The sequence below is a fragment of the Salmo salar genome, chromosome 14, assembly GCF_965601325.2.
Source record: "Salmo salar chromosome 14, fSalSal1, whole genome shotgun sequence".
In the NCBI taxonomy this organism is placed as follows: domain Eukaryota; kingdom Metazoa; phylum Chordata; class Actinopteri; order Salmoniformes; family Salmonidae; genus Salmo; species Salmo salar.
Window position 1 is genome coordinate 27,769,727 of NC_138304.1, and position 57,298 is coordinate 27,827,024.

Here is a 57,298-nt window from a genome sequence, read left to right on the forward strand (position 1 = left end):
TTCACTACATCCAAACTACTTTGTGAAAAATTATCATATGTAAATCTGAAATGTCCTAGACTACAAATTGCAAGAACAGATCACTTTGGGGTCATATGTTAACAGAATGTCTAGTTTAGCTTATTAAAGGAGCTACATTTAGAAATTGCACACTGTATTTTCAGAAAATGTCCATAACATAACTGCAGTAGTAATGGAATGATACTGGTTCACAATATTTTTTCACAGAAAATGTATTTCGGGCCAATACAAAACAGTCTAAAATGTAGACTTTCTATTTGACAACAAAAGCCAGACCGGTGAATAATGTAAGGTATCATTGTACCATCTAAATTACTGTGAAAAAATATCATTTTTACAGCTGTTTGAAGATGGTGGATGAAAGTGAAAGTAAAATAGTCTCCACCATGATTTCCGGGATCCTTGGGACGTAACCACCATTGGTCCATGCTATCTGGAAACCTTGGGACGTCGAATAGCACTAACCTCTCCACAGTGTTTCTGGAAATGCGGAGGGTGTAATGCAATAGCGGAGCCTTCAGAGGCTAAATTGAACTCTGTACCGCATCGCCATGTACCTCATAAATGTTGTAACAATGCGGAGGGGCTCTTTATAGCTACGTATAGCTCCACATTTACATGATTGGTTGATGGTAGGTGGGGGCTGTACGTCCTGTACAAACACAAACTCACTTCCTTGACAACTTCATTCACAACAGCTCTGCGAAGCGCAAGTATGAATGCCCTGACTTCTGCAGAGGCCGCATCTAAAAGCTGTACGGACAATGCAGATGCCAGAATGACCATAAATCGGCTTTAAGTGTTGTTGCAATTCACCTAGCTTCCACATGGGTGAAACATTCTGCATGTAGCACCTTTAAACACAAAAACAATGTTTCAAGTGAGAATTTGGCAGATCTGAAAATGCCTACTTCACCCATATTTTATTTACGCAAAGAAAAGTAGTGTGTAGTTCTAGTAGTTAGTTACACCGCGACACGGTAAAAAGTTTTTAACTACTGAAAACACTACAAAGTTAAACTACCAACTACCTGGTATGATGTTGTATTGATCAGTTTAAAGCCATTATTTTAGCATTTTGCCCAAAGTCAGCCTTTAAAGTAACTGTCCAGTGTTTCCAAATTTCTATGAAATATGACTATGTTTATGTTAAACTCTGATCAGTTGTTTTGGGCCCAGGCCCGCAGAGCTTAAACAGTACCCACTCCGTCAATTTCAGTCAGAAAATAGAAAGTGACATATCATGGGAATCGAGCTCAAATCTTACTACTGGCGATGTCATAAGAATGCCCCCGCAAACAAAAAAACGTGATAAAATCACTCTAGCGCTCAAGTTAAGATTTCAGTAATTAAAAATCAGTTTAGCCATTTTCGCAGTGAGGTACTACCTAGTGGACAAGCTGGGAATCAGACATGAGATCTGATTATATCAGTGAAAAAGTTACTTTAGCTTTCTCCTCATATGTATATCATTCCTGTAAGAAAAAAATAAAAGGCATGGCAGGTTGCACAAACCCTGCACTTTTAGGGCTGCGTTCCTATGGGAATTTGCGCATGTTTTGAGCACCACCATTAGGTGAAAGATATGATTATTTTAATTTTTTTATGAATAAAGAATTTTTGAATAGTAACTGGTGACATATAGTGCCGTAATAAAGTATTTGTCCACTTTCAGATTTTCTCTATTTTTGATACTGAATGTTACCACTCTTGCACGCAAAATTGCTTTAACTCAGCGACATTTGTGGGTTTTTGAGCATTAACTGCTCGTTTCAAGTGCTGCCACAACATCTCAATTGGGATTAGGTCTGGACTTTGACTAGGCCATTCCAAAACTTAAAATGTGTTGCTTTTTAACCATTTTCATGCACATTAGACTTGATTGTGTGTTTTGGATCATTGTCTTGCTGCATAAATGGTACTAAGCTAACATGTGGATTGTCATACCATGGATAATTTAGCTATTTCATGATGAATTTTACAACCCTTTAGGTATAAAAAAATAAATACAGATTTTTTGGGATAAAATATTGAATTTGGCCTTTACTACTATACAGTACCAGTTGTCGTGTCTTTGGCATCATTAAAGTGAAGACTTATTTTATCAAATCAATTCTCTGTAATTATTATTATGTGATTAAACTAATCATGTAAATGTAATTAACTAGGATGTCGGGGCACCAAGGAAAATCTTCAGATTACAAAGTTATAATTTTCCTAATATAACTTTTCAGATATTTTAATAGCTGATCAATTAGACTTCTAATTAATGAATCATTCTTTACCTCACGTTAGTCTCATTACGAACGTTGCAAATCATTGGTTATCTGCACGAACCCAGTCTTTACTATAAATCATCCATACATCAATTGTCTTAATCATTTATTTACTAACTAACTAAATAATCACAGAAATGCATAACAAACAAACAAAGTAGATATGGTTACAAGGAAATGATAGGGGATGTGCCCTAGTGGGCTAAACCGGTATGGCGGCTTGGTAAACAAAGGGACTGAGAAGGGCGCGAAAGACAAAGACACTACACAGTTGATAATTATATTAATTGAAATGCTAATCCTTTGCACATGAACGCTCACTCATTCGACAATAATTGCAATCAATATATATATTTACACTCAGTGTATCATCGTGATCTCTGTTGGAATCGTCAGTCTTTCTGTTGAAAAGTTCATCTGAACTTCTCTTTGCGTCCCTGAAGTCTATCATGGTTAGAATGGATACTTCAGAGTCCCATTCTGAAATGTTCTTGTAGAATAGATGTTTCGGTGGTTGTTGGTCTTCGCATTCCAGGTCGACATAAATTCTAGCTGCAGACTAGTAATTAGTATCGAAGATTTGCTCCTATTCTGTCGGTATCGATAGTCTCAGAGTTTAACCATTTCCACCAATGCTCCACGTGGTTCAACAATCGTTACAACCTTAGCTCCCTCAGATGACCGAGGAATGCATGGTCTCTACTCAAACCTTAGCCCTCTCGGTAATCGAGGTATGCATGGTCTGAAGTGTGCTTCTCCAGGTGGGGGTTTTATTCGGAACAGCAGAAAAGGCTGTCCCATGACGCCAGATCAATGTCTGTGCTCGTGGGGGCGGCCCAATGACTTAGTGAAACTTTAAACAGAAATACAATTCTCTCACATTAACGGTTTAAAATCACATTACACAATTTCACAAATAGTTTCATCTTTACTCATTCATTTTATACAATAATTAGATTCAAGCCTCAGAACAGAGGATCCTGTATAAACAGAGTTATGGTAATGTGGGTGTACTGTCTTTCCTGAGGTCACAATCATAAAACAAAACGGACCGGGTCGTAGCTGGATTCTCCACCGACCATTTACGCCTTCTCCAAAACATGGACATTGTTCAGTTCTCAAGTTCTGTGATGTAGAAGAAGATCCTTTGTTCTACTGTGAACCCTCTCTATACTGCATGAGGGAGAGAGTCTCCTCCAGGAATTTAAAACCTGAGATAACAGAGCCTGGGTGTAGGGGGAAGAGAGAGGTGGTGAGAGAGAGAGAGTTAGTGCTTGCTATATCCAAAGAGGGCCACGTCATGACACAGTCAAAAGTTACATCTACTCATTCCAGGGTCTTTCTTTATTTTTACTATTTTCTACATCGTAAAATAATAGTAAAGACATCAAAACTATATAATAACACATATGGAATCACGTAGTAACCAAAAAAAGTGTTCAACAAATCAAAATATATTTTATATTTGAGATTCTTCAAAGTGGCCACCCTTTGCCTTGATGACAGCTTTGCACACTCTTGGTATTCTCTCAACCAGATTCATGAGGTAGTCACATGGAATGCATTTCAATTAACAGGTGTGCTTTGTTAAAAGTTAATTTGTGGAATTTCTTTCCTTCTTAATGCGTTTGAGCCAATCAGTTGTGTTGTGACAAGGTACTGTAGGGGTGGTATACAGAAGAAAGCCCTATTTGGTAAAAGACCAAGTCCATATTATGGCAAGAACAGCTCAAATAAGCAAAGAGAAACGACAGTCCATCATTGCTTTAAGACATAAAGGCCAGTCAATGCGGAAAATTTCAAGGACTTTGAAAGTTTCTTCAAGTGCAGTCGTATAAACCATCAAGCGCTATGATGAGGATTGCCACAGGAAAGGAAGATCCAGATTGACCTCTGCTGTATACCAACATGCGTCGTCAGGTGAGGTGAAGGCTTCCGAGCCTCAACACAATGATCAGGAAAATGCCCGAGATAACTCTGGCCGGATCCGTCTGTGGTATCAGGCTGGGTGAAGAAGGAGTTGAATTCTGTCAATTCTGTCAAAGTATCCATAAGTGGACTTGTCAAGAGTTTTTGTGGGTCTGCTGCCCAGAGGGAGAAGGCACTACGCATTTCGCGACTCGGACCGAGAGCGGTGTCCTGCTTTGCTCTCCGGAGCAGAGCGTCACTGAAAGGAGTGATAACTGGGGTGGCGTTGAGTTGAGGTGGATCGACTAAAGTTTAGGATCCCCGGGTGTCTGTGATGCATGGGAGACTAAGGAGACCCTGTCTGTCCTTCTGAGTTTTGATACAGAGTGTTTGCAGGATAAAGTCATGCCCACTACCGTGTTTCAGATGCCAAGTTTAAGGTCCTGTTGCAGAAGTATGTAGGTGGGAGATTCTATTAGAAAAGTGTGCAGGGCATGGGACAAAGAAGTGTATATTTTCGGTGGAAGAAGTGGAGTGTTTCAATTGTGGGGGTGGCCTTGTTGCTGGAGATAAGAAATGTCCTGTGTGAGTGAGACAGGTTGAAGTTTTCAGGGTGAAAGCAGTGAGCAAAGTGTCATATGCTGAGGCAGTGAGGAAAGTAGAGGATGGTGTGAAAAGGGTGAGGGAGCCTGAGAGGATCCACGTGAGTAGTAGGCCAGTACAGAGTCACCCGAACAATTTGCAATACGCATCAAATCATCTAGTCTGTCGGAAAAGCACACAAAGAAGAAGAATATCATTTGGGAGGAGTCATAAGCATCTTGTCATTATATCCAGTATCTCTGACATTACTGCTTCATACAGGAAATCCTGTGCGTAAGCAAGGATGTTTTTTGGGGTGACCCGTTTGCGGTCTCGAAGAAGATGGTGAAGGAGGAATTGGGTAAAGTGGAATTGGTTAGAGTGACCAGGAGCAGTATGAGGTTGCTTTTGTGTGTGTCAAAAGCAAAAAAAGGAGAAAGCTCTGTGGCTCAACAAGATGTTGACGTATGATGTGGAAAGCTATGATTTTCAAAGTAGGGCACCAGTTAAAGGTGTCATCTCCGGTGTCTCGCTGGACATAAAGGCTGTGTGGTTTAGGGAAAAAGCCAAGCCCCCCCGTCCCCGTCCTCCCCGTCCCCGTCCCGTCCCCGTCCCCCCCGTCCCCGTCCCCCCGTCTCTCCAAACTATTTGTTGTGATAATTGAGTTTTTTGCTCTCTAACCAGTTAATTCATATGTCTTGAGACTGTGATATAGAGGCCTAAAGGCCGAGACAGTGGCAGAATAAAATCAACCACACCTTTGTTTTATTACAAAACCGGATAGCAACCTTTGTCCAGTGAAGTCCACAAAGCATATTGCATGTACAGTAACAGACAGTTACATGGCCCACAGCATGGTCAAGAAAGTTAATGTTTCCGACATTTTCGGGCCACTAAACAACTATTGATTAGAACCACAGAGGGTTACCGCAAGTCGCAAAGAAAACAGGAGCTGCCTCCACTATTCCAGCACCATTTCAACTTAAAAATGTCAACATCATCAAGTCACCTCTGCTTAGTCTAATACAGTGACAACTAAAAGATCACCAAAACAATTTAGTTCAATCAACGTAAGATAAATATGATGTGGCTGTCCATGGTTCTGATTTGTGTGTGTGTGTGTGTGTGTGTGTGTGTGTGTGTGTGTGTGTGTGTGTGTGTGTGTGTGTGTGTGTCTGTGTGTGTGTGTGTGTGTGTGTGTGTGTGTGTGTGTGTGTGTGTGTGTGTGTGTGCAGGTTGAAAAACATGTTGACTCATGCTACTTGTAGAGAAACACCAATGCCATCCTCATCTCTTTCATGTTGACGAAACGGTCTATCACTCTGCCATACAGTACAAGCTTTTATTTTTTGTAGTCCTACGCTACCTGGCTAAAGTGCTTGCTCGCTAGCCTAACCTTCATTCATGAGCAACGTTAGCTAGTTAACAATAGTCTTCTACATCTAGCTACATATTGAACTTCCATCCTCTCAGACCAGGGGCACAACAATGTATGAATTAATGGTTGGATCAGCATCGCCGTTATAATCATTGGCCAGTACGGAGAATTAAGTAAAACCACAAGTCCAAATCCCTATCTCCATCCATGGCTAATTTAGGAAAGGGCCAATTTTAGCTGGCTGGCTAGCTAGCCACCGGAGGACAATGACACAATGAGATGCAGCAATTCAAGTTTTTCTGACAATGACTTATGCACTCAATGGGATTTGATAGGAGTGATGCCAAATCCAAGCTGGCTTCCCTTGACACATTTTTTGGTACGCCAGGACCATTCACAGTTGAGCTCACTCAGTATAGCTCAACGCTGATTGGCAAATTGGTATTATTATTTTTTTGTCAAGGGAGGCCAGATGCTCGCTGGCTTCCCTTGCCTTCAATGCTACAGGCGGCAACACTGTCATACTCGTTTGGACCAAACAGCATCAGAAAGATGGCCTACGCGTAGAGACAGATGGGCGCTGTTTCGCTCGCTCGGATGCTTATTCCTGTCAGCCTCTAGCGAATTGAAGGAAATGTATAAAACACAGAGAGACGAAAGATAATGGATGTGCTGACCAACTGGCAAGTGTTTTCACTGACATTTTCAACCTCTCCCTGTCTGAGTCTGTAATACCAACATGTTTCAAGCAGACCACCACAGTCCCTGTGCCCAAGGAAGCGAAGGTAACCTGCCTAAATGACTACCGCACCGTAGCACTCATGTCTGTGGCCATGAAGTGCTTTGAAAGGCTGGTCATGGCTCACATCAACACCATTATCCCAGAAACCCTAGACCCACTCCAATTTGCATACCGCCCCAACAGATGATGCTATCTCTATTGCACTCCACACTGCCCTTTAACACATGGACAAAAGGAACACCTACGTAAGAATGCTATTCATTGACCACAGCTCAGCACTCAACACCATAGTGCCCTCAAAGCTCATCACTAAGCTAAGGACCCTGGGACTAAACACCTCCCTCTGCAACTGGATCCTGGACTTCCTGACGTGCCGCCCCCAGGTGGTAAGGGTAGGTAACAACACATTCTCCACGCTGATCCTCAACACAGGGGCCCCTCAGGGGTGCGTTCTCAGTCCCTTCCTGTACTCCCTGTTCACTCATGACTGCATGGCCAGGCACGACTCCAACACCATCATTAAGTTTGCCGATGACACAAACAGTGGTAGGCCTGATCACCGACAACGATAAGACAGCCTATAGGGAGGAGGTCAGAGACCTGACCGTGTTTTGCAAGGACAACAACCTCTCCCTCAACGTGATCAAGACAAAGGAGATGATGGTGGACTACAGGAAAAGGAGGACCGAGCTCGCCCCCATTCTCTTTGACGGGGCTGCAGTGGAGCAGGTTGGGAGCTTCAAGTTCCTTGGCGTCCACATCATTAACAAACTAACATGGTCCAAGCACACCAAGATAGTCGTGAAGAGGGCACGACAAAACTTATTCCCCTCAGGAGAATGAAAAGATTTGGCATGGGTCCTCAGATCCTCAAACGGTTCTACAGCTGCAACATCGAGAGCATCCTGACGAGTTACATCACTGCCTGGTATGGCAACTGCGGCAACTGCTCTGCCTCCGACCACAAGGCACTACAGAGAGTAGTGCGTACGGCCCAGTACATCGCTGGGGCCAAGCTTCCTTCCATCCAGGACCTCTATACCAGGCGGTGTCAGAGGAAGGCCTTAATAATTGTCAAAGACTCCAGCCACCCCAGTCATAGACTGTTCTCTCTGCTACCGCACTGCAAGCGGTACCAGAGCGCCAAGTCTAGGTCCAAGAGGCTTCTAAACAGCTTCTACTCCCAAGCCATAAGACTCCTGAACATCTAATAAAATAGCTACCCAGATTATTTGCATTGCCCCCACCCCCCTCTTTTACGCTGCTGATACTCTCTGTTATTATCTATGCATAGTCACTTTAATAACTCTACCTACATGTACATATTACCTCAATTACCTCGACTAACCGGTGCCCCCACACATTGACTCTGCATTTAGCCTCGATGTTGATATTTTACTGCTGCTCTTCAATTATTTGTTACTTTTATTTATTATTTTTTAAATGTATTTTTCTTAAAGCTGCATTGTTGGTTAAGGGCTTGTAAGTAAGCATTTCACTGTAAGGTCTACTACACCTGTTGAATTTGGCGCAAATACAATTTGATTTGATTCATGTGGTGAGACCGTATGTACAGAAGCCGCTGCAGTGTTACAATTGTAAAAAGTTTGGACATGTGGCAAGTGTTTGTCCAAGGAAAAAATATGTAGTAGTTGAAGAGTCAGATGAAGCATGTTGTTGTAATTGTGGTGGGAATCACATTCCCGAGTTCCCAGAGTTCCCTGTACGGATGAAGGAGGTCGCAGTAACTAGGATCAGGGCCAACCAGCAGGTCTTCTATGTGGAGGCAGTGAAAATAGCTGAAGGAGTGAGTAGAGAGGAGAGTAGTGGATGTCCCACAGTCTGCAGTGAATGCCATGCAGGAGAAGGATCCCGACACACTAATGGTGAAGAAGGTGGACTTTGTTGCGTTTATAGCGCTAGTGATAAATTGCACTAGTTAAACTTAGAAAACATAAAAGAAGCTAGACATCATTGACTTTACAGGTGAAATGTAACAGGGAGTACTGAATGAAGAGGTTCCCCCTCCCAGGCTGTTGAGTCTGGGGGGGGGGGGGGGGGGGGGGGGGGTAATTAGCATGAATTTGTTCATTCAAAACATATTTTGTTTTTGGAGTATTTTTTCTAACCCGTACAGTAGGTGGCAGCAATACACCGTATGAGTGCAGTATGCCAATAAACCTCAAAGAAGAACAACCCTGTGCGTACCACTGCCACAGAAGAAGAAAGGGGCGGGGGTTAATAACAGTGCTGTTGTGCATGCAGTTAGCAAAGAAGCTACTAAAGTGGCTTAACTTCATGATTGTATAATGTTTCAGCATTACTTTGCACGTGGATTACGTACTGCGATTTCGCAAACGTTTAGTCTACAATTTGCTGCCCTCCGAAATGGGAGGCCTGCTACTCACGCGTGTAGAAGGCTGCCAATGAAGACCGAAGAGTATTTGTATCACGCTGCCAAAAGGTCGTTTCTCAATGATGCGGCCAAAAAGGTATTTGGCTTTATTTTGTATTCACTTGCCTGGTAGATAGTTCTACTTCCAATCCTGGGATATATGCCCTATTATGCTAGTTACGTAGGTTCTTTTTGGTTGTAAGAAGCTATGTTAGCTAGCTAACTAGCTAGCCTAGTGGATCTGCGTTCGATACATTAACTATGTATGATTTACATGCCCCTGACCAAACCGGACGCGCGCATGTTGATTTTGTACACCCACACCAGACACAATCAGGACATGCATGTTGAAATATCAAACCAATATATTAATTTGGGGACAGGTTGAAAAGCATTCAACTTTGATGGTAATTTAGCTTGCTAGCTAATTTGTCCTGGGATAGAAACATTGGGTTGTTATTTTTCCTGAAATGTACAAGGTAATCTACTCTGACAATTATTCCACAGGTAAAACAGTAAACCGAATTCCTCCTTCCTCAGGGTTCTATTTTTACTTTGGACTTTATATGGCGGTTGGCAACCAACTTTAAGGGGCATTACAACAACTGACTGTAGTGTAGACATCAGTTCATCTTTCAATCACCCACGTGGGTATATGCTCCTAAAAACCAATGAGGAGATGGGAGAGGCCGGACTTGCAGTTTAGCGTCACAAATAGAACCTATTTCTATTTTACCACCTGGCCATGCAGATGCTCTCTGTCGTGTGCAAGCAATGATTGAATAGCATGTATGTGTACATTTATTTTTCAACGCTTGCGCATGTGATGCAAGCGGTGTGGTCAGCATGTTATTCAATCATTGGTTCTATTTGTGATGCACTGCAAATCCGGCCTCTCCCATCTCATTGGTTTTTAGGAGCATATACCCACGTGGGTGATTGAAAGATGAACTGAGGTCCACACTCCAGGCCAGTTGGTGGTGATAATGCACCTTGTTGGTTGCCAACTGCCATATAAAGTCAGAAGAAAAGCCTGAATTAGGAGAGATTCCTAGAAATGAACTAGGTTTACCCTTTTAGTTGTGGATTAATTGTTGGAGTAGAGGACCTTGTGCATTTCAGGTAAAATAACAACCCAATGTTTCTATCCCAGGACAAATTAGCTAGCAACAGCAAGCTAGCTAGCTAAATTGCCATAAATGTTTAATGCTTTTCAACCTGTCCCCAAATTAATATAGTTGGTTCAGAGTTCATCTTGATATTTCAACCTGTGTGTCCTGACCGTGTCTGGTGTGGGTGGACAAAATCAACATGCGAGCGGTGTGGTCAGGCATGATCTGCACTGGCCTGGTTGTGCAACTGCATTCACTTTTGAAAGTGCATTAGATTCAATTAATCTCTACAACCCCCATGCAAATTGCGTTATGATCAGACTCTGTAAGATCTCATTTGAAAGGTAATTAACAATTGGATCAAGTTCTTTTTAAACTGATACATTATTTGTTCTGGTCTAATTGTAGCAGTTAAAGGCATTGTATGGAAAGAAATGGCCTAGTTTCTCATTTGTCTGTCTCTGCCCAGGTACAGCCAGCCTCTGTACTACGGATGGTCTGCTGCTTCTCTACATCTTCCACGAACCACTCTGAGGGAACGCTCATCTATTCAGGGAGCCTCGGCAATGCTGTCCGAGGTATTACTTTAATCACCATAAACAATTTCTCATGATCATCATCTTCTCATCATCAACGTTGTTATCATCATTGAATAACTAGGCCTAAACATGAATTGTATTTTTTGTCTGTTGCAGGTGTGAAGATGTTCTCTTACACCAGTAGCGGAGCCAGCCTGTGTATGATGCCCTACATTCTTCTGAAGACTGGCATCAGCGTTCAGAGTCTTGTCCTGAAGGGGGCCTTCTGTGGTGTCATTGGTTTCTTCACATTCCTGACTCCCATCCTCCTCCATATCATCACCAAAGGCTATGTGGTTCGCCTGTACCACAACCATGACACTGACACGTACACAGCTGTCACCTACAACATCCTTCTGATGGAGAAAAAGACTGTGTTCCGTCAGAGTGAGGTCAAGATACCGGGTGTCAGCAAAATGTTCACCACGTTCTATGCCGACAAGAAGTCAATGCTTGTGAATCCAATGCTGTTCCCACTTCCTCATGACTATAACCACCTCATGGGTTACGACCAGCCCTTTTCATTTGATACGGAAGACTTGAATAGTAAACCTAATAAGAGTTAACGGATTTCTACAGATAATGCCAATGGCAGTCTGAACTGTTGAATGGAAAGTATGTGTGAGATGGGAGAGGTAGGATGAGGTGACACCAATAAAAACCTGACCCCTCATTGAGAATCCCAACCTGTATGTACATCCCAACCATGTATGTATGTCTTAGTAGTTAATGTAGGGTATCAATTATATGATATCAAATCAAATCAAATTTATTTTTATATAGCCCTTCGTACATCAGCTGATATTCTCAAAGTGCTGTACAGAAACCCAGCCTAAAACCCCAAACAGCAAGCAAAGCATGTGAAAGAAGCACGGTGGCTAGGAAAAACTCCCTAGGAAAAACTCCCTAGAAAGGCCAAAAACCTAGGAAGAAACCTAGAGAGGAACCAGGCTATGAGGGGTGGCCAGTCCTCTTCTGGCTGTGCAGGGTGGATATTATAACAGAACATGGTCAAAATGTTAAAATGTTCATAAATGACCAGCATGGTCAAATAATAATAATCATAGTAGTTGTCGAGGGTGCAACAAGCACGTCCGGTGAACAGGTCAGGGTTCCATAGCCGCAGGCAGAACAGTTGAAACTGGAGCAGCAGCACGGCCAGGTGGACTGGGGTCAGCAAGGAGTCATCATACCAGGTAGTCCTGAGGCATGGTCCTAGGGCTCAGGTCCTCTGAGAGAAAGAGAGAATTAGAGAGAGCATATTTAAATTCACACAGGACACCGGATAAGACAAGAGAAATACTCCAGATGTAACAGACTGACCCTAGCCCCCCGACACAAACTACTGCAGCATAAATACTGGAGGCTGAGACATCCCTCAAAAGAGAACCTTTGAGGGATGTTGGTTTCTTCCTTTGACTAGTAAGAGGTAATGTATAGACATGGAGTACATGAATAAAATTTGTTTAAACAAAGCTTATGGATTAATTTCATCACTAAATTCACCTTTGATATCATGACTGATTTTAATTGTAACTTACCTTCCTTCTGCTTCAAACAATGCCTCTTCAGAAATACACTACCAGTATTCTGTGGGCAAAATGAGAAGTTACTACTTCTGATGTTTTGAGAAAGCTTGGGCACTATCAAACAGTGTTAATTGCATGAAAACAGGAGACCGGCAGTAAGTCAAACCATTGCAGAGTATCAACTTTACCATGATGTTTCAAAGTCTGGGTACTATTGTGTTGTTTTGGCTGCTTCTGGACAGAAAAGATAACTTTGCTGTTCAGAGAGTGTTGAAGCCTGGTATACTTGGCATGGTAAGACCTTTCTATTTACTTATCTAGTGATCATATAGAGAAGAATGTAAAACTTTTATACAGAATTTAATCAGAACGTTTTAGATAACTGTCTAGTATATCGCTGTGACTACATATGAAGTACCAGAACCACTAGATGTCTGGGAATGTCATTACTTATATTTCCTCTGATACTCTTTTAGCAGGATTTGTCTGTCAATGTCACCCTGAAACAATGGAATGACAGTATTTACAGTTAACTCAGTGATAAGTGAGAATTTCAGTTGCTATTTCATTTTTTTTTATGTTTCTTGCTAAACACCTCTCTTTAGTCATGTTGCATTCTTGACAGTTAAAACGATTTTGGACCAAAACCATAGCTAACACACAATATGCTTTATTTTAACTTTCAGTGTTTCAATAGAGCCACAATGGGTTCGAGGTATGTGTCTGGTATAACAATTGGAAGTAAATAGAACAAGTTATCCAAGAAAGATTGCTTTTGCACAGATCTGAAAATATGTAACATTCTCAAAGGAGGAAATTATCAGAAATGCTAATATCTACCCACCATTCCAACTGTAAGAAATGATATGCTGTTTAATTTCACTTCTGGTGGGTGGTGTGACTAACAGATGGTCATCCTCTTTGCAGAATCTCTACATGATGTGTTGCCAAAAGTGAGTACAAGTCTTACTGTTGAAAACCAGATTCTATGTCTTCTAAAAATCAACATTTTAAAGACTCATAGCTTTGCCTCCATGGTTATTTTACCCTCACATTGTACACCTCCATGTGAAGGGCTTTGAGACATGTTATTCTTAAGAATGTGAGTTTTAATAATGTGTTGTACATTTTATTTGCCTTATTACAGGGGAATTATGAGGTCTTCATTGAAACGAATTCAGACGACAGCCAAACTGTGGAAAAATGTAAAGTCAACATTACAACTGAAGTGAAATAGGGGGAAACGCATGTGAGTGGAGCAGGACATTCTCATGATTTGCATGCATTGATGTTACTGTTACAAACTGTAGAGTAATGTAAAATAGGTATAGTTTGCTTCCAGCAAAGTTGTTCAAGTACTAGTTTATTGCAATGTATGCAATGCTAATCCTGATGTGCCAGAGATGACAAGATAAGACACACTACACACACGTGCACATGGATGTTGTATTGTAAATATGTGGTGGTGGAGTGGTGGCCTAAGGGAACACACTGAATGTGTCAGGTAAGTTGTTATGTGACGTAATGTCTTGTTGTATTTTAAACTGTATGTTATTGTCTTATGTTGCTGGACACCAGGAGAGTAGCTGCTGCCTTGGCTAATGGGGATCCATAATAAATACAAATGCAAGACAACTAAGTAACTCAAGCTCTGAAAGCTCTTTCATGCCAACAAACGCTAAATTCAAGTCAGGATATTGAGTCACTAATGAAGGATGTGATGACTACATCCACTAGGGTGCACTGTAAGTCAAGTAAAAAGAGAAACAAGCCAGTGTAGTATTCCACAATCATGAAACAAACAACATATATTGTATGTAGCTATGGAATAAGTAATTCAGAAAATGTTATCTTATTTCTTAAAAAAAAAATACTTTGCTATTTGGACAAATCAATAAATACCACAAAAGGGACTTTTCATGATGCCAGTTGAAGGCACTGGCAGGAACACGTGGAAATATTTTCAGCCTGTGAGGATCAGCCAGAAAGGAAAGCCACTATCCCCTCCCTGACTCCCAGCCCGTCAGCCGGCCATTTTGGTCCTCCACTGGGACTCATGGGGATGCACATTATCAGCTGCTGAGTATTGTCATTCATTGAGGAACTGATCTGATACAGATTTGATTTCTGTATGCACTGCTCTAACCAAACAAAGGAGGAGCAATACTTAGATATAAAACTCCAGCACACACTGTTTGTGACCTTTTTGATAAACAAATCAATTGTAATCAGTTAAATTTGATGTTCCTATGTTGCTGCAATGTTTGGTATGTTATACTGTGTGTGTGTGATTGCTAGGGAGCCTTGCCACATGTGAGTCATTTATTTAATTCAACAATGTTCTTGAGATCTGTTTTAAGAGCTAACATATCTCTGCTCTTGTGTTATGACATGATTTACTAAGCAGTAGCTACAGCTCCTTCGTTAGAACAAATTATAATGATATTCAGCCTGTGTTTAGTTTACTTTGGAGGGCTAGAGCCTTGGCCTGGAAGGTGAATACATATGTAACTGAATGTTAAACTTGGTTGGGGCAATCCAACAATGTGGTCTATATATACAGTACCAGTCAAAAGTTTGGACACCTACTCATTCAAAGAATTTTCTTTATTTTACTGTTTTGTACATTGTAGAATAATATTGACATCAAAACTATGAAATAGCACACATGGAATCATGTAGTAACCAAAAAAGTGTTAAAAAATATATATTTAAATGTTCCGATTCTTCAAAATAGCCACCAGATGACAGCGATGCACACTCTTGGCATTCTCTCAACCAGCTTCATGAGGTAGTCACCTGGAATGCATTTAAATTAACAGGTGTGCCTTGTTAAAAGTTAATTAGAAGGAATTGCTTTCCTTCTTAATGTGTTTGAGACCAAATCCATATTATGGCAAGAACAGCTCAAATAAGGAAAGAGAAACAACAGTCCATCATTACTTTAAGACATGAAGGTCAGTCAATTACGGAAAATGTCAAGAACTTTGAATGTTTATTCAAGTGCAGTCGCTAAAACCATCAAGCACTATGATGAAACTGGCTCTCATGAGGACCGCCACAGGAAAGGAAGACCCACAGTTACATCTGCTGCAGAGGATAAGTTCATTAGAGTTACCAGCCTCAGAAATTGCCCAAATAAATGCTTCAGAGTTCAAGTACCAGACACATCTCAACAACAACTGTTCAGAGGAGACTGCGTGAATCAGGCCTTTGTGGTCGAATTGCTGCAAAGAAACCCCTACAAAATGACACCAATAAGAAGAAGAGACTTGCGCGACTTGCTTGGGCCAAGAAACATGAGCAATGAACATTAGACTGGTGTAAATCTGTCCTTTGGTCTGATGAGTCCAAATCTGAGATTTTTGGTTCCAACCGCCATGTCTTTGTGAGATGCAGAGTAGGTGAACAGAGGATCTCCACTTGTGTAGTTCCCACCTTGAAGCATGGAGGAGGAAATGTGATGGTGTGGGTGTGCTTTGCTGGTGACACTGTTGGTGATTCATTTACAATTCAACGCACACTTAACCAGCATGGCTACCACAGCATTCTGCAGCGATACACCATCCCGTCTGTTTTTTTGCTTTGTGGGACTATAATTTATTTTTTAACAGGACAATGACCCAATACCACACCTACAGGCTGTGTAAGGGCTAGTTGACCAAGAAGGAGAGTGATGGAGTGCTGCGTCAGATAACCTGGCCTCCACAATCACCCGACCTCAACCCAATTGAGGTGGTTTGGGATGAGTTGGACTGCAGAGTGAAGGAAAAGCAGCCAACAAGTGCTCAGCATATGTGTGAACTCCTTCAAGACTGTTGGAAAAGCATTCAAGATGAAGCTGGTTGGGAGAATGCCAAGAGTGTGCAAAGCTGTCATCAAGGCAAAGGGTGGCTACTTTGAAGAATCTCAAATCTTTGTAACACTTTTGATTACTACATGATTCCATATGTGTTATTTCATAGTTTTGATGTCTTCACTATTATTCTACAATGTAAAAAAATTAAAACCCTTGAATGAGTGTGTCCAATCTTTTGACTGGTACTATATATACTGCTCAAAAAAATAAAGGGAACACTTAAACAACAGAATGTAACTCCAAGTCAATCACACTTCTGTGAAATCAAACTGTCCACTTAGGAAGCAACACTGATTGACAATACATTTCACATGCTGTTATGCAAATGGAATAGACAACAGGTGGAAATTATAGGCAATTAGCAAGACACCCCCAATAAAGGAGTGGTTCTGCCGGTGGGGACCACAGACCACTTCTCAGTTCCTATGCTTCCTGGCTGATGTTTTGGTCACTTTTGAATGCTGGTGGTGCTTTCACTCTAGTGGTAGCATGAGACAGAGTCTACAACCCACACAAGTGGCTTAGGTAGTGCAGCTCATCCAGGATGGCACATCAATGCGAGCTGTGGCAAGAAGGTTTGCTGTGTCTGTCAGCGTAGTGTCCAGAGCATGGAGGCGCTACCAGGAGACAGGCCAGTACATCAGGAGACGTGGAGGAGGCCGTAGGAGGGCAACAACCCAGCAGCAGGACCGCTACCTCCGCCTTTGTGCAAGGAGGAGCACTGCCAGAGGCCTGCAAAATGACCTCCAGCAGGCCACAAATGTGCATGTCTCTGCTCAAACGGTCAGAAACAGACTCCATGAGGGTGGTATGAGGGCCCGACGTCCACAGGTGGGGGTTGTGCTTACAGCCCAACACCATGCAGGACGTTTGGCATTTGCCAGAGAACACCAAGATTGGCAAATTCGCCACTGGCGCCCTGTGCTCTTCACAGATGAAAGCAGGTTCACACTGAGCACATGTGACAGACGTGACAGTCTGGAGACGCCGTGGAGAACGTTCTGCTGCCTGCAACATCCTCCAGCATGACCGGTTTGGCGGTGGGTCAGTCATGGTGTAGGGTGACATTTCTTTGGGGGGCTGCACAGCCCTCCATGTGCTCGCCAGAGGTAGCCTGACTGCCATTAGGTACCGAGATGAGATCCTCAGACCCCTTGTGAGACCATATGCTGGTGCGGTTGGCCCTGGGTTCCTCCTAATGCAAGACAATGCTAGACCTCATGTGGCTGGAGTGTGTCAGCAGTTCCTGCAAGAGGAAGGCATTGATGCTATGGACTGGCCCGCCCGTTCCCCAGACCTGAATTCAATTGAGCACATCTGGGACATCATGTCTCGCTCCATCCACCAACGCCACGTTGCACCACAGACTGTCCAGGAGTTGGCGGATGCTTTAGTCCAGGTCTGGGAGGAGATCCCTCAGGAGACCATCCGCCACCTCATCAGGAGCATGCCCAGGCATTGTAGGGAGGTCATACAGGCACGTGGAGGCCACACACACTACTGAGCCCCATTTTGACTTGTTTTAAGGACATTACATCAAAGTTGGATCAGCCTGTAGTGTGGTTTTCCACTTTAATTTTGAGTGTGACTCCAAATCCAGACCTCCATGGGTTGCTAAATTGGATTTCCATTGATTATTTTTGTGTGATTTTGTTGTCAGCACATTCAACTATGTAAAGAACAAAGTGTTTAATAAGATTATTTCATTCATTCAGATCTAGGATGTGTTATTTTAGTGTTCCCTTTATTTTTTTGAGCAGTGTATAAAGTGTGCCTTGGCTGTGAGGAACTTGACAGTGGGCTTGAAGTGGTAGCTAGCAGCCCCGCAGGCAGCCGGTGGGTGGGGGCAATGTTGCGCTCCTGACAGGGAAGAGCAGGTGCCACCGTGCAGACCGGACGACCTCAGAGTTTTGACCCCCAGGGCCTATCAATCTCGCTCTATTGGGGAAAAGGGGGGATTGAAGTTTAATGGAGCAGAACAAGCATGCGAGTTGGGGGGTGAATGGGCTGGAGTGGGCAGGGTTAATTAAGGAGCCTCCTCAGGCCCCCAGAATGTATTACCAGCTGTAACGGCTGCCATTTTGACCAGGGCGGAGAAGCAACTTTTTCCGAGCATGTTTTTTATGAAGTTAAGTTTTAAATGTGATGAGACTTTCAACACCTTCAACTAATGAATACATGTGAAATGTGTGTTATTATTTTATATACTTTTAATATGATTTTAATGTATATATTACCTTGAATAAATAAACAAATGCTCTAAACTTTGAGCACAATGAGAATTGACACAGTTGACTTGGTGAAAAGTGAATGTGTCTGTTATCCCACACAAGAAGTGATGAAATATGAGTGTGTGTGTGTGTATAGTTGGAGATGTTTGGGGTTTGTCACTGTCTCCCGTTCACATGCCAGCAATACGCCTGTAACTTACGCTGTTTGACCTTGGCTATTCCCACAAAAAAAAGATCTCTGAAATTGCACACAGACTATGTTTACGAACCCTTTCTTTTTGTTCGAGACTTCAGCCAAGACCAAAGATCAGATGAGACCAGTAGATTAGTTAAGAGATTGTTGGATGGGAGGGCTTTTGGAAATAAAATAACACCTGCGTAGGATTGCCTGAAACAGGTCTCCCGACAGTGTAAGTGCAATTATGTTTCTGGCATAAGTTAATAGATGCAATGCCAGAATCATCTATAATCCTGCTGCTTCTTTCCAGTTGCCATGTATGCTTTTCACATTACATGTTCCTTGTGTAGCAAGGGGATGGAGAGTACATGCATGCAGGATTTGTTAAAGACATGTCAATCGTACTCCTGTTGTGATTTCAGTATGGTCAATCAGGCTTATGCGTGGAGTAATGACTGTTGAGAAAATTGTGGACAGTGGGGACAGAAAAATAGAATACTCAGTGTGAAATGTTTTAGTGCTTTAAAGCTTATGGACTCTCAGGAGGCTTTCTCCCCTAGAGGAACAGTATAAGGAGTTGCCATGGCTGCAATACATTCATTATATGGGCCTGTTTCCACTGAACCGCTGTCACTTACAGTGGTTGTCTGGAAACACAAAGAGAATGGATCAAAAACAGTTTGTCAGTGACCTTCCTTCCATTCGCTGATACACACTGCGATGTGAGCAGAGTACATACAGAGAGAAATCCGCAACCTCTTCCATTGCCTTCAAATGTGACACTCTCCCAGCAGCAGCTGTTGTACACTATTTTAGTCTCAGGATAACCGCAGCAATCCCTGAGACCAGGGCCAATTTTCACTCTGGGGGGAGGGGGGGTTAGACTGCTCCTAATAAAATAGTACCCCTTCTGCTATGGCAGGCCAGCCATAGGGCAAAGGGGAATTCCCCCCATCCTCTCACCACCAACGTTAAAATGAAGTTTAATCATTTGAAGTATTACATCAGTAGGCTTGAGTAAAAACAATGGACCGTAATTCAAAGTGCTACATCCAGGGTTTTGGAGTGCGAACAATAAAACATACAACGTTAACATGAAACCGAGTGGGATATCACTAACACATGTAGATCTATGGTCAAATGATGTCTCTTTTCAGATAGCCTCCTTACCTTCACTGATCCAACTTCTGATGAAGGACAAAAGAAAGCAGCCCCCACACAAAATTGGACAGACACATAAAAAATGATGTAAATGTTCTTTTAATTCTTAATGGGGGGAACAACTGCCCCAAAATCCATTAAAATCATTGTAGTCAGAAGATCATAAATATCAAAACTCGTTGTCCAATATAGCTTCATGCTGTTTTTGTATTCAGTGATGTTCTTTGTAAGCCTGGCAACAGTTCATAAATATAGAATTGATATTAAAATCACAAATTAAAAATATCTATCAAATGGTAAGTTACATTTTTCCAAAAGTTTACAGGCTAGTTTTCCAAAACACATTTTAGAAAAATACAATCATACATAAAACGACTATTACTTTGCCTGTAAAAAGTAACAACAGCTCGTCATTTTGGGCAAAAAAATGTATGGAGCATCAGGTACAATTAGTAGAAAATAGCCTTATACATAGCTGTGTGCAAATACAGTTTAGACAAGAAAAATACATTTATTGATCATTCATCGTTGAACTTTCAACTTTGAACGTTGCTTGTGCTCTTTAACGCTGTGCTCTAAGTGTTCTTTATTACTTGACATTCAGAGAAGTAGTAATAAATATATCTGGAGGCATTTTCCCTTCTGATACTGTCTTCTTCCCATCTCACATACTCTCTGTGGCAGTCTATGACCAAACCTCTGTAAAACATCGCAATGTTACTGCCCTGAAATCCAACTAACACATTCTTCAACTCCTCATACCATACTCTTAGCAATGTTGCAATGAAAATGTTACCATAACCAGTGAAAATGCATCTCCTACACCTGTCAACAGTTAACTAAAATGTACGCTTTTATAAATATGATACATTTCATTCTATTTATTCAACTTTAACTGAGAAAAAATAACATTTATTATTCCAAAAATAAAAATACATCTTCATGCTTAGCTAACTAGGCACAAAAAAATATTAATAATACATTGATGACAAAATACAGTAATTAGACTTTCATATTTAAGACCAATGCACTCCCTCTCCTCTGTCTTCCCCAAGGTAAACTGGAACATTCTAATGTTCTAACAGTCCTGACAGATACTCATCTAAACATTTAGCCAACCATTTACTCTATCTGAATGTATTCAACACACATAACAAGGTGTAATTGCAGAAAGGGGCTCTGAGCATTGGACTCCTTTCACAACGGTGCAAGTTAGGATGAGGTCCAGTGTTGGTGGGGTGTTGGCTCGGGCCAAATTAAAGACTCAACTATTAAGCAACAAATGTGAATTTCATCAACCAACCCATGCACAAATAGTTTACTCATATATGACTAAATCAAACAACTCCTCAACGATATTCTACAAGACACAATTGCATATTTTCCTATTAAAATCAAACCAAACTAATCACGTTATTCTAATGTATTCTCTTCATGCGCCAATCTACTGTATATGTCATATTCATGTGGCAATAAATCAATACAAATTTGAACAAAGGAAGAAGAAATCAAGTTGGCAAGTCATTATGCCTCCATTTGACAATGTACAATTGCAAAATTAACCATTAAGCCTTTATCTCACAAAACAATTTAGACCACTATTTTTGGGGGACATTGATCCTTGATTGCACAATGAAAAAAGAAAAATATCTAACGAAGTGCAACCCACTTCCAAAACTACAGCCCTTTTGCTTTTTATGTTAAAATCAATCAAATTACAAACAACTCATTTGATGCAATATAGGGTCAGTGTGCAGAAATAACACTGTCAATGAGTAGCTACGTTAACAAACCGTATCAGTGGCTGGTTAAAGATAGATACAACTTGAATCACGAGGAAAGTTATTCAATATCACCAGTTAGCCCTTAATCAGAAAATAAATGTCATTTTTTTTTTCAATCACAAATCAGTGTTGATTCACTATGTAATCTCATACGTTTGTGTTACATGTAGCCAGCCAATAGCTGGTTAGTAAAAAACAAGCTGGTTAGTCAAAAGTTAACGCACAATCTGTGTTTGTATACTGCTAAGATGCTTCAATTTCATATACATTACTCTCAAATTTGACAATGTAGAAATAACTGGAATTAAACATTTCAATTTCTTTCAAATGAGAAGTGCTTTGTGTAGCATAGGCGTTAGGGAAATTCCTTTTGGATTTGAAGGATCTTAAAAAAGTTTGAGAAATGCATGGACTAGACTTAAATAAATAAAACGCTCTCTTAATAATTTGTAATACCTAAGGATAAACAAAGGAAAAAACATGAAAAAACGAACAGTTACTAACAAATACACAAAACAAATGCACTTGAAACGGCCCACGCACAAGCATGTCTCAACAGGAGAAGTTAGATAAGGCTGGGGAATGGAATAAGACTGGTGAGTGTGACTTTAAAAAAAATATGATTTCTTATGTACCAAGTGAATATTATAGCAAACACAGAGAAACACTCCCACGGCAGCAAAGCCTGCCGAAACACATTCCTCTGGCAGCCTTGTGCACTGCCTCTACCCACTAAAACGTCAGATGGCAAAATAGTAAGGCAGCTGTTAGCTTCCGTCAACTAAAAGTGCATCTCCGAACATATCCTGTCAAGCCCCCCCCCCCCCCCACCCCTCCAAATTCCCCCTGTCAGGGCAGATGGAGTGGCAACTCACTTGACTGGTAACAGCTTGGATCAGCAGATATTTCTTTTTGCTTTCGCAATGACTGCTTGCTTCAGATTTCACAGAACCTAAGCGTGTCACAAATCATCGCCAGCAAAACGGGGCAGCGTCGGGGCCGAATGGTCCTGTTCTCATCTTTCTCCCGTGTTTCACTCTTATTTCCAGTCCTTCTTTGCCTGTGTCTGTGCCTGACCGGCGCCATTTTTAAAGGCCATTGACGCAACTGCAGAGATAGGGGCCTGCGCCACTAGTTTTGATGAGTTCACTGAAGAGTGAAAACAGTAGGAGGGTCAATAGTTATGTTGAATCACATTGAGGCTTACTGTATCTTTCTTTCTTTTACTTTATGTTACATTTAAAAATGTCATGGAACATAAATTACTGTATCACAATGCTCTACAATTTATAACATCTGAATAGATGTTATTGAGTTGATTCTTACCTCAGTTCAGATTTCGTCAGGTTAAAAAATGGACAAAAATAATTGCTAGACCAATATTCAACAGCATTACAAGGGCAACCAGTATTGAGTTTGGACCCTGTGAAGTAGAAAAGAGATTCAGGAGAACATTTCAAAAATGGCATTTTTAAAGTTAGCTAGGCATTATCACTGAAGATATTAGACTACCTTTGATGTTTCACACGTTGTTCTGAAATGACACATTTATTTATCTTTGCTTCAGTTTTCCCATTTTCATCATCATACAGTATTTAGTTACTTACTGACTCTTCCTCTACGAAATCCGTGGTGATCTCCAAGCTGGCTTGTTTCCTAGTTTCTGCTAGACTTCTTGGCTTATACGAATCTAGTTTCTTAAGTCTTGATTCAGGTTTGCTTTCTTTGGATACCGACTTTGGCGCTATAGGTTTTGGGGTGGGTGTCCTGTACTGCGCCATAGGTTTTGCTGGCGGTGGCATCCGGGTGAGGGCGGACGGGGTAACATGCTCATCTACGTCCTCAGGTTCGTCTTGAGGGATCTTCACGTCTGCCTTCACATAGTAGCCGTGGTACTCAGTGTCAGTGTGCAGCTGTCCATTGCCAGGGCTGATGGGGACTGACTCCTCCATTTTGAACGGTTTCGGTTGAGGCAATTCCTGTCTTACTTCCTGTTTCAACGATGTCTTAGACACTGCCTTTGTGATGACCGGGAGCTGGCTCTCTGCTGCGGGGGTCTTGTTCTCTTTCCCTGGCTTGGGGGCGAGCTTGCTGAAGAAGCTCTTCTTGGGCTCCGGGGTATGTGTTGACGGGGGTGTTGGTGGGGGAGAGGACTGTGGACTCGCGGTGGGAGAGTTGTCTGGGGTTGTGCCTTTACGGTAGAAATGAGGGCTACTTGAAGGGGTCTTTTCTTTCTTCTCCTCTTGAACAATAGGTTCTATCGGTTCGTTGAACCTCTGCTTTATATAATCAGGGCCTAGAAAATGGAAGGACGTTATTATCATGATATACAGTCCTTTTATCTATACTTAGTCAATTTGTAGCATATACACAGTGATCTAATATCACAACGTTTGAATGAATACTGTGTGTTTATATCACTATCAACAAACACTCAAGTATTTAGTGATGAATCCTAATTTGAGATACAGAGATACACACACCTACATATTATGTATGTGTTGCTTTTGGTGAATGATAAATTCACATTTATTCACTGTCAGTTAGCTCATGGTTAGGATGCCTTTTCTGCGTCCATGATTTCACATATCGAGTATTTGTTCCTTAATGGAGTTTCAAAGCTGGTCCTGTTGGTTTATGATTCCGATTAAAGGTTCCAAGCATTCTCGACATTCTCCTGACCACTGATGAGGCCAACGCTGTAACACAGCTGACATGAGCCCACAAGCCAACGAAGTTAACACCTTTCTGACGCAAGCAGTGTAATCAAATGGAATCATGGTTCATAATATTACATTTGTTCTACTATTAATAGCAAGTGCTAAGATCACTTACTACATCTCTACAAGCTCAGCAGTTGTTCATAAAAAGCTCATCAAAGCACAACGGTAAATAATTAAGACATTTATGGGGCATTAAGAAAAAGTTAAGGAATCATTCAAATGAAATAGATTACAGATCACAAGCAGGCTGGCTATTGAACCTGGTTGTTAGGAGTCAGTGATCTACACTATCCTGATGTCAGGTCAAGTGTCACAGATTTAGCAAGGCTATATGGGCCAGACCTGAGCAAGACCATGTGGTAAAAAGAGGAATGCTCAAAAAGCATAATGATATAAGCCCACTGACCTTCATGCATACAGGAGCTGAACATGCATTAGAATGTAACACAATCACTGAAGAACCACCCTTTCATAAAACTAAGCAGGCTGACAAAAGTACCGATCTATATATTTAAATAATTATCTTGCAGAAAAAATGATATTACTTTGTAGAAGAATATGCTGTACAGTATATACGTATACATACATCATTGCCACAGAAACATGTTCACTCTAATACAAAATATTGTACTCATAAATCTGTGACACTTGGTGTCCCCCCCCAAAAATGACATTTTCTTTCTGAGGATAAAAAAGACCCCAAGGTAAATTATACTAATTATATGTTCCTCCCTAAATAGATTAGCATTTTAAAATTTGCATATACATCTGCCCCAGACAGAAGATAAAGAGAAACCCACAACCCAGACACAAAGGAAATTGGACAAAGGGGATTATTACAAGGGGCTGTGAGATAGATAGATGCTGGGGCCTAGTTGGGTACAGTATGTTGGGTTACCTGGCTGATGGAAGTTGGGGGACAGATCCCTAGCCACTGCCCTGGCGATGTCGGAGTCCTGACTGGCTGACTGACCAGCCTGGTCAGCAGCGTCACCTTTAGTCCTGGCGTGAGCTGTTCTGGATGAATGCAAAGCAGAATAAGAGCTGGTTAGACTGGGAAGGGTACATACCAAGGTTCAAATAGTATTTGTTTACTTTTACATACTATGAGTGTTTGTTTGAGCATGTTGTTTGAGGGTGTAAGATCTGCAGGGTTTGTACTTATGGGACTATTCTATTGGGTTCATTGCTCCAGACAAGCCCAATAAGACACAGCTAAACTATAACAAACATTTCAAATACTACTTGAAGCCAGGTCTAAGAGGGTGAAGAAGCACTGCATGCCTCTGGGCCATCCAGACAGACACTGTCTTAAGTGGCTTATAGGGTGGAGAGCTCAGTGATCCTCCAGTGTTCCCAATAAATACTGTTGGAGCAGCAGCTTTTCCAACATTAAATAATATTAGAAGTAGTTAGATAACCATTCACTTGTATAATTTAATTATCATACAGCCTCACACTCTTAGCATTAAAACGAATATTGAAAACACTAAATAGTTTGGCATGCCATATCCGTTGTGTGATATTCTATAGAAAGCATTGTCATTCATCAAAACCATTATTTTTGTCATTTCTGATTAAACTTTTTTTTTCAACTTCGATACAGTGCATTCGGAAAGTATTAAGACCCAGTGACTTCCACATTTTGTTACATTACAGCCTAATTCTAAAATTGATTTTTTTTTTAAAATCTTCAATCTACAACACCACATTATGACAAAGCAAAAACAGGTTTCTCGATTTTTTTCCAAATCTATTAAAAATGTAAAACAGATACCTTATTTATAAAAGTATTCAGACCCTTTGCTATGAGACTCAAAAATTAGCTCAGGTGCATCTTGTTTCCATTGATCATCCTTGATGTTTCTTCAACTTTATTGGAGTCCACCTGTGATAAATTCAATTGATTGGACATGATTTGGAAAGGCACACACCTGTCTATATAGGGTCCCACAGTTGACGATGCATGTCTGAGGAAAGACCAAGCCATGAGGTTGAAGGAATTGTCCGTAGAGTTCTGAGACAGGATTGTGTCGAGGCACAGACCTGCGGAAGGGCACCAAAAAAAATCTGCAGCATTGAAGGTCCACAAGAACACAGTGGCCTCCATCATTCTTAAATGGAAGAAGTTTAGAACCACCAAGACTCTTCCTAGAACTGGCCGTCCGGCCAAACTGAGAAATAGCGGAAGAAGGGCCTTGGTCAGGGAGGTGACCCAGAACCCAATGGTCACTGACAGAGCTCTAGAGTTTCTCTGTGGAGATGGGAGAACCTTTTCTCAGTAAAAGGCACATGACAGCCCACTTGGAGTTTGCCAAAAGGCACCTAAAGAACTCTCAAAGCATGAGAAACAAGATTATCTTTGGTGTGAATGCCAAGCATCACGTCTGGTGAAAACCGGGCACCATCCCTACGGTGAAGCATGGTGGTGGCAGTATCATGCTGTGGGGATGTTTTTCAGTGGCAGGTACTGGGAGACTAGTCAGGATCGAGGGAAAGATGAACGAAGCAAAGTACAGAGAGATCCTTGATGAAAACCTGCTCCAGAGCGCTCAGGAACTCAGACTGGGGCAAAGGTTCACCTTCCAACAGGACAATGACCCTAAGCACACAGCTAAGACAACGCAGGAGTGGCTTTGGGACAAGACTCTGAATGTCCTTCAGTGGCCCAGCCAGAGCCCGGACTTGAACCCGATCAAACATCTCTGGAGAGATCTGAAAATATCTGTGCAGCAACACTCCACATCCAATATGACAGAGCTTGAGAGGGCCTGCAGAGACGAATAGGAGAAACTCCCCAAATACAGGTGTGCCAAGCTTGTAGCGTCATACCCAAAAGGCTCTAGGCTGTAATCGCTGCCAAAGGCGCCTCAACAAAGTACAGTTGTGGCCAAAAGTTTTAAGAATGACACAAATATACATTTTCACAAAGTCTGCTGCCTCAGTGTCTTTAGATATTTTTGTCAGATGTTACTATGGAATACTGAAGTATAATTACAAGCATTTCATAAGTGTCAAAGGCTTTTATTGACAATTACATGAAGTTAATGCAAAGAGACATTATTTGCAGTGTTGACCCTTCTTTTTCAAGACCTCTGCAATCCGCCCTGGCATGCTGTCAATTAACTTCTGGGCCACATCCTGACTGATGGCAGCTCATTCTTGCTTAATCAATGCTTGGAGTTTCTCAGAATTTGTATGGTTTTGTTTTTCTACCCGCCTCTTGAGGATTGACCACAAGTTCTCAATGGGATTAAGGTCTGGGGAGTTTCCTGGCCATGGACCCAAAATATCGATGTTTTGTTCCCCGAGCCACTTAGTTATCACTTTTGCCTTATGGCAAGGTGCTCCATCATGCTGGAAAAGGCATTGTTCGTCACCAAACGGTTCCTGGATGGTTGGGAGAAGTTGCTCTCGGAGGATGTGTTGGTACCATTCTTTATTCATGGCTGTGTTCTTAGGCAAAATTGTGAGTGAGCTCACTCCCTTGGCTGAGAAGCAACCCCACACATGAATGGTCTCAGGATGCTTTACTGTTGGCATGACACAGGACTGATGGTAGCGCTCACCTTGTCTTCTCCGGACAAGCTTTTTTCCGGATGCCCCAATCAATCGGAAAGGGCATTCATCAGAGAAAATGACTTTACCTCAGTCCTCAGCAGTCCAATCCCTGTACCTTTTGCAGAATATCAGTCTCTCCCTGATGTTTTTCCTGGAGAGAAGTTGCTTCTTTGCTGCCCTTCTTGACACCAGGCCATCCTCCAAAAGTATTCGCCTCATTGTGCGTGCAGATGCACTCACACCTGCCTGCTGCCATTCCTGAGCAAGCTCTGTACTGGTGGTGCCCCGATCCCGCAGCTGAATCAACTTTAGGAGATGGCCCTGGCGTTTGCTGGACTTTCTTGGATGCCCTGAAGCCTTCTTCACAACAATTGAACCGCTCTCCCTGAAGTTCTTGCAATCTTACTGGCAGCAATATCTTTGCCAGTGAAGCCCTTTTTGTGCAAAGCAATGATGACTGCACTTGTTTCCTTGCAGGTAACCATGGTTAACAGAGGAAGAACAATGATACCAAGCACCATCCTCCTTTTGAAGCTTCCAGTCTGTTATTCGAACTCAATCAGCATGACAGAGTGATCTCCAGCCGTGTCCTCGTCAACACTCACACCTGTGTTAACGAGAGAATCACTGACATGATGTCAGCTGGTCCTTTTGTGGCAGGGCTGAAATGCAGATGAAATGTTTTTTGGGGATTCAGTTCATTTGCATGGCAAAGAGGGACTTTGCAATTAATTGCAATTCATCTGATCACTCTTCATAACATTCTGGTGTATATGCAAATTGCCATCATACAAACTGAGGCAGCAGACTTTGTGAAAATAAATTTTTGTGTAATTCTCAAAACTTTTGGCCACGACTGTTCTGACTAAAAGGTCTGAATAATTATGCAAATGTGATATTTAAGTTTTTTATTTTTAATACATTTACTACAATTTCTAAAAACCTGTTTTTGCTTTGTCAATTTGGGTATTGTGTGTAGATTGATGAGGGAATACAAACAATTTAATCAATTTTAGAATAAGACTGTAACATAACAAAATGTTGAAAAAGTCATGGGGGTTGAATACTTTCCGAATGCACTATATATACAAAAGTATGTGACCATCCCTTCAAATTAGGGGATTCGGCTATTTCAGCCACATCCGTTGCTGACATGTGTATAAAATCGAGCACACAGCCATGCATTCTCCTTAGACAAACATTGGCAGTAGAGTAGCCCGTACTGAAAAGCTAAGTGACTTTCAATGTGGCACAGTCATAGGATGCCATGTCAGTTCGTCAAATTTCTGCCCTCTAGAGCTGTCCCGGTGAACTGCAAGTGCTGTTTTTGTGAAGTGGAAACGTCTAGGAGCAACAACGGCTCAGCCGCGAAGTGGTAGGCCTCACAAGCTCACAGAATGGGACCGCAGAGTGCTGAAGTGCATAGCGCGTAAATATCATCCGTCCTCGTTTGCAACACTCACTACTGAGTTCCAAACTGCCTCTGGAAGCAACGTCAGCACAAGAACTGTTCATCGGGAGCTTCATGAAATGGGTTTCCATGGCCGAGCAGCCGCACACAAGCCTAAGATCACCATGCACAATGCCAAGTGTCGGCTGGAGTGGTGTAAAGCTCACCGCCATTGGACTCTGGAGCAGTGGAAACGTGCTCTCTGGAGTGATGAATCACGCTTCACCATCTGGCAGTCTGACAGACGAATCTGGGTTTGGCGGATGCCAGGAGAATGCTACCTGCCCGAATGCATAGTGCCAACTGTAAAGTTTGGTGGAGGAGGAATAATGGTCTGGGGCTGTTTTTCATGGTTCAGGCCTCTTAGTTCCAGTGAAAGAAAATCTTAACGCTGCAGCATACAATGACATTCTAGACGATTCTATGCTTCCATTTTATTGCAACAGTTTGCGGAAGGCCCTTTCCTGTTTCAGCATGACAATGCCCCTGTGCACAAAGCTTTGGTCCATACAGAAATGGTTTGTCAAGATCGGTGTGGATGAATTTGACTGGCCTGCACAGAGCCCTGACCTCAACCCCATCGAACACCTTTAGGATTAATTTGAACGCCGACTGCGAGCCAGGCCTAATCGCCCAACATCAGTGTCCGACCTCACTAATGCTCTTGTGGCTGAATGGAAGCAAGTCCCCACAGCAATGTTCCAACAACTAGTGGAAAGCCTTCCCAGAAGTGTGGAGGCTGTTATTGCAGCAAGGGGGGGACCAACTCCATATTAATGCCCATGATTTTGGAATAAGATGTTCGAGAGCAGGTGTCTACATACTTTTGGTCATGTAGTGTATGTGTTGCATTCACTTTCTTTCAAGTAAAATTGTTTTTCAAAACAAACCATTTTCATGCGATGACATACGGAATACCATAACATACTTCTTTATATTTATCATGATTTATTTCAATGGTACAGTGATACAAGACCTTCAAGGTTAGTTCAATGGTGTTTCTTTATAAACAGCTCAATAAGAGGTAGTTGGTTTTACATCTGTTTGTGTAAGTGTCCTTCAGGGCCTCTGAATACAGAGCGCAGGAGGACTCACACTGTGTCTCTTGAACTGAATGTATCCTTTCAACATCTTTGAGGTGTTCACTTTTTGAATTAAGGTGGATATAAATTAAAGTTTTACTTCAGACATGTTTGACACCGATGAAGCTCACAAAGACGAAACATTTGCTTTTTCAACCTTCAAGATTGTGGACCTTCTCTTTTTCAAGTACTGACTATGAAAGTGCATTCCACCAACTTTAGGGGGCACATGACTACAGAACCTTAGTGTGCATTGAGGAGTCTTTTTTATGTGCAATTGGCTTTGCTACCTGTAAACAGCTGACAGTCTCGCAGACAGTGAATCATTGTGAATAATGAGAACATCATATGCATATAGAGTCGTTGTGCTGTTGAATGAATCATGGTAGAACTCTGTTATAGAGAGAATTGTACCGATACTTACATAGTTACAATGAGGAGTACAACAAGTTGTAAGGGAGAGTGGGGTAAATTGAGCCAACCCTTGTTTCTAGGAAATCATACACAAAATGTATAATTTGACCAAATATTTAGGAAGCTGTCATCATTTCATAGTCTGTGAAGGAAGAAACCACATGGGAAAAGTCCAAAGCAATTTCCCCCCTGAATGTTAAAATAGGCTTAACTTACCCCACTATCCCATACTCATATCATTATCATCATGGAGTCATGATAAGATTTAATGTGGGCTTCTTTAAAGCTTTGAAGCCTGTGAGCATAGGCTATACTACATCACGTAGCTTGGGGAGAAAATATAGCGAGCGAGGGCAAATTGAAAAAAGGCGACTTAAAACAAGTTTAAGAAACTTTACTGGAAGCTTGTTAGCAAGTCTAAGGAGAGTTCTGAGGAAAGGTGAGTGATAAACTCCAACACCTAGTCCCAACCAGATAGACTGAGTAATCCACCAGATGATAGTCGATGGTGGGACAGAGATGGGCTAATGTATCAGCTCAGCTGCTGCTGTATTCCTGTAAACTGTTGATAAGCCAAGTCCTGCCTTGCCTTATTTAGTCAGAGCTCAGTGCTGACTGACACACTAGTGGCTGCTGGCCTCACATGTGAGCAGGCCACAGTTAGTACACACCGTCCGGTCTGGTCTTGGAACTTCTTGCCCTCCTTCATCTCTCCCCCCTCTCTCTCTCCATCTCTCTCTCTACTCCCTCCCTTCTTTCCTCCTCTGGGCTTCCACCCAGATGATGGGGAAAGCGACGCAAACCGAACCCAGCCTGCACTTTCCAAAGCTCTTACCATGCTTATCAACTCAGACACACAAGTCTTCAAAGACCAAAACCTTCATTTTGGACATTCTGCCTCTGACACATTTATATTTCATGACGGGAGGAGTTGTTGTGGTGGTGACATATGAGAGCCCTCATTAAAATTCATACAGATGCCAGAAAATCAGGAGAAAGAACATGCTAATGAGTGGTTCTCATCAGAGAAGAAGATTATGAGGAAAGGGGGATGGGTGGGCATGATATGGCAATAAAGTCTCTATTTTGATACTTTAAACAGATATGGGTGGGTGTTTTACATGGTAGTATATCATTTAATCTCTGTGCATTGCATTCAGTGAGGGATAATCAACGAGGGGCTATGTGTTCTCTGGAAAATAATGCACAATGTGGAAGGTGTGTTCCACAGCACATTAGTGGAGTGTAATTGACCTTCCACGGAGTTGCATTATTTTCCAGAGAATGCATGGAGCCCTGAGTTGACTATCCCTTTTATACCATGGCTATGAATTAACACATTTGCCTCTAGAAATGTATTAATTTGCCAGTATAAATTTGACAACATCCACTGAAGTAGCAATTAAGTTTACTATCCAGCTAGATAGCTACAGTAGTTGCCTTGGTAACCAACCAGGCTTGCTAGCTTAGCTAACCAAACCATCATCCTAGCTTGCTATTATGAAAACCCGAATTCAACAATGCCAATGTTTTTAATTTGACCTTTGCTTTCAAAAGCAGCTCAAAAATAGAACATGTAAGAATGAACTTCGTAGCCATTGCAATTATACCATGCAATTATACCGTGAATGCCCTTCAGAAACTAGTGTTTAACAAACCCATGCTATAAAAGGACAATAGAGCAGTTAATCAATGTTGTTGTTTAATGTAGCGTTGAAAGAAAACATAATTTGCTGTTGTCCAAGTGATAGACAAGATAGGCTACTAACAATGTGATTGTTTTATCTCTAAGTGAGTCTTTATTTCTAATTCAACTTTAATTTAGTTTGGAATAATTCCAAGTCCACGGCACGTCATGACGACTTTTTAGACCATGGGCTCTATTTTAACAAACCTAATGCAATGGTAAATCTAAGCGCTGGCAGTAGTGCTAAAGGTCCGGGGGGTGTCAGAAATATTTTTGCTATTTTCACAGCCATTAAAATGAGCGCGAAAGTTAGCGGTAGCTCTAAGGGGCTGGGTGTTGATGAATAAACAAGTTGTAGGTGTAGGGCTTGGCCACTCAAGGTGTTCCATGGCTAAATACGGCATGTGGTTTTCCTCAAGTTCTGTAGGTTATTGACGATTTTTGCGTTGTCATCAACTCCAATTCGGCCTTTCCCTCTTATAGAATATTAGCTCAAAAGTATTGTGGAGCTCCTGCACCTAAATAAATATAAACAGTACCAGCACCCAAAATGAGTACCGGAACCTATTTCAGTCCAAGTCAAGCACTGATAAGAAGCCTATTTTATGATGTTTCCACTGGATCAGAGCTTGACATTTTTAACGTTAATTCTGAGTGGTTATCGAAAGGGAGAGAGCTGGAAAGATTTTTAAATACATTACATTTACATTACATTTAAGTCATTTAGCAGACGCTCTTATCCAGAGCGACTTACAAAATGGTGCATTCACCTTATGATATCCAGTGGAACAACCACTTTACAATAGTGCATCTAAATCTTTTAAGGGGGGGGGGGGGGGGTAGAAGGATTACTTTATCCTATCCTAGGTATTCCTTAAAGAGGTGGGGTTTCAGGTGTCTCCGGAAGGTGGTGATTGACTCCGCTGTCCTGGCGTCGTGAGGGAGCTTGTTCCACCATTGGGGTGCCAGAGCAGCGAACAGTTTTGACTGGGCTGAGCGGGAACTGTGCTTCCTCAGAGGTAGGGGGGCCAGCAGGCCAGTGGTGGATGAACGCAGTGCCCTTGTTTGGGTGTAGGGCCTGATCAGAGCCTGAAGGTATGGAGGTGCCGTTCCCTTCACAGCTCCGTAGGCAATCACCATGGTCTTGTAGCGGATGCGAGCTTCAACTGGAAGCCAGTGGAGAGAGCGGAGGAGCGGGGTGACGTGAGAGAACTTGGGAAGGTTGAACACCAGACGGGCTGCGGCGTTCTGGATGAGTTGTAGGGGTTTAATGGCACAGGCAGGGAGCCCAGCCAACAGCGAGTTGCAGTAATCCAGACGGGAGATGACAAGTGCCTGGATTAGGACATTGATGAACTTTTATTATTCTCAATGGATGTAAAAACAGACTTTGTTTGCATGCTATTTGAGGTGAAGAAAACATTACTTTGAGAAGCTCCACAGGCCATTAGTGGTGGTGCGTTAAGCCAATCAGAAATACTATCAGATCTCTAAATGGGCACATTTATATGCCTCTATTTACGCGCAGGCCAGGTAGCCTATAGGCCTACTTCTATGCGTGCGCGTCCTTACTCAACATTGACAGAAGAGCTCCAAACAAAAAGACAATGACTAAATTGATAGAACTCGTAAATGGAATTAAATAAACCAAAACTTGTTTCTCACAAGTGTAGCATAGTTTGTGCACTCTGCAAACAATGTGTCCACTCCGACAATGAGAACAGGAAGATTGGAATAATAATATTGAATGTATTAAAAGAAATGACCGTAACCAAAGTAACAAACATTGTAGATTAAAAATGATAGGAATTAACGGTAAATGTACTACTGGTGATATATGTAATGGAACATTGATATACAGTAACAATCAAACGCAAACAATCCACACAATGAAGTTATGAAACAATGAATGTGCACAAATTGGCAGGAGAGAGTGCATTCTGGAGAGAGAAGTGCATTTTGCATCTGGGCGAATGGTCAATCCGACGTCTGCATTGGCCATGCAACATTTACGGTGATATGGCCTCAGCAGAAGTCAGGGCAAGAATGGCCTCAGCAGAAGTCAGGGCATTCATACTTCTTGCGCTTCGCAAAACGTGCAGCGCTGTTGTCAAGGAAGTGGGTTTATGTTTATACAGGATGTTGCGCCCCCACCTACCGTCAACCAATCATATCAATGCGGAGCTATACAGAGCCCTCTGCTTTGTTACGACATTTGGGATGCGGTACAGAGCTCTATTTGGACTCTGCATGCCTCCATGCAAAGCCTTCGGCCACATTTTCGAATCAAGGATAAATTAGCCTTTAGTCTAGGCCTCCGCAATCAATTAGTTCACTGAGATGGGAGCATATATGTGTAAGTGACCTGATTAGTGTATATATATTTGTTAGTGCTCAACTAAAACACTCTAGGTCAACCAACAGCCTAAGACCAAACAATCGACCAGTCAACTAATTGGGGTCATCCCTAGTTAACAGTTAACATTGTTGTAATTGGCTTCAACCAGTATGGGCCTTTACACATCGCACTTCTCAAATAAAAAAATACTAGGCTCCCGTAAATTCAATTGTATGTGTGAGGCACATTCTCAATAAGCAAGATCGAGCCTAGGCCTACTGTTTATATGCCCTTATAGGACTGACAAAATGTATTTTCTTATGTTTGGAGGAGTGTGTCTTTAGAAATGGGGATGACTACAAGCCGAATGGAGTATGCACTGCAGGTAGGCCTATGTGAATAATGCAAAAGCATATCGTCAAAAGCCTCAAGCGTAGAGCATTTAGTAACCTTTTATAGATAGGCTACTTGGCTAACGCATGGCCAAGATAAGAAAGATACCAGACGCATTGCTGTTGAACAAGCTTTTGTTATAGTAGCGTAAGGGTTTCCTACTAAGGGCTTCGTTTTTTTTTTATCAAACGAAATGGAAAACAAGGAATTGTTACAGGAAAATAATTTAAATGTTTCTAAATAAGTGTGTCACCAGATTATCTCATCTCTCGTTCCATGATAGGCATATAGCCTACATGGATTTTTTTTACGTACTTCCAAAACATTTTAATAGTCTATCTACGTGGATAAAAAGGGGTTCGTTGCTTACTGTTTTGCTGCTGCCAAACTTTTTATACAACTTTTGTGATTAAAATTAATTTCACTGGTCTCATAAGCCAAACCATGTATCGATAGTCTTGACAACTTGGCGAATGCATTGGGGATGACAAAACAACTAGGATAGACTATGCTTGGTTTTTAATCAAATAAAACGAAATGGGGGGGGACTTTTTTAATGTTTCTAAATACGAGGTTTACAAGCACAAAAAGCACATATCTCTTGTTCAAGGTGCATATGGGCACTGTGCCTCACGGCTGGATAGGCTGCGCTTCCTTTGTCTTAATCTATGCCATAACCAACCGCGTTATCGCAAAGACCAGCTTTCGGGTTGTCTTAAATATCCCCACCAGCGCGTAATTGGGCAAACAATGGCGCTGGAGGGAATGGCGGCCGTTTTACGGGCTCCTGACCAATTGTATTATTTTGTGTATTATTTGGCTGATCGGGTTAAATTGAACCCAATCAGCAGATCTGATCTGGAAGTTTGTTGGTCAAGCCAAACATAACTCCATCTGTCTTGCTATGTGAAATTAATCAGTCTAAACACAATTAGGTTACTGTGTGTGTGTGTGTGTGTGTGTGTGTGTGTGTGTGTGTGTGTGTGTGTGTGTGTGTGTGTGTGTGTGAGAGAGAGAGAGAGAGAGAGAGAGAGAGAGAGTGAGAGAGAGAGTGAGAGAAAGAGTTGGAGAATGTTGGAGAGAGATGGGAGAGGTAGGATGAGGTGACACCAATAAAAACCTGACCCCTCATTGAGAATCCCAACCTGTCAGCCATTCAATTTAACCCAATCAGCAGTCCTAACCTGGAAACCCATGCAGCAGTAGGATTATTTACCACCAACAACACCACAACATTGGCTGTGTCCAAAATGGCACCCTATTCCCCATATGGAAAAGTCTGAAAGGGATCCTTGGGATGTCCCAACTCTGACGTCATCCCATTGAAGTTGACATTTAAAACGGTTAAGGTAAGGATTAAGGTTAGGGAAGGGTTATGTTTAGGGTAAGTATGTCCCAAGAATCCAAGATAGCACTAACCTTCCCCATATAGTGCACTACTTTCGACCAGGGCCAATAAGGCTCTAGTCAAAAGTTGTTCACTGTATACTGCCCTACCAAGCAAAAAGGCAGTAACTGCTCATAGCGTGGAACTGAGAAAAATGGCTTCTATTTACCTTGGTTTCACAGTAACTTTATGCAGTTACTGCTAACATTACCCCCATTTAATCCAAAACACAATACAATAGAGGCAGGATACTTTTCCACATGATTAAGCATGTATTTAATGTAGCAAAAATGACTAACAAATTTTCGACCAAATGAGCATTTACTGTTTTTTTGCTTGGTAGGGCAGTATAGGAAATAGGGTGTCAATTCAGATGCAACCATACACATTGAGAAACTGATTACCTTGAAGTGGCTATTTCTACTTTTGTTCTGGCAATAGCTGCTGCCCGTATGGCTCCTTCCACAGCCCGATCCACTTTCTGTTTAGTTTTGGTGTTTTTGAGAGGAATGAGCTGCTTCTTGATGCCTCGCGCCAACACATTGTTTTTATACTTCCCCTCTTCTTTGATGCCGTCTGGGAACATTGTGCATCCGTAGCCGTGGCGTTTGTTGTTCATCCACTCACCCTCATACTTCATCCCGTTGGTACGCTCGCTGACACCAAAGCCGTTCCGCTTGTCATTCTTCCACTCCCCCATGTAGGACTCTGTGGTGGTGGCATCTACATTGTCCTCCAGGGGCATGTACTCATCAACTCCATCTCCAAAGCTGATGGTGGAGTTGGCATCACTGGAGCTGATTCGGCTGATGGAGCTGGCGGCATCACTGGGGGCAGAGCTGCGTTTGCTCGATATGGACGACCTGGAGTCTGACTTTCTGAGGTTTCTGAGGCTTCCGAACAGGGACCCTCTACGAAACAGGCCCTTTTTCTTCTCACCTTCGCCTTCACTGTGGAAGTTGAGAACAAAGCCTCCTCTGATGCCGGCAGGGCTGTCTGACAGGTCGAGGTTGGCATGGAGGATGGTGCCATTGCTCTGTTCGCTGCGGAGCGAGGCCAGCGAGGTTCGGAGGGGCGAACGAATAACCGTAGCCATTCCGTAAGGCACACTTTGTCTCACACCATATCCGTGTCGCATTCCTCCTATCCATTGTCCCTGGTATGTACCTGTTAGGATAACAAAAAATGTCAAGAATGAATACAAACATTAAGAAAATCATGAACTACATTTTTGTCATGATCACAGAATAATCACTTGGCGTACAACATTTTAATATTAGAGTTGATTAGAAAATCTATTTACACTGGCCCAATGTCAATTCAAGGAATTGAAGTGAAAAAAAACATATCTACATGTCCATAATATCCCTGTTACACTGGGAACTTTCCATTGAACGGATTAAAATCACATCCAATACCTAATTTTACCCAGGTACTGTGATTCTCCTGTCAGTCAGACAGAGCTGTATGTTTCCAAACCACATACAAGATACCATGTCCATGATGAGATTCATATTTCAGTCTTTGTTTGTATCATGATTTACTATCACTTCATCATTTGCTATTAATATACTCTTGGCGTTATGCCAAACCAGGCAGTCTTTAGTCGTGTCTACACTTGACATTTACATGCGATTCCTGCTATCAAAATACGAAGATCGCATTGAAAAGATGGGTCCAGACCAATTCTCCCTCAAAAATGTTTCGGCACTGACCAAATTTAAGGTCTGCTGAGCGCAAACTTTTTGAATGTTGTGAAAATTCTGTCCAACTTCCGGTGCGGGCGTTTACAGTGAACACTGAGGCTGTACCTGCTTTAAGTTACAGTTTTAACAGTGGCAAAGTAGGCTACTGTGGTTATTTGATCATAATGTAGGCCTACCAGAGTGGTCAACCATCTAGCCAGCGAGCTAATATTTAGAAGAAAAAAATTGTTTGGCTAGAGTTATGCTAACCCATTTGCAATCCCTTTAGCATTGCTTGCTAGCTTGCTGGCTAGCTACAGAGGTTGTTGATGTGTTATTATCATATTTTGCCTATTCCACCGTTTGTAGAATGCATACTGGCATTTGAATATAGAGCAGGAAAAGGGAATCCAGACACACTGTGGTGTAGATAGATGCATGACACATTTGGAATTCCATGATCAGAATACTAAAGCTGCATGAACTGTCAAGTCTAGACATGGCCTTTATGGCAGTAGACATACATGACAAGCATAGGACACCACTGGTACATCCTTTAAGTTATGTACCACTGGTGTGTTGCACTGTATGTTTAGGTTATGGAAAGGTGGCAAGAATGAAGCTATTACTATGTAGTGCCCTTATCCATGATTAGATGGGGCCTATTGAGGTTACAACAAGTGCAGTTGTCCAAATATGTTAGCCTTAAAATATTTTGTAAGATGAGCTCCCACCCATGGTAACAACCTGTCTGCAACAGGTCGTGGCATGGAGGTCAGGAGGGACTGGGAAGTGTAGGCTACTTATTCTACACCCCAATCCCAAATCAACCACTAGGCCCTATGCCCTATGTACTTGTGGAGATCTAATACCATTTTATTGGTATTGAAGCAATGTAGTGAAACTTCCACCTAGCCTATCAGAGGGCAAGTTTGAGCTATTAGCATATTGCTTACACCTGTCAAATCCTCTGCAATCTCCACAAATGCATAGGGATCTAGGGGTTGATTTGGCATTCCTTATGCCTCCTGCACACAGGATCCATTGGAAGAACTGCAGTTCGGCAGAAGTCACTCATTTCAAACATGGCTCAGGTGGAAGTAAAACAACGCTGTCACACTAACAGTAACGTTGAACCCACCACCATAACACTAACTGACTTGACATCCTCACAACCTCAGTTGACACTCCAACTGTATTTTTGGCATTCAGATATTTGTTTGAAGGTGGAAGTGCAAAATAGACTTTCCACCATAATTGTGATATCTCAAGCCTTCCCACCGTTTCAGCGACTAAATGCATACTGCATTCTGGTGTGCACTCAAAGCGATATGCCACTCTGTCCATCATAGCTTCCACAGAGAATAATGTACTATTTTAAAAGATGGAAGTAACTTGAGACATTGGGAAGTTTGTTGGTCATGCTAAACTTAACTCCATCTGTCTTGCTATGTGATATGAATCAGTCTGAACACATTAGGAGGATAGATTACGACACTTTTTGTCAGTGACTAGTGTTTATATTTCGTTGAGTGACACTCCCACTGTCCCACAGATTCCTAAGCGGACTGATCCTATGCTGACTCAGGTACCCAGGGGCGTCAATTGGGTATGCCAGTCATACTCTAGCTCAACACCAACCATTTAAAATAGGCTAATAAAATCATTCCAATCCCGATTAAAAGGCTAATGCAGTTTAGCAGTATTAGCGAGCTGACTTTAGGACCATGCATACGCCTGGGAGCTGGAGGGAAGGCTGGCTATCTTTATGGAAAGCGCATCAATACAGCTGCAGTGAACAGCGCAACTTTTTCTTAAAACAGTGAAGAGCAGAAGAGATGGGGAGGCCCAACCTCCTCAATGAATTTCATAAAAATGGTAAAACATTAAAAAAATTATCCTTTTTAGATAAAACTATACTAAATATATTCACGTCACCAAATAATTGATTAAAACACACTGTTTTACAATGGTCTTTGGTAGCCTCAACAGCACTCCATAGGCTAGCACCATGGTGTAGTTGGAGGACAGCTAGATTCCATCCTCCTCTGGGTACATTGACTAAAAATACAAAACCTAGGAGTCTCATGGTTCTCACCCCCTTCCATAGACTTACACAGTAATTATGACAACTTCCGGATGACGTCCAACAATCTATCAGAGCTCTTGCAGCATGAACTGACATGTTGTCCACCCAATGAAAGGATCAGAGAATGAATATAGTACTGAAAGCATAAGCTACAGCTAGCTAGCACTGCAGTGCATAAAATGTGGTGACACCCGCAATAACATCTGCTAAACACGTGTATGTGACAAATACAATTTGATTTGACTCGGAGAGAAAGAAAATAGTTGGAACAGTTTTTAACAAATTCATTTCTTCCAAGATGAAGTAGAGGCAAGAGAGAGAGAGAGATTTCGTCATTTCACTTTCAGTATCACTTATTAGTTTAGCTTACTCAAACACCCTGCTCAAACAGAGGGATGCTATGTTAGCTAGCTGGCTATGACTATCCAACACAACACTGGAACTCCTCCATGTCAAGGTAAGCTTTTGGTTTGATACATTTATTGCCACTGGGGCCCGCCAGTGTAAGTGCTAAAGTGCTTACTGACTGTACACTGTAACGTTACTGCATGATTGTAGCGGGTTTACTAATGCGTTAAATCAAATAAAATCAAACTTTATTTGTCACATGCGCCGAATACAACAAGTGTAGACCTTAGCGTGAAATGCTTACTTAGAAGCCCTGAACCAACAGTGCAGTTCAAGAAGAGTTAAGAAAATATTTACCAAATAACTAAAGCAAAACATAATAAAGAGTAACACAATAAAATAACAATAACTAGGCTATATACAGGGCGTACTGGTACCGAGTCAATGTGCAGGGGTACAGGTTAGTCGAGGTAATTTGTACATGTAGGTAGGGATGAAGTGACTGCATAGATAATAAACAGCGAGTAGCAGCAGTGTACAAAACAAATGGAGGGGGGTGTGTCAATGTAAATAGTCCGGTGGCCGTTTTATTAATTGTTCAGTAGTTTTATGGCTTGGGGGTAGAAGTTGGTATGGAAGCTTTTGGTCCTAGACTTGGCGCTCCGGTACCGCTTGCCGTGCGGTAGCAGAGAGAACAGTTTATGACTTGGGTGACTGGAGTCTCTGCCAAATGTTTTGGCTTTCCTCTGCTACCACCTATTATATAGGTCCTGGATGGCAGGAAGCTTGGCCTCAGTGATGTACTGGGCCGTACGCACTACCCTCTGTAGCGCCTTACTGTCAGATGCCGAGGAGTTGCCATACCAGGCAGTGATGCAACCGGTCAGGATGCTCTCAATAGTGCAGCTGCATAACTTTTTGAGGATCTGGGGACCCATGCCATGTCTCCTGAAGGGGACAAGGTGTTGTCGTGTCCTCTTCATGACTGTCTTGGTGTGTTTGGACCATGATAGTTCGCTGGTGATGTGGACACCAAGGACCTTGAAACTCTCGACCCGCTCCACTACAACCCCATCGATGTTAATGGGGGCCTGCACAGGCCGCCTTTTCCTGTAGTCCACGATCAGCTCCTTTGTCTTGCTCACATTGAAGGAGAGGTTGTTGTCCTGGCACGACACTGCCAGGTCTCTAACCTCCTCCCTATAGGCTGTCTAATCGTTGTCGGTGATCAGGCCTACCACTGTTGTGTCGTCAGCAAACGTGGCCACGCAGACGTGGGTGAACAGGGAGTACAGGAGGGGACTAAGTACACACACCTGAGGGGCCCCAGTGTTGAGGATCAGTGTGGCAGACGTGTTGTTGCCTACCCTTACTACCTGGGGATGGCCCGTCAGGAAGTCCAGGATCCAGTTGCAGAGGGAGGTGTTTTGTCCCAGGGTCCATAGCTTAGTGATGAGCTTCGTTGGCACTATGGTGTTGAACGCTGAGCTGTAGTCAATGAACAGTATTCTGACATAGGTGTTCCTTTTGTCCAGGTGGGAAAGGGCAGTGTGGAGTGCGATTGAGATTGCATCATCTGTGGATCTGTTGGGGCAGTATGCGAATTGGAGTGGGTCTAGGGTATCTGGGAAGATGCTGTTGATGTGAGCCATGACCAGCCTTTCAAAGCACTTCATGGCTACCGACGTGAGTGCTACAGGGCGGTAATCATTTAGGCAGGTTACCTTTGCTTCCTTGGGCACAGGGACTATGGTGGTCTGCTTGAAACATGTAAGTATTACAGACTTGGTCAGAGAGAAGTTGAACATGTCAGTGTAGACACTTGCTAGTTGGTCCGCACATGCTTTGAGTACACGTCCTGGTCCTGGTAATCCGTCTGGCTCCGCGACTTTGTGAATGTTGACCTGTTTAAAGGTCTTGCTCACATCGGCTACCGAGAGCGTTATCACACAGTCGTCCAGAACAACGAGTGCTCTCGTGCATGCTTCAGTGTTGCTTGCCTCTAAGCAAGCATAAAAGGCATTTAGCTCATCTGGTAGGCTCGCGTTACTGGGCAGCTCGCATCTGGGTTTCCCTTTGTAGTCTGTAATAGTTTTCAAGCCCTGCCACATCCGACGACACCGACGAGCCGGTGTAGTAGGATTCAATCTTAATCCTGTATTGACTCTTTGCTTGTTTGATGGTTTGTCTGAGGGCATAGCAGGATTTCTTATAAGCGTCTGGATTAGAGTCAAACTCCTTGAAAGTGGCAGCTCTAACCTTTAGCTCCATGCGGATGTTGCCTGTAATCCATGGCTTCTGGTTGGGATGTGTACGTACGGTCAATGTGGGGATGATGCCGTTGATGCACTTATTGATGAAGCCGATGACTGAGGTGGTATACTCCTCAATGCCATTGGATGAATCCCGGAACATATTCCAGTCTGTGCTAGCAAAACAGTCCTGTAGCGTAGCATCCCCTTCATCTGACCACTTCCGTATTGAGCGAGTCACTGGTACTTCCTGCTTTAGTTTTTGCTTGTAAGCAGGAATCAGGAGGATAGAATTATGGTCATATTTGCCAAATGGAGGGCGGGGGAGAGCTTTGTATGCATCTCTGTGTGTGGAGTAAAGGTGGTCTATCGTTTTTTTCTCCTCTGGTTGCAGATATGACATGCTGGTAGAAATGAGGTAAAACGGATTTAAGTTTGACTGCATTAAAGTCCCCGGCCACAAGGACCGCCGCTTCTGGATGGGCATTTTCTTGTTTGCTTATGGCCTTATAGAGTTGGTTGAGTGCGGTCTTAGTGCCAACATCCGTCTGTGGTGGTAAATAGACGGCTATGTTGACTATGACGTTATTTTAGCAACGATGTAGCAGTTGTGATATGGTTTGGCTTGGAAAGTTTTTTTTACCTGGTCACATATAACTGATGTGTTGTGCATTGAAGTCCACAAGCGAAGGGAAAAGGTGACAGGAGGAGAGCGCATAGATGCGAGAAGGAATACAATGTGGCTGCTGTGAAAGTGAACTGTGTTTACGCGTGATCAGGGGTGTATTCATTCTGCCGATTCTGTTGAAAACGTTTCTTAAACAGAAGCAAACGAAACGGGGATAAACATTCCTGAATTTGTCAAATAGAAACTGTTGGACTAATGATTACACCCAAGATCAGCTAGTTGCAGGCAAGAGTGTGCAAGGTGGTTTTGAATGTGTCACTGTCTGTCATCTCAAATTTTTCTCTCGAACTGTGTGCACCGACAGTAAGTTGTAAACTTTAATTCATAGGCTATGAAACTTGTTACAAATGATGGAGTCACGCATGACTCACCAAATGATATTTTGAAAGAGGAAGTAAAGTACTTTAAGAATATGTTTTCGTTTCAGTCTCCTCCATCTCCGCTAACTGAAACTAATTGTATAGATTTTTTTCATAATAATAATGTCAAATTAACATCTGTACAGAAAGACTCATGTGAAGGCCAAATTACAGAGGAGGAACTTCTTGATGCAATTGGGGCCTTTAAGGCTGGGAAAACTCCAGGGCTGGATGGCATACCAGTGGAAGTATACAAAACGTTTTCTGATATACACAGAGGACCTTAATTAGCATGTTTTAACCACTCCTATATAAATGGTAGATTATCAGACATGCAACAAGAAGGTCTGATATCATTATTACTGAAACAGGACCCAAGTGGTATATATAAAGATCCAGTCCATTAAAAAAATTGGAGACCTCTTACACTTCAGTGTTGTGATGCAAAAATACTAGCAAAATGCTTGACGCATAGAATTAAAAAAGTATTGTCAGATATTATTCATCCTAATCAGAGTTTTTTTACATGGACGATAAATTGGAGATAATATAAGACAAGTACTGGAAACAATATAATACTATGAACTATCGGGGACACCAGGCCTGGTTTTCATAGCTGATTTTGAAAAGGCTTTTGATAAAGTACGACTGGAGTTTATATATAAATGCCTAAAATATTTCGATTTTGGGGAATCTCTTATAAAATGGGTTAAAGTTATGTATAGTAACCCTAGGTGTAAAATAGTAAATAATGGCTACAAGTTTAAAACTATCTAGAGGAGAAAAACAAGGTTGTCTACTATCGGCATATCTATTTATTATTGCCATCGAAATGTTAGCTGTTAAAATTAGATCGAACAATAATATTAAGGGATTACAAATCCATGGCTTAAAAACTAAGCTGTCATTGTACGCTGATGATTCATGTTTTCTTTTAAAACCACAATTAGAATCTCTCCACGGCCTCATAGAGGATCTAGATACTTTTGCTATCCTCTCTGGATTAAAACCAAATTATGATAAGTTACATATTGGATCACAAAAAAATGCAAATTTTACATTACCGTGTAGTTTACCAATTAAATGGTCTGACGGAGATGTGGACATACTCGGTATACAAATCCCAAAAGAAAGAAATGATCTCACGCCAATACATTTTTATAGAAATTTTGCAGAAATAGATAAGATCTTGCTACCATGGAAAGGAAAATACCTGTCTATTTGTGGGAAAATTGCCCTGATTAACTCTTTAGTCATATCACAGTTTACCTATTTGCTTATGGTTTTGCCTACACCTAGTGACCTGCTTTTTAAATTATATGAACAAAAAATATTCAATTCTATTTGAAACAGCAAGCCAGACAAAATTAAAAGGGCCTATTTATATAACGAATATGAATTCGGAGGGCAGAAATGATTAAATATTAAAGCATTAGACCTCTCACTAAAGGCATCAGTCATACAAAAGTTATACTTAAATCGAAACTGGTTCTCTAGTAAATTGGTAGGAATGTCTCATCCTATGTTCAAGAATGGCCTTTTCCCCTTTATTCAGATTACACCTGCTCACTTTCGGTTGTTTGAAAAGGAAATAATCTCCAAAATATCGTTATGTTTTTAAACAAGCCTTAGAAAGTTGGTTGCAATTTCAGTGTAATCCACCTGAAAAGACAGAACAAATAATACAACAAATGTTATGGTTAAACGCAAATATACTAATTGACAAAAAAAAACGTATTTTTTGAAGAAATGTTTAAAAAATGTATCATTTTAGTGAATTATATCATAAATAGGACTGGTAGAGTTATGTCACACATGCAGCTAACACAGACATATGGAAATGTCTGCTCTACCCAAATTACAACTAATAATATTAAGGGATTAGAAATCTGTGGCTTAATTGCAACATTACCACAAAAATGGAAGAGGCAAGTAGAAGGGGAAAAAAGTAAGGAACTTGTATGTCGGTCCTGTATTAAAGAACATAAATGGTTCAAGAAAAGTGTGATAAATAAAAACATATACCAATTTCATTTAAGGACCAAAAAACTGACAGCTGTGCCATATAAATTGCAAAATAGTTGGGAAGAGATTTTCGATGTACCCATTCCATGGCACATGGTTTATGAATTGATACGCAAAACAACCCCGGATTCAAAACTTCGAATTTTTCAATTTAAATGATTATACAAAATTCTTGCAACCAATAGAATGTTATATATATATGGGGGATACAATCTTCCCAGCTCTGCAGATTTTGCTGTGAGGAGGCAGAGTCATTAGATCATTTATTTTGGTATTGTCCATATGTAGCTCGTTTTTGATCACAGGTCCAGAAATAGCTGAAGAATTGCAACATTTGCCTAGAACTAATGCTGCAGATAGCAATACTGGGTGATTTGAAAAGCCATAGTCAATCAATAATATAATTATTTTAGCAAAAATGTTTATTTTTAATTTACAATCTGTAGAAGCTATGAGAATAGAAATGTTCAGTACTTTTGTGAAGCATCACAGCACAGTTAAAAAATATATGGCAAATAGAAATCCAAAATGGATGATGTTGAGAGATAGATGGGAGGGGTTGAATGGAGCTGAAGGGTGGGACTAATAACAAGATAACCAATGTAAAATATACGGGGTCTGTAAAATGTATATAGGTTCAGAAATTTTTAGAAATAGCACAGTTACAAATAGAAATTAAACTGGATGGACATCAGAAATAGAGGAAGGACTAAAAACAAACAAAATATAACTATTGTAAAATAGATTGTGTCTGTAAAATGTGTATAAGATATTTAAACTGAAGGTAGAAGCCTAAGTGTTATTGTTTATTAGTTTACTCCAATTGGGGGAAGGGTGGTAGGGTTTGCGGGAATAATAAAGGTATATTCTTAAAGTATGTATATCTATATAGGTATGTGTATGTATATATGTGTATATGTATGCATATGTGTATGTATATGGATATATATATTTATCAAAAAAATATATGGGGGATTGGAAATTATGCAGACAATTACACTGATGGAAGCAACAATCTTTCTGCAATATTAAGCTGATCCACCCCTTAGAAGAAAAAAATAAATAATTCATAGGCTAGGCTGTAGCAACCTCATAATGGGTATAGGGACAATTCTAGTATCGTAGTAGCCTAAATCTGTCGCTGTTACAATGAACTGGGTGAATGGAATTCTCTAATAGAAATAAGGCCATGCTCATGAAGAAAAAAAGTGTCCTCCCTCATCTTAAAAGGCACCGACCGCCACTGGTGCAGAGGTAAAGATAGCTGTAGTAGATGGCTTTGTCTGGGCAACTGTTGTTTGACTTGACATGAAACTAAACTAGAGTTTTAATCCTGGTGCTGAGCTAGTGCGTACCAGCTAATTCTTGTATGAGATGTATTTGTAGAATGTTAAGTCCCCCATTGACTGAGATGAATGAAGCTACAACAACCAGGTGATAATGGCTGAAGAGAAGTTTTCTTGTATTTGCTGTTCTCCAAATTGCATTTTAAAGTTTTTAAATTGTGTAGAAATGTAGTAAGGTTTAGCTGAAATGATGCCCCTGCAGGTAGCTCTTGCTGCTTCAGACTGTCAGGAACTGTGCATTTTTCTGTGAATTTTTCTCTTTACAAATTGAACCAGTGAGTGACACATGAGAGTACTAGACCCCAAGCACAAAAGAAAGCACTAGAAGCCAAGCTTGCCCAGGGGGAACCGACTAATGAAGTTTGCTCAGGTTTTGTTGGCTCTGGCCCTCAGACTGAAACAAATGTTCACTTTATCTTCTGCAAATCCAGCCCTCAGACTGCAATCAATGTCCACATTATCTTTGGCAAATCTAATGATTATGATATGTGTTTATTATGCCACAGAATCTATTGATTATCACACTTCATGTGAAGTAAGATATTGTGCTGTGTTTATTACTGATCTATTAACATCTATTGAATTTCCTACAATCCATTCTTGCTTTCCCCTGTATTAATCAATATATAAAACCCTATCAATCAATGCTGAGTCACCAAAACGTAGATTTTTCTCTCTGGAATAGATATAACCTACAAGTAATATGGAACTGTGTGTGTATGACTATGGTTGTGTGCCCTGACATTACGACCTCATCACCACTTCTGTCTCAAACACAATCTTTGAATCTTTTTTTTTTTATATACTATAAAACGACTTTCTATTGAAACTACTGTACACTCAATTACCATATTGCAACAAATGAACAAAGATCAATACAATAGGTATGTGCTGGTTAAAAAGCATTTTGATTTTCAAGTGTGGCTGAGTGATGTTTCTATTTTTAGGGATGACCTCTATGGGAGAGCTCAGTGCTGAGTGACCAGTCCAGTTTATATCAGTAGAGCTCAGTGCTGAGTGACCAGTCCAGTTTATATCAGTAGAGCTCAGTGCTGAGTGACCAGTCCAGTTTATATCAGTAGAGCTCAGTGCTGAGTGACCAGTCCAGTTTATATCAGTAGAGCTCAGTGCTGAGTGACCAGTCCAGTTTATATCAGTAGAGCTCAGTGCTGAGTGACCAGTCCAGTTTATATCAGTAGAGCTCAGTTCTGAGTGACCAATCCAGTTTATATCAGTAGAGCTCAGTTCTGAGTGACCAGTCCAGTTTATATCAGTAGAGTTCATGGCTGTGGCACTCTTATCAAACTTTGATACAACTGAATTGCTCAACAACATTTGTGCCACCTGCTACACTGTAAAAAGCGAGACTGCTCTTTCAAACGACATTACATCTACTAACCACAAACTGTTACTGGCACTCTTACCTCCGTCACCATACGTTTCAACTCCATATCCATCTTGCAGACCATTACTCCACGTCCCATCGTATCTGGCAGGCGTGTGGAGACTTTGCCGGACCCCGTATCTACCTTTCAATCCATGAGTCCATTCGCCACGATAAATCCATCTTCCCTTCGATTCCACACCGAGTCCGTGTCGTTTCCCCTGTGCCCAGTAGCCCTGATACACGTTTCCACTGGGCCAGGTGTAAACCCCCACTACCTCGAAACCATTGTTCCAGGACCCGGAGTATTCGCCTTGGCCCTTGGGCCCGGTACAGACGCCATGTCCATGGGCTTTCCCATCCTCCCAGCCACCGCAGTATGTGCCACCATCGTCAAAGTCGAACCGTCCGCCCGTCATTCAGATGATGAGGGGAGAAGAACGAGTCGCGGTAGCTGCCCAATATTGTGCTGTTGCTTGCGAGTCCAGAGCGGATTTTCAAAGAAAAGTAGGAGCGCTGAAGTGAGAGTCCGGTGGTTTCTGTGGTCGTACTGAGGTGTTGTTGTTCCAAGCAGAGATGAATGATTGTTACTGTGTGAATTTGTTGTCGGCTAAAGCGGTACGTGGGAGGGAGAGAGAGAGAGAGAGAGCGCCACTACCGCTGCCAGAATAGCTCCTCGTTTATTTTATGATTCTCTCTCTCTCTCTCTCTCTCTCTCTCTCTCTCTCTCTCTCTGAGAGGGAGAGTTGATCTGTAGTTATAGATCAACCATTCGAGATCAACCTGTTCATCCATTAATTGATTGATTAATTATAATTCATTGTAAAAATACTCAAAATCACCCCTGATTTGAATTGAGCCTTTCTGAAAATGTAGCTGTTAGATTTGGGAGATAATGACATGAAAATGTCATGACTTTATGACATTCAAAAAGGGAAATGATATCTGCTGTTATATTGGTTTCGAAGTTACATCGATGAAAACGATAGACTAACCCTACTTGATATTTCCTTATTGCTTCTAGTATTGGTGTCATTAGGTACCCATAGAAGTAGAATCCCTCATTCTAGTTCTGTGGTTATAGACCCCCTAAGAATTCAGTTTACGTGTGAAATCAGTGTTAATTGACTGTTGATAAATGACAAGATGATTATATGAATCTCAACAGTCAGATAAAAGATGTTGAACTGGCCAGTGGTGGTGGTAGCAAACATAAATTAGTAGCTACATCTTAATTTGACCCTGCTTCTCACAGAAGGAAACAGTAAATGCGAATTATTATGTGGATTATATTTAATGATTTTTTTGTAGTAGTTAATACATTTTTAGTTAGGGCAAGTCAAGTCTGACATTTAGAAGCTGTTTTGAATAAACTACAATTTGCATTTCTCTACAAATTCTCTTTGACAACAGTGATCAAATTATGATAAAACTAATTTACTGACTGATTATAAGGCAACAGTGACATCTACTGAGCACTGCTAATCCTGCGGCGTTGTACATGAATCAGGACATTGATGGGTGTTTGACTAATGTTTTTTGGTCAGAAGAAGTCATTATTTTTGAAAATCTCAAATACACAATGAATAGGTTACAAAACTTGCTATACTTTTTGATCATGTTGGCTCTAAAAGTTTTGGGAGTTTGGAGTTTGTAGCCTATATAGGAAGGACGTGGCAACAGGCAGGTCTCACCACTGGGTGTCAGTGTGCACATTGTTAATCTGCATTGCAAACAGTAGATCTTCAATATAATGCCTCATCCCCAATTGCCTTTTTGGCTCTTACTTATGCCACTGGGGAGAAACTAAGGGGACTTTTCTTACCAGCATCCCATTGACAGGTTAAACCTAACCCTTACATTTAATATCGCTTTGCATGTCAACCATGTCCCATTTTTTCTCCATGCCACTGTCTACAATAAATGTGACCCAAGCTTTATCTATACAATCAGTGTGGCTCAATTGGAAGAGCATGGCGCTTGCAATGCCAGAGTTGTGGGTTTGATTCCCACAGGGGACAAGTATGAAAAATGTATGCACTCACTACTGTAAGTCACTCTGGATAAGAGCATCTGCTAAATGACTAAAGTGTAAAAAAAAATGTTTGCACATGTTACAACAATAGTATGTTGCTCGAATATTTATCTGTGGAATAAATCATGAAGTAGACTCTTTGGCATGATGTACAGTACCATGTCAAATAATATACATACAAATGTATTTCATTATCGAAGCATTTACTGTGGTGTCCATTTTGGCAAAACAGTCCCTCTTCACCTTTTTCAGTGAAGGTATTGGCTTTAGTTACATCACTAGAACTGAATCCATGCTTCTTTGTAGGGTCTACAGATCCCTACAGACTGTAATACTACAGAGTACAGCTCTCTACATCAGTAGGTGAAGATATGCTGGCCAACAATAACACCAGCTAAGCAATTATGACAAAATTACAAACTAAGTGTAACTGATGTGAGCTTGGCAAGCAATTAGTTTCAGAACCATGTTATTATTATTACCTCTATCAGGGTTGGATTAATGGTCAGAGAAACTATACAAATGAACTCCATATATCAGCATAAGGTGTGACCTATACAATATGTTATCTGACACTCATCATATAGATTTGTTTCAGCTGATACCAGGTCAACATTTCACACTATTATTACCATAAATGACATAGGTTTGTATGTGATTGAATGTAAAGACAGACTGAGCAGGTAATAAGTCTCACTCTGTTTCTCTTTGGTGATTCATTGTTATTACATATAACCCCTCCTATAAAAGTCTGCCACTGACTTTATAGCCCTATATTGCATGAGTTACCTAACAGTCCACAACGGGAGCCTGAGTTCCCACCAGCAACAGGATTTGGTTTCTAGATAACAGGGAAAACATGGTGCGAAGGAACACATATCCTTACAGGGAAAATTGGTTCATTATTCTTTGAAATGTATATGCACTGTGTGTGTAGTAGTTTATGTGATAATAGCTTGTATATAGGGCAATATATGGCAGCTTTAATGTTGTGAGGAAACTAATACCATTTGCAGTCACTCTGTGGTCTTTTGTGGACCTGTACTGAATTTGATAGGAAAATACTATATAATAATACGTTAACATGGCAAAGAAGTCAATAATAGTCTATGTATTCATATTTATGTACAGTCGAGAGTTGCAGGGGTAACTCTGACATTTGTTTCTTATCGCCCCTGGTGTATCAGCTTGTGTAAACATGGGTGAATTACATCATTAACATTTATAGAAACAATGATTTCAGCAGGGGGAACGTAAGTTCTTGCTATTATGTCAGATGTTATTGTTCAGGCTGTTATTGTTAAAGCTGAACTCGGTGTACTTCATCTAATCTCATGCCTTTTTCAGCATACAGTACAACAGCAATGGCCTATTAGTTGCTGTAACTCTCAGTAGGTTAAGTAAATTTGGATTGTATTAGAAGACTTTGGTAACTCATTTAACTGTTGTTATTAACCCTTGTCAGCTGAAGCAATGGCATAAGTACTATTTTCTGTAAAGATGTATTGGCCTAACAAGATAGCATACTACATTTTTTGCCCAATGCAGGCCTTAAATCAGTACCCACTGGGCACAGACGTCGATTTAACATTGAGTCAACCAGTGTGTGCCCAGTGGGTAAGAACTACTGAAGTTACTTTTACTAACAAAACACAACTGAACAAATATACTGCATAACTATGTGAAACACCTGCAGTGCAGAGGACTACTATTTTTACATATCTCTATATATGGTGATAAAATTATTTCTCTCCTCTGAGACACAGTACTAGTCATGTTCTTCCAAGATCTTGAGCAATGATATATGGCATGAGATTTAAACATTGGAGCACGACAGATTTGTAGCCTCAACTCCTTGGTGATTGTTATGAACATATTTATAAACACTACGATTCAAGGTTTTAAACAACTGATTGTATGAACACGACTCAAAGTTACATGGATAGATACAGCTAGGCAGGGTTGGGGAGTACATGTAAGGGATTACAAAAACGGTAACTAATCTGTTATGTTACCAGAAAAAACATTGAAATCAGATACTTTTTGTCATGATACTGTCACGGCTGTTCGAAGGATCGGACCAAAATGCAGCGTGTTCGTAGTTCCACATAATTTCTTAAACGTGAAACTGAAGGCAATACACTTAAAACTACAACAACAAACCGTGACGCAGAGCAGACAACACACTACTCAAAAGATAATAACCCACAAACAGGAAGAGGAAAAACCCCTACTTAAATATGATCTCTAATCAGAGGCAATGAGGATCAGCTGCCTCCAATTAGAGATCAACCCCAAACAATCCCAACATAGAAATAGAAAAACTAGAACTTAAACATAGAAATAGAAAACATAGAACAACCCAAAACACCCCCTGTCACGCCCTGCCCTACTCTACTATAGAAAATGACATCTTACTAGGGTCAGGACGTGACACATACTCCCTCTCCGGCCTCTAGGTCATCAGGCTGCTGATTATCCCGCACACCTGTCACCATCGTCTCGCGCACATGCGCCTCATGACACTCACCTGGACTCCATCACCTCCTTGATTATCTTCCCTATATCTGTCACTCCCCTTGGTTCTTTCCTCAGTTGTTATTGACTCTGTTTCATGTCGGTGTGTTGTTTGTGTTTTGTGTTCATTGTTTCTTATATTTATTAAAACACTCACTCCCTGAACTTGCTTCCCAACTCTCAGCGCACTCGTCACACTTTTGAAAAACTAGATGATTACTTCGAGGATTACTTTGAAATTCAGAAAGGATGTTTGCGACAAATTTGACACTCCGGTTTTCTCAATGACATTCAAATCAGTATTGAAAAAACTTTAAGTTTGTTCCACCTGAGCGAGTCTGACCCCAAGTCAGAGACCACTATGATGACACACCAAATGGGTTTTAATGGATCGCGGGAAAAGAGCAGGAATAGGCTTTTGTAGGCTACAGTCCAAGCTATGTCTTCCAATGGTGCGACTGCTGTCGGCATCCAAACATTATCCAACTTAAATACACGCTTGGAGATAAGGATTTCAGAAGTGGTGTAGTCTGCAACGATACGAATACCACTTATTATTGATATCTACATAGCGCATTGATGTGAATCACACTGCTGCTCTCCCATTTAGCTATTTGAGCCTTACAGATTGTGGTTGTTGTGGATGGCTGTTCACAAATTTAAATGTTTGAACCCAATAATGGTTGAATTCAAGAAGTTTAAGCTGACTATCAATCAGTTTTTAAAACCAATGGACAGCCAGTGAAAAATGCAATCTTTCAGCATCTGCATAGTGCGGATCCCAGCCTATGGAATAAAAGTGGGGATTTTATTGCTCAATCTAATTCATGCTGATAAAAAACAATCCATAGGCTTAATGGACACATGCTCAAACTTGTACACTTTTGATAGACTTAAAGGGGCAACCAGTAGTTGCTACATTCATTTTTGGATGTATAAATTCTATATATACAGTACCAGTCAAAAGTTAGGACACACCTACTCATTCAAGGGTTTTTATTTATTTGTACTATTTTCAACATTGTAGAAAAATAGTGAAGACATCAAAACTATGAAATAACACATATGGACTCATGTAGTAACCAAAAAAGTGTTAAACAAATCAAAATATATTTTATATTTTAGTTTCTTCAAAGTAGCCATCCTTTGCCTTGGTGACAGCTTTGAGCACTTTTGGCATTCTCTCAATCAGCTTCACCTGGAATGCTTTTCCAACAGTTCCTACATATGCTGAGCACTTGTTGACTGCTTTTCCTTCACTCTGTGGTCTAACTGATCCCAAACCATCTCAATTATGTTGAGGTCAGGTGATTGTGGAGGTCAGGTCATCTGATGCATCACTCTCCTTGGTCAAATAGCCCTTACACAGCCTGGAGGTGTGTTGGGTCATTGTCCTGTTGGAAAACAAATGATAGTCCCACTAAGCACAAACCAGATGGGATGGCGTATTGCTGCAGAATGCTGTGGTAGCCATGCTGCTTAAGTGTGCCTTGAATTCTAAATAAACAACCGACGGTGTCACCAGCAAAGCACCCTCACACCATCACACCTCCTCCTCCATGCTTCATGGTGGGAACCACACAGGCGGAGATCAACCATTCACCTATTCTGCGTCTCACAAAGACACGGCGGTTGGAACCAAAAATCTCAAATTTGGACTCTACAGTCCAAAGAACAGATTTCCACTGGTCTAATGTTGATTGCTTGTGTTTCTTGGCCCAAGCAAGTCTCTTCTTATTATTGGTGTCCTTTAGTAGTGGTTTATTTGCAGCAATTCGACCATGAAGGCCTGATTCATGCAGTCTCCTCTGAACAGTTGATGTTGAGATGTGTCTGTTACTTGAACTCTGAAGCATTTATTTGGGCTGCAATTTCTGAGGCTGGTAACTCTAATGAACTTATCCTCTGCAGAGGTAACTCTGGGTCTTCCGTTCCTGTGGCGGTCCTCATGAGAGCCAGTTTCATCATAGCGCTTGATGGTTTTTGCGACTGCACTTGAAGAAACTTTAAAAGTTATTGACATTTTCCGTATTGACTGACCTTCGTGTCTTAAGGTAATGATGGACTGTCGTTTCTCTTTGCTTATTTGAGCTGTTCTTGCCATAATATGGACTTGGTCTTTTACCAAATAGGGCAATCTTCTGTATACCCCCCCTACCTTGTCACAACACAACTGATTGGCTGAAACGCATTAAGAAGTAAAGAAATTCCACAAATTAACTTTTAACCAGGCACACCTGTTAATTGAAATGCATTCAAATCAAATCAAAGTTTATTTGTCATGTGCGCTGAATACAACAGGTGTAGACCTTACAGTGAAATGCTTACTTACAGGCTCTAACCAATAGTACAAAAAAGGTATTAGGTGAACAATAGGTAAGTAAAGAAATAAAACAACAGTAAAAAGACAGGCTATATACAGTAGCGAGGCTATAAAAGTAGTGAGGCTACATACAGACACTGGTTAGTCAGGCTGATTAAGGTAGTATGTACATGTAGATATGGTTAAAGTGACTATGTATATATGATGAACAGAGAGTAGCAGTAGCATAAAAGAGGGGTTGGCGGGTGGTGGGTGGCGGGACACAATGCAGATAACCCGGTTAGCCAATGTGCGGGAGCACTGGTTGGTTGGCCCAATTGAGGTAGTATGTACATGAATGTATAGTTAAAGTGACTATGCATATATGATAAACAGAGAGTAGCAGCAGCATAAAAAGAGGGGTTGGGGGGGGGGCACACAATGCAAATAGTCCAGGTAACCAGTTGATTACTTGTTCAGGAGTCTTATGGCTTGGGGGTAAAAATTGTTGAGAAGCCTTTTTGTCCTAGACTTGACACTCCAGGACTGCTTGCCATGCGGTAGTAGAGAAAACAGTCTATGACTGGGGTGGCTGGGATCTTGGACAATTTTTAGGGCCTTCTGGATGGCAGGCAGCTTAACCCCAGTGGTGTACTGGGCCGTACGCACTACCCTCTGTAGTGCCCTGCGGTCAGAGGCCGAGCAATTGCCGTGCCAGGCAGTGATGCAACCAGTCAGGATGCTCTCGATGTTGCAGCTGTAGAACCTTTTGAGGATCTCAGGACCCATGCCAAATCTTTTTAGTTCCTGAGGTGGAATAGGCTTTGTCGTGTCCTCTTCACGACTGTCTTGGTGTGTTTGGACCATTCTAGTTTGTTGTTGATGTGGACACCAAGAAACTTTAAGCTCTCAACCTGCTCCACTACAGCCCCGTTGATGAGAATGAGGGCGTGATAGGTCCTCCTTTTCCTGTAGTCCACAATCATCTCTTTAGTCTTGGTTACATTGAGGGATAGGTTGTTATTCTGGCACCACCTGGCCAGGTCTCTGACCTCCTCCCTATAGGCTGTCTCGTCGTTGTTGGTGATCAAGCCTACCACTGTTTTCTCGTCTGCAAACTTAATAATGGTGTTGGAGTCGTGCCTGGCCATGCAGTCGTGGGTGAACAGGGAGTACAGGAGGGGACTGAGCACGCACCCCTGGAGAGCTCCAGTGTTGAGGATCAGCGTGGCAGATGTGTTGCTACCTACCCTCACCACATGGGGGCGGCCCGTCAGGAAGTCCAGGATCCAGTTGCAGAGGGAGGTGTTTAGTTCCAGGATCCTTAGATTAGTGATGAGCTTTGAGGTACTATGGTGTTGAGGGCTGAGCTGTAGTCAATGAATAGCATTCTCACATAAGTGTTCTTTCTGTCCAGGTGGGAAAGGGCAGTGTGGAGTGCAATAGAGATTGCATCATCTGTGGATCTGTTTGGGCGGTATGCAAATTGGAGTGGGTCT

General features: G+C 41.5%; 2 protein-coding genes across 2 annotated transcripts; one reads left to right on the forward strand and one right to left on the reverse strand.

Moving 5' to 3' along the window:
- The first annotated feature begins 9,122 nt into the window (after positions 1-9,122).
- On the forward strand, positions 9,123-12,462 carry tmm70 (Transmembrane protein 70). The gene is given in 4 exon segments (NM_001140712.1): positions 9,123-9,399; positions 10,884-10,992; positions 11,110-11,749; positions 12,375-12,462. Coding segments are annotated over 3 exon segments (741 nt in total). The 5' UTR covers positions 9,123-9,216; the 3' UTR covers positions 11,559-11,749; positions 12,375-12,462.
- Positions 12,463-20,033: 7,571 nt separating this feature from the next.
- Positions 20,034-49,642, reverse strand: LOC106569229 (junctophilin-1). Its single transcript, XM_014140386.3, has 6 exons — positions 48,986-49,642; positions 37,174-37,936; positions 25,356-25,474; positions 23,342-24,030; positions 23,061-23,157; positions 20,034-22,883 (listed from the first exon to the last, which is right to left on the reverse strand). Exons 1-5 carry the CDS (start codon positions 49,362-49,364, stop codon positions 23,077-23,079), a joined length of 2,031 nt encoding a protein of 676 aa, XP_013995861.2. The 5' UTR covers positions 49,365-49,642; the 3' UTR covers positions 20,034-22,883; positions 23,061-23,076.
- Between the last annotated feature and the right edge of the window lie 7,656 nt (positions 49,643-57,298).

What these genes read in the sequence shown, in the direction of transcription:
- LOC106569229 (XM_014140386.3), bottom strand. Translation starts at nt 49,364, where the DNA reads ATGACGGGCGGACGGTTCGACTTTGACGATGGTGGCACATACTGCGGT. An exon ending in TGAAACGTATGGTGACGGAG is followed by an intron (nt 37,937 to 48,985) that starts GTAAGAGTGCCA and finishes TTATCCTAACAG; the next exon opens with GTACATACCAGGGACAATGG. An exon ending in CCCCAACTTCCATCAGCCAG is followed by an intron (nt 24,031 to 25,355) that starts GTAACCCAACAT and finishes TCCATTTTCTAG; the next exon opens with GCCCTGATTATATAAAGCAG.